Source organism: Dipteris shenzhenensis, chromosome 22 (assembly GCF_047967505.1).
Source record: "Dipteris shenzhenensis isolate YYH24624 ecotype China chromosome 22, Dip_SZ_1.0, whole genome shotgun sequence".
Taxonomy (NCBI): domain Eukaryota; kingdom Viridiplantae; phylum Streptophyta; class Polypodiopsida; order Gleicheniales; family Dipteridaceae; genus Dipteris; species Dipteris shenzhenensis.
In genome coordinates this window covers 7,879,950-7,952,038 of record NC_141617.1, presented here as the reverse complement: position 1 = coordinate 7,952,038, position 72,089 = coordinate 7,879,950, and the positions used below count along the sequence as shown (strand labels likewise).

The window sequence follows — 72,089 nt, the reverse complement described above, 5'->3', positions numbered from 1 at the left end:
TAAAAGAGGCAAATGGGGAATCAAAGAATACATACAAAGCGTAGAAAAGATTTCTCTTTTAAATTAGATACTAATTCAAATTCTAAATAAAATTAAACATTAACTAGAAAATTAATTGCTAAGGTAGTGTATGAAGCAACCTATGAAACATAGATCTTTTGTGCATATGAAAGAGAAAAAAGGGGGGAAGTCACAAAAGAGACCAAACAAAAGAAATGGTTAAAGTCCTGAAAATAATAGTAATAGGTAGTATATAAATTATATACGTTTTAAGAAATTAGATAAAGGTTTAGAAAAGAAGGGAAAAAAGGGGGGCGAGGGGTGCGTGTGTGGGAAGCGTAACAAAAGATTTAATAAATGAACTATAAAGGAGTTATATAAAGGGGGGGAGACTTCGGAGGGGAAAATATAAAGGGACTATATATACTAGAGAGAGAGGGAGAGGGGGTTTGAATCTAATGAAAAGAGTAGTTTAATGAATGAAATAGAGAGGGGAGATGGTTAAGCATAGTTTTAATAGTAGTGGTTTAACGAGTAAATCACATTCCACAAATTAGGGATAAAGAAATACTTTAGAAGGTAGTGCTAAGGAAATAACGCCCCACATGCAAAAAAACATAATGAAAACCGAAGGGACCTATGAGTCATGCTTGTGTGAGAGGCGACACACGGTTCAATGCTCAGAGTTGTGCGTGGAAGTACATGAGGGCCTGGTTCTTATGGTGACTTTGGCACAAAGTGGCTGCAATCAGTGCAATGCCACAGTAATGTGCAAGGGCTAGTCAGTGGTCACCAGCATTTGGAGTAGCATGAAGAGAAAGGAGGCATATGCTCTACGAAGACCATAGGAGCTGCATTGTAGTGCAGCCACCGAGTCTTCTTAAATAGGCTCGCCAAGTAAACAGTTGAGGAGTACGAAGGCTCGGGAAGAGGGTAAGTTAAATATGCATGTTAGTGCAACAACCTATGATGGGTATAGAATAATGGTAGTCGAGTAGAAAGTGCGGGGAGGGTCAATAGTAAAGGTAGATTTTATCACTATAATAGGCTTTAGATTTACCCATTCTAATAGGATTTAGTTCTAACTAATCTAATAGTTCTTAGATTTAACCAATGTAGGTAGAATTAACCAATTTAATGTAGGAGAAATTGATAATTTATTAGAAAGGTGTAAATAGTTTAGGGGAAAAAAAGGGGGGAATAATAAAAGATAAAGGAAAATTTTATCATAAAATCAAGGATTTTAAGAGAAGAGTGTCATGAAAGGATCTCTATTAGTTAAGTAAATAAAAAATAAAAATAAGGAAGGAATAAGAAAAATAAGGAAAAATAAGAGACAATTAAGGAAAACAAGAAATAATTAGGGAAATTAAGGAAAAATAAAGGGGGATTAAGGAAAAAAGGTAATAGGAGAAATGATTAAAATTAAAAAAGGAAAATTTATTTAAAAGGGAGGGGGATTAGGGAGAAATTAAGGGGAGAATAAGGGAGTTTGAGGAAAAAGAAATTAGGGAAATTGAGGGGGGTTGTCGAGGGGACCTCTCATGAGCAAGTGGCAAAACCAATGGAGGAAGGGATAGCAAGTGTGTGTGTGTGTGTGTGTGTGTGTGTGTGTGTGTGTGTTTTGACATTCAAAGATGGACACACTTGCATTCACTTCTTCAAACAAAGACATTACTCAAAAGTATTTTACAAAATAAGCATGACTCAACATCAAGGTCTAGATTATATACACATAAAAGCAAGGATAACTCAATTTCATAAGTTTGTAACACGTTGCAAACGAAATTAAAGGAGCTCCACTCACTTGCATCCATCCACAAAAAACATATGTTAGAACAAGAACCTTTTATTGTGGGACTACATGCCTCAATGCAGATCTCCACTTGTTATCAATGTCACAATATCAAATGTAATTACAAATTAAGTCAAATCAATATATCCATAGCAAGAGGTACAATATGGCAAAACTCAATGCTTGAGACATCATCTTCTAGATGTTTCAAAAGAAATCAACACACCATGAAGTCATCCATGTATTTGGAGATACATCATTCCTATGTGATTAGGGAGATACATCGTTCCCAATTGTCATCAATGTTCCATTATCATAAGATATGAAAGATAGTAAATCCCAACAACCTGGCAGTGCCTTGTGTGGCACTTTGCATTAGATTCATAGGCCTTTAGACACTTCATAAATATGGGGTACGCTTTGTGTACCCTCCTTGAAAAGTGTTTTGTATCATAAGCCATGTGGCAGGGAATATGTGGAACCAAGTCATATGTGGTAGAAAATGATCATACCTGAAATACCAAAGGTGCAAGGGTAAGCTTCTTAGGCTTGGTGCATGACTTATACCTTGGGGGGCCATGTCCTAACCTACCTATTCTTACTAGGACTTGTACATGGTACATGTGTTAAAAATTACCATGTGAAGGGCACTATGTCATCCACTAAATGTACACACTTAAAAGGTTATCCCCATTTGGAGAATTATTCATCAAGCTTTCATTAAACTCATGTAGTTAGTTTTACATGTCCATGTCACATAAAGGTTCAAGACTCATGCCTAAGGAATATAGCTCAAGCACGTCACATAGTAACCAAAACCATAGTCTAGAAATTCTAACATACTTCCCTTTTGTTCTCAAAAGTATTTTACAAAATAAACATGACTTGGCATGCGAGGTCTACATTATATACACACAAAAGAAAGGATAACTCAAATGGATAAGCTTGTAACACGTTGCAAATGAAATTGAAGGAGCTCCACTCACCTGCATTTATCCACAAAAGACATATGTTAGAACAAGAACCTTTTATTGTGGGACTACAGGCCTCAATGCAGAGCTCCACTTGTTATCGACGTCACAATATCAAATGCAATTACAAATAAAATCAAATCGATATATCCTTAACAAGAGGTAAACTATGGCAAAACTCAATGTTTGAGTCATCATCTTCCAGATGTTCCAAAAGAAGTCAGCACACCATGAAGTCATCCATATATTTGGAGATACATCATTCCCATGTGATTAGGGAGATACATCATTCCCACTTGTTATCGATGTTGCAATATCATATGCTATGAAAACTAGTAAATCCCAACAACCTTGGTGGGTGGTGCCTTGTGTGGCACTCCTGCATTAGATTCATAGGCCTTCAGATGCTTCATAAATATGGGGTATGCTTTGTGTACCCTCCCTAAAAAGTATTTTATATCATAACCCATGTAGCAGGGAATATGTCGAACCAAGTCATATTCATGTTTCTCTCCAACAATTATCAACTTTTATACTCAAGATCCAAGATATATGTCCATGTGAATCTCTAACCTTTGGTTTTTCTTTCATGATGGATGTTGTCACATGCTTACTACCACGTTCATGCAAACTATCAATCCATGCATTAGAAAAGAGTCAATATCAATGTACTAATACTCCACACAACTGTGTTTTTAGCCCACATTTACCCTCCAATGGAGGTGGGGTGTGTCTATACCCTGACAAACTTGTGTTCGGATCCATGCCATCAATGGTGATATAAATGGGCTTATTGATATTTGAAATAGGTTCCTCCTACCAATAAGCATGCAATATTCTAGTATCTTCCACATGATGTAAATGGATTGTCTGCAATTTTGCATATTGTCCTCAAAGTTGCTCACATTTACTATGTTCAATGGCATTTTTCAATTTATCACATGTCTTACATTTCGACATCCTCTTCTTTGATGGTGTCTTGACATGGCAAAATTATCTACACCAAATTTTCTATAAGGTTGACCTTGAAAATTCTTTCTTCTATGTCTTGTAAAGGTTTATTGACAATTTCTAGCACAATTTCTTTGTCATTTCCAAAGGAAGATGATGTTGGCATTCTACACTTTCATCTGGGAATTCTTCTTCAAGATGAGATTATGGCGATCCATGGTTTATAAGGATTAGGTTTAATGCTTAGGGTGTTTAAGCATGTAGGAATCTCCATGAACTGTATGAATCACTTTGTCTTTAACCTCTACTCAAATGCTCCAGTATGGACCATGTGATAGTCCAATTAACCATTGATATCCTCAATTGAAAATGGCTATCCCATTAACCATGGGTTTCAATCTAGGTTTACAGTGTCATGCCTTCAGGTCTTGATGACCTTGTTGAGAGAAGAAATAAAACTCTTGAATAAGATGGTTATGTCAATTAGGCCCTATCTTACTCAAAATACCCAAGCGTCCAATGTAACTTTTCTAATGCAAAGTTTCTTACAAAGTAGTCGCATAAGACTCCTTTCCATATTCTCCTTGGATAATATTACACGTCTCTTGATTTTGGAATTGGTGCCATGAATCGTCACCTCTTGACAGTCACATACTTCATTTTTTAGAATAGTATCTTGTGTTTCATAGTTGTGAGACCTTCACCCATTGAACCCACTCTTGAATCTTCATTGCTAAAGTCAAAGGCTGAGTGGTCTTGAGGATTATTCGATGCTTATAATATCTTACAAATGGCAATACTATTGACGATTTCATTGAATTCAATCTATTACCAATTCCTATTGGCTGTGCGGCTGAACTATCTCTCTTTCACAGTTACACGTTCTAGCATCTATATGCTCCACATCAGTAAAACAACATAGGACTAGCGTTACACTTGGATGTTATGCCACAATTGCCTCTCCAATTTTTACGTCTTCCACTATATTCAAGTTGCCTATCTTAGGCACATTTGATTTCAAGAAAGCTAACCCCCATTTGATAGTTTTATAGACGTATAGATGTGATGTACTATCCGTTGCATTTTGAAAAATGCATGCACATGGCATCTTAACTACCTCGACCATACCAAGAAGATTTTGAGCATAGCCCTTGAATCTACCAACTACTCATACTTCTCTAAAGCAAGACAACATCTCAACCTTTCCTCCTCAAAATAAATTTTCTTGATATCTTGAAAGTATATCTTTGGAATTATTTCATTTTGATCCCAAAGGTCTCTATGTTCTTGCATATCAAAGATGTTGCAATGTAAGATATCACCCAATGTTTCAAAGTCTCCATATGGATATTTGAACTGTAAGTCTAGAGTGATCACGGTGGTGATTATCCCTACGCATCTTCTCTCACCACAACCTCGAAAATAACACATGTTCATAGGGTCAAGAGTATTTATTCAAAGGATATTACTTCATTGTTTCCCATTTAAACCGTTTGTTGTTAAGACAACCTGTTTTAGGAAAAATAGATTAGCAACTGTAAAGACAAACCCAACAAATATCTAACTTGTAAACTTCAACCTAGAAATCCTCAATATAAAAAAACTTTTTGTATCCTAAATCCTAAATTCTAGACCCTAACCCCTAGATCCTAGACCCTAAATCCTAAACCCGAGATCTTAAACCCTAAACCTTAACGCCTAACTAAATCCTAGAGCTTAGATTCTAGCCCCCAAGCCCTAGATCCTAGACCTCCCTAAACCCTAGACCTTAAATCCCTAAACCCTAAATCTTAAACCTTAAACCTTAGCTAAAACCTAGATCCTAAACCCTAAAGCCTAGAATTTGAACCATAACCCTAGACCTCATCTAAAACTTAGACTGTAACCCAAATCAAGTAAATATGATAATTTGAAAAAAAATTATGATTTGACCAACAAGTTGTGAGCACCTCTCATGCAATAGGTTAGGGATTGTCCCAACCTATTTTGTGTGAAATAGGTTAAGAGGCACACAAATCTGTTCCTCAAATCAATATATTTTCTTGATTTGAGCAATAGGTTGTGTGCACCCCGAACATATTGCTCAAGCAACAAGTTGGGATTTTCCCCAACCTATTGTTAGAAATGACCCAATAGAGGGTGCGCGCAGTGGAAGATTGATAGTATTGCCCAAGAGCTCACACAGTGTGCATGTGGGGTGTGGAATCATAGACTTCATACCTTAATGTGCAAAGATGTGCAAGCCACTAAATAGACAATGCTCAGAAACAAATATAGAAGCAACTCTTTATATTTCCGTCCGTCCACAAAGTAGGATAGGATACAATACCACAAGCCTGACACTTCTAGATCTCTGAGCCTGCGTGCTCCACCTCGAGCATATGTAGACTCTCTGTCTAGATCCCTTCCACCTTGCTGTCTGGAAGCCAGCCTAGGTGGGCTGCCACTCTAGCTCAGTCTGCAGCTTCTCCTAGGTCACCTTGTCCTCCTGAATGTAGGCCTAAGGCTCCCCCTTTGCTGCTCCTGTCTACTGTCCTGAGGGCTGCTCCAAGTGATGTATTATGAGGCCAAATGCCTCTCCTTTTATAGGCCGCAAGGGGGCTGGCAAAAACTGACCTGGTGGGGGAATATGGGCCGACCAAACTGCCCCTCCCTACCCGACTTTGTAGTCTGTAAACCGACCTCCAGGCAGCCCTTGATTGAACGACCTGGGGCGGCTCTCTTGGGCTGCTGCTAGACCCTAAGGGCAGCCCATATAGGGCCCTACCCTTGGGTCCTTCTAGGGCTGGATGGCTGCAACTGTTCTGCCATCAACAGGCCCTTCTTGCAGGCACCCTTGCCCTACCATGCTGCGCCATGTGCTCCTGCCCTCTGCCAGGCTCTCTCCAGCCATGTGTGCGGTGCTGTACAGGTCCGTACATCAGCTGACATCAGCGTGCCCTTCACAGGGCCCTGTTGCAAGCTGTACGCCTGTCTTTTGCTTTGATAGCTGCCCACATGGCAGCTCATGTGCTGCCCGTGTGACAGCCCCAATATCTCCAAGTCTACCTCCCCCATGCTCTCCTCATATGGGGGCTTACAGATGGGGAGGTGACAATTCCAACACCCCCTCTCACCGACACATCCAGGCCCAATGCCATCACGTCGATGACGATGCTCCAATAACTCACTAGTCCTAGTCCTCTAGAACTTTTCAATGTCGAAACCTTTTCCTGGCTTTTCATCCTGTGGCTCCTCCTCCACCAGGTTTGGTTCTGCTTCCGCACACCATCTTGGTACACAGGTCCATATTTGGTAGCACCTCCTGGCACCACCTCCTTCAGTCACGTTCCCGCCTTCGAACTCGAGCAATCCAGCCGTCACGATCTTCTAGTTGTCCCCCTCATAATGAGTGAACAACCTGGAGCCTTCCAAGCACCATGCTCTGAGGGTTTGTTTCAACCCGTCCTTCCTTTGGCAAAACCTGCAACCAATGAATATTTCCAGATAACCTAGACCATGAACTCTCGCTGAGTTCTCAAGCAGGTACTCTTTTGGCTTCGGTAATCTTTGTCCATCACCTTCTAGCAATCTGCGTCCGAGATTTGAAGAAGCACCAATACTTCCCCTTCTGTCTTCGAAGAAGGCCAATTCCTTCCAATCTTGTATCACCTGAGACAAATGAAGAGCAGAGTCTCTCCACAGCATGCTATAAAGGCTCAAATGCAAAATATCAAGTACATACCAGACTGTTGTACTGCCTGTGTGTTTGCTCTGAAGGTAAACCCTATACCTCATTGAGGCACCCACCAAGAGCCTGTGTAATCCTGTATTGTCCCCTTCTGAAGTACAGCATCCATCTGACCATGAGACCCCAGGGCCCTCCATGGAATCCACCCTCGTGTTAGTGTCAACAGCCATGCACCTGGAAGGTACCAAGCGCTCCATGCTGTCCTTCACCTTCACAAAGGCATCTGACTCCTCGTCGGCCCACATCTCTATGTCAGAAATCCTCACGGTGATCTCTTGGTCAACATATCTAACCTCGGTAACACTCTGTGATGTCACTAGGAACAACTCTTTGATTACCACATTTTCTTTGGCCTGTCCCTCTAAATCTGAGTCAGCGGACTCCTTTTTGTTTTTCCGATCCGCCTTTTTCTTTCTGCAGTCCTTTGCAAAATGTCCTGGCGTATCACAGGCATTTCTTCTTCTGCTTCGTCTTCGAAGTCTCCTCGTCGTCAGAGTCGTCTTTCTTGGACTTGCCACCGTTAGGCTTGCCCTTTCCTTTGCCAGCGTAATCCTTCGCTAGCATCGCCTTGTCGTCTTTGTCGTCGTTGTAGAGCTTCTCCTGAGCTTCCTCCTGTAGCAGTAATGGACACCCAACTCCTCAAACGTCAGAGGTTTGGTCCTCTGTCCTGTTGTTACAATCGTAACAAAGCTCTTGAAACTCCAAGGTAGTCTCCTCAGTACCATCAAGGCCAAATGGCATGAGTCTGTCTTCTGACCAACTACTGCCAGCTGATCCCTCACTACCTTGACCTTCATCAAGTGGCTATTTACCGTATCTCCTTCTTCCATATCAAGATTGTAAAGTTGATGATGAAGAAGCAGGAGGTGTTATCTGTCTCATATAGATCCTTCAAAGTGACTCATGTCTCTACTGACGTCTCGGCCATCTGGATATGTGGAAGAATAGAGTCCGCCATAGTCCCTATGATTAATGCCAGGGCATGGGCATCTCTGTCTTCCCAAGCTTCGAGCTCCTCCCTGTCTACTGCCATGACTATCTTCCCTTGCCTGTCCACCATGTCCTCCGGCTTTGCCTCCACTCCCGTTGTCAGCTTCCACAACTTTCGAGCCACTAAATGGCTCCGGATTTTCACCTTCCAGATTGGGTAGTTGGTCCCATCTAGTTTCCTAGACTCTCCGAAGTTAGGGATAGTGAATGAGAGAAAACTGGGGGAGGAGGAAGAGAGAGCAAGGGCTGAAGAGGCTGTAGAGATTGACATCTCTGCTGTTATATCACACAACAAAGTACATCTCTGCTGTTATATCACACAGCAAAGTCAACCAAACTCAATTTTTAGTAGACCAAAACTCTGAACGCACCTGACTGAACCTGAGTCACCCTCCTTCTGGCAAGGGCACAATCCTCCGGTCGTGGAAGTCGATTCCCAAGAGCGTCTGAATCAAGGTCGTCCTTCAGCAAGGTCCCTGCCTTCAAGCTCCCACACCTGTGAGCCTCCTACTTGGGCTCTGATACCATGTTAGAAATGACCCAACAGAGGGTATGCACAGCGGAAGACTGATAGTATTGCCCAGGAGCTCACACAGTGTGCGTGTGGGGTGTGGAATCACAAACTTCTTAACTTAATGTGCAAAGATGTGCAAGCCAGTAAATAGACAATGCTCAGAAACAAATATAGAAGCAACTCTTTATATTTCCGTCCGTCGACAAAGTAGGACAGGATACAATACCAAAAGGTCCTTCTACTACAAACCTAACACTTCTAGATCTCTGAGCCCGCGTGCTCCACCTCGAGCATATGTGGACTCTCTGTCTAGATCCCTTCCACCTTGCTGTCTTGAAGCCAGCCTAGGTGGGCTGCCACTCTAGCTCAGTCTGCAGCTTCTCCTAGGTCACCTTGTCCTCCTGAATGTAGGCCTAAGGCTCCCCCTTTGCTGCTCCTGTCAGCTGTCCTAAGGGCTGCTCCAAGTGATCTATTATGAGGCCAAATGCCTCTCCTTTTATAGGCCCCAAGGGAGCTGGCAAAAACCGACCTGGTAGGGGAATATGGGCCGACCAAACCCCTCCCTACCCAACTTTGTAGTCTGTAAACCGACCTCCAGGCAGCCCTTGATTGGATGACCTGGGGCGGCTCTCTTGGGTTGCTGCCAGACCCTAAGGGCAGCCCATATAGGGCCCTACCCTTGGGTCCTTCTAGGGCTGGATGGCTGCAACTGTTCCGCCATCAACAGGCCCTTCTTGCAGGCGCCCTTGCCCTGCCATGCTGCGCCATGTGCTCCTGCCCTCTGCCAGGCTCTCTCCAGCCACGTGTGCAGCACCATACAGGTCCATACATCAGTTGACATCAGTGCACCCTTCACAGGGGTGCTGTTGTAGGCCGTACGCCTGTCTTTTGCTTTGACAGCTGCCCACATGGCAGCTCATGTGCTGCCCATGTGACAGCCCCAATATCTCCAGGTCTACCTCCCCCATGCTCTCCTCATATGGGGGTTTACAGATGGGGAGGTGACCATTCCAACACCTATTTCCCAAGGGACATATCAATTGTCTCCCCAACCTATTTCCCAAGGGACATATCAGTTGTCTCCCCAACCTATTGAGCAATAGGTTGGAAGTGCACATAATATGTTACTTATAATCAAAATATTTCCTTGATTTGAGTAATAGGTTGTGAAAACCCCCAAGTTGTTCATCATGCAATAGGTTAGGAGTATGTCCAACATGTTGCTCGCGCATTAGGTTGGGGGTGCACATAACCTATTGCTCAAAATATCCATATTTCTTAATTTGAGCAACTAGTTGTGTGCTCTTCCAACTTAAGCAATAGGTTGGCACTTTTCTCAACCTGTTGTTTAGGCAATAGGTTGGGGTGCAACACAACCTATTGCTCAAATCAAGATATTATTGCTTGTGATTTACGTTTTTGCAAAGGTTTAGATAGGTTGGGAGTATGTCCAGCATGTTGCTCACGGAGGATTACTTGAATTCGAGCAGCTGCGTTCGAGCGAGGTGACAGTTCAGGTGAGGACTTTCATAAAATTGACATTCTAGTGTGATGATTTATGTTCAAAAAGTAGCATGCATTGCTTACTTTTACAGTTGTTGTACTACCCATGATATTATGAGGAATCAATTGCCTTACATACAAACAACAATTTTTGAAAAATGTTTTGCAATGTTTTTGCAAGGGTCAAGGAAGAAGGAGGGGTCGAAGAAAGGGGTTAGAGTATGTGTTTTTCTTGTGAAATTTCCATTTTCAAGGCAAAAGATAATGGGAGGAGGAGCCTCCCAAGAGGCCGCGATATCGCAACGTCTTGGGAGGCTCCTTCTACTAATTTTATTTGGGCCATAACTTGGTCAATCAAACTCCAAATATGGTCATGTTTATAGTCAAAACGATCAAAATGATATGAATGAATCCATTTATCATGTTAAAATGTCTAAATTCTACAACTTTAAAAAGTTTGTACTTATCTTTGTTTCATCAGAGCTAAACCTTATCAAACTCTTATATTTTTTTAAATTTTTCTCATATAGAGTTCGGGTCCTTGGTTCTCTCCCTCCCTCCCACAGGTATATACATGGTCATGGACATATGAAGGTGATCCATACTTTGTTAGCATCATGGTCATAAGGTGATCAATAATTTATTAGCTCCATAGTTTAAACATTTTATTCATGTTATCATTTTGTGTACAAAATGGATCATATCATATGGGTAGCATAAAAATCGATGAGCCACATAGTACAAATAGTTTTTTGTGAAGGATTTTTATAGGAGGAGCTTCTATATCATGGATGGGACTATTTTTGTTTGTATGTAAGTCCACAAAATAAAGAAACCCGTTCAACTCACGTGCTACCTTACATAATTTTGAGTGACTACCTCGAGGTGTAAACATTGCAACATTTCCCCTTTTGTATCTATTGAATGATTTCTAGGATTTATTATTTGTCAAATAATAGGTTTTCTCTTTGTATGTTGCCAATAAGTTTTCATTTGGTATTCATTGAATCATTGCTGGCTTATATGGACTTACCAGTTATCCCCAATAGTAGATTTTATCTTTGTATGTTGCCAAGAATCATACGAAAAATAAGTAAGAACAATCTCTAATATGGTAATGTAGATTCAACCATTTCTAGTAAAAAACTATTGCTACTACAGGTTCAGAAAAAGTTCATCACAAGCATCGCTCGAACTCTGGGCTCGCTCGATGTTTTAACTTACTCTTGCTCGCGCATTAGGTTGGGGGTGCACATAACCTATTGCTCAAAATATCCATATTTCTTAATTTGAGTAACTAGTATGCACTTCCAACTTAAGCAATAGGTTGGCACTTTTCTCAACCTGTTGTTTAGGCAATAGGTTGGAGTGCAATACAACCTATTGCTCAAATCAAGATATTATTGCTTGTGATTTATGTTTTAGCAAGGGTTTAGGATCTAAGGTCTAGGGTTTAAGGTTTAGGGTCTAGCTTCTAGGATCTAGGATCTAGGTTTAGCATCTCAAGTACAAGGTTTAGGGTTTAGGGTTTAGGGACTAAAGTTTAATGTCTAGGATCAAGGATTTAGGATCTAGAATCTAAGGTCTAGGGTCCAGGTTTAGCGTTTAGGGTCTACGGTCTACGGTTTAGGGTTTGAAGTGTAGGGTTTGTGAGTACTAAGGAAGAGAGAGCAGAGTGTATGAGCAAGAGAGCAAGAGAGTAGGAGAGTGAGAGCTGAAAGCAATAGTTGCAATAGAAGAGTGTGTTACAACTGAAGAGTGGGATAGGTTTTGTCTAAGTGACAAAACCTTATCCTTCACTAACCGTAGTTAGTGAACTAACTGTGGTTAGGAAAAAAAATCTCTAAAATGAGGAAAGTGTCCCTAACCTACTTATTACATTACATTGGTCACTACTAAATTATAACAATAATTCTAACACCCCCCTGCAGTGCCAATGTCATGTACAAGAAAATGACCAATCACCAAAAGGAGATAAGTTCAAGGCACTGCGAAATGCCTCAAACTTTTCACGTGGAAGTGCTTTGGTCAAAATGTCTGTAACATTATGATGTGTTGACACATAGATCATACTGATCTCTCCTGCATGCAACTTCTCTCTGACGTAGTGATAGTGAACCTCAATGTGCTTCGTGCGAGCATGAAACACACGATTCTTTGCCACTGCAATAGCACTCTGACTATCAGTGAGAATTGGAGAAGGACCCTCCAATGAAAGATGAAGATCAGCAAATAAACGACGCAGCCAAACACATTCAACTGTCGCTGTGAAAGCTGCCCTGTACTCAGCTTCACATGAGGAGGTAGCCACTGTAGACTGTTTCTTGCCCAACCAAGAAATACAAGCTTTGCCCAAAAAGAAACAATTGCCACTTGTGGACTGCCTAGTGTCATAGTCTCCAGCCCAATCTGAGTCATTGTAGGCATGCATCTGCAAGTCACCCCCCCTGGGAAACATCAAGCCAAAAGACTTTGTACCTTGCAAGTAACGGAAGATGCGTTTTACAACCTGCCAATGCATAGTCTTTGGGCTGTGCATATACCTGCTCACTTAAGAAACTGCAAACTGAATATCAGGTCGTGTATTGCAGAGATAAATGAGGCATCCAACAGCCTGACTATAGAGTGTGACATCAATTGATTCACCTACATCATGCATTGTAAGCTTCAGCTTTGGCTCCATGGGAGTAGCTATGGGCTTACAATCCTGCATGTAGAATCTATCCAAGAGTTTCTGCACATACTTGGATTGAGACATAACGATGCCACTTTTCTCTTGAGTGAACTAGATCCCCAAATAAAAGTGTAGCAGCCCCAAATCTGGCATGTCAAAAGTGGTCTGCAATTCAGCTTTAAAATCTGTAATATTATCCTCATTTGACCCTGTGAGCAGTAAGTCATCTACATAAAGAATGATGACTAAAATATCCCCCCCATCCTTCTTGATGTAGAGGGTGCTCTCAGTTGGACTATTGTGCAGCCCCTTGCTGGTCAAAATGGTACGGATAGCATGTGTATGACGGAACTGTACGATAGTACAGCGACGGGTTGGCGCAGATGTACGAACAGCGAGAGCTCCGTGAGCTTGTACGGCCCGACGGCCTTGTAGGGCACCTCGAAAGCTGAAGCAAATGTACGGAGAACAGGAGCTGTACGGGAATGTACCGAATCAGTCCGTACAGATTGTACGGACGGACTGTACGGACGACGAGCAGGGAGCAAGGGAGCTGGGCAGTAAGCTTGCGGGCAAGAAAAGTAAGAGCAAGATCTTGCTGCTCTGATACCAAATGTGAGTACTAAGGGAGAGAGAGCAGAGTGTGTGAGCAAGAGAGCAAGAGAGTAGGAGAGTGAGAGCTGAAAGCAATAGTTGCAATAGAAGAGTGTGTTACAACTAAAGAGTGGGATAGGTTTTGTCTAAGTGACAAAACCTTATCCTTCACTAACCGTAGTTAGTGAACTAACTGTGGTTAGAAAAAAAAACCTCTAAAATGAGGGAAAAGTGCCCCTAACCTACTTATTACATTACATTGGTCACTGCTAAATTATAACAATAATTCTAACAGGGTTCAAGGTCTAGGTTTCATGGTCTAGGATCTAGGATTTAGGGTCTAAGGCTAGGGTCTAGGGCCTAGGATTTAGAGTTTAGGGTCTACGTTTTAGTGTCTAGAGCTTAGGGTTTAGAGTTTAGGGCTTAGGATAATTTCGAATGAGCAAAAATCTTAACGCTTCTGAAATATATATAATTTTTCCATACCCATAGCTATTACATCACTGAGAATAGAAATGATTAGTATCATTTTGAAATTCAATATAATGTTGCTTAGGGAATGAAATTTAGTATAATGTTGCTTAGGAAATTAACAAATTCTTCAAGAGTTAGATGATGATATAGTCATGGTGCCTAGGTAATTAATTTAGGATATGATCTCCTTGAATGGAGTAAGATGAATTCATAGAGTGAATTGGCCTATGGACCATTGAAGCAAACCATGAGCATAAATATGACAAGTTATCCACAAAACAAGGCTCATTAAAGTAATATGAACATTGAGTATAAAATTATTGAAGATCATAAACACAAAACCTTATCATACTTCTTTCTCCTAGGATCATGGTTTCGTTAAAGGAAATCATACGTCTTAGAGTACTTATTATTAGACAATATACCATGGGAGTAACTCTATTATAGTACACTATGGTCATGATGTTGTACATTAGAATGTCATATTTAAGAAATAACCATTTGTGAGTTGAAGTTCTTATTCTATCTATAGAGACATCATAGACCTACTTGATACTCAATATGAAACTCACTTTTCCATTAAACGTTAAGTACTATTTTGTAATATAAATCAAATAACTAACAAAAGTGAGAGAAGTTCAGCACTATTTATTAGTTTCATCATTAATTGATTTATGCTTTTATACATACTACTTAGTTTATGATTCACTAATTATATTCTTGAATTATTTTATGATTTTCATATTGTTGAATTCTTGATTTATTTCTCAAAATTTTTGCTTAAAAATATTTTTTTATAATAAAAGTAAAGAGAAGTTCAACAATATTTATTAGTTACATCATTCACTAATTCTTGAATTAGTCTATGATTTTGTACATACTCCTTAGTTTATGATTCACTAATATGCTTCGATTAGTTTATGATTAGCATATTGTTCCGAGCTCCTCCTCCGCCATACTATCATAGCCATGGCCTACTTCCAGAGGATGTCATTTTGGAGGATGACTCGTACATCCTCACACTCGAAACTCACCCACTTATTTAGAATTTTATGGCTTGGTGTTGGATCCTCTGGGATTCCTCTCTTTTACCACTTGATCGGCCTATCTTAGAAATCTTGGAGCCCGGCGACTTGCAAGACATACCCTGCAATTCACATTCCTTGATCGAATATGTATCTAGATCCCTTGCTCCATACAATGGTTCACAATATCAGCCTATTGGCATCATAGTGCTTTTTAATAGGGTTGTGGAAGCCATACAAAACATGCTCCAAACTGGCTTTAACCAGTTTGATGATTTGCATGTGGCTTACCCACCCAATCTCCAAGAAATAGACGCTGACACAACTGGGCAATTTTTGAATCTACACGACCTACCCCCAACACTACTATCCAAGGCCCCACACCAACTGCCAGTACCAACTCCTACTACTATTGCCACCTCTGGACCCAATTCACAAGCATCCACTTTACAGCACATCACCACAACAGACTCACAAGGAACGACACTGCAAGAGTCTACTAGCCTGGACGGTCCAGAAGACCTAGGCACACCACAAGATCTTAAATCCCATGCTCTTTGTGGACGTCAAGGGTCCGAATGACGAGATACCGAAGAGGTGAACGAGACTCCGATAGAAGAGGACACCTTACTGCTACAAAAATCTGCACCCAACCACAACCCTTGGTACCAAGAGATCACCTCTTCAAGGTGCTCGAACACATCTCCAACTTCAACAAGTGGCAAGGGAAGCTACAAAGTTTCCAGCTCAAGAGTGCACTCCTACAAAAAATCTTCCGTAAATGGCATGGGACCAACCCTTGGGAGACACACAATGGCTACATCCTCTTGGATATTGGCAAGGTGCCAATAACCAACAGCGAAGCAGGGCTCCAACCTAAATAGAGGCTTCCATTTCTGAATAGTGGCTACATCCTCTTGGATATTGGCAAGGTGCCAACTACCAATAGAGAAGCGGGACTCAAACCTAAATAGAGGCTCCCATTTCTCAAGCATGAGGTGTTTTGGCAAACAACTGTTTGGCAGGGCGCGACAAGCGTGTCAACCCCACTTACATGCCTCTTCGAAGACATTAGACATGGAAGGAATTTAATGTCCTAAATTGTCACGATCTGTGACGTATTCCTTTCTCTATATCTAGACTTATGGATGGTTTGATGAATGGACACTTGTGGAAGGGTATGCCCTTTCAACGGGACACTTCCTATGAGGCACAACCCTTCACAAGAGACATTCTATCGAAGAGACACTTCTATTGTAATGTACCCTCTCATCAAGGGTCACACCCTTCACAAGGGGTACACACCTCTTCATGCACATACACTTTGGAGTACACACCTTTTCATGTGTGACTCTTCACTCTATATATAAGAGAGGCCCAATTGTACACTATAGACACCCAAGCAATACAATTATTACTTGTTCTCTGATATTTCAGTCTCCTTTCTGTTCCTTAGTACATTTCTAAATATAGTAAATCTAGGATTTCTTATAGTCGTATCAGAGCAAATTTTGCTCTTGCCTGTAGGAAATGCCCCCCACCTTCTAGCGCCTATCTGATACATCTTTTTCCACTAGAAGGATATCCGTGCACATTGTGCATGGAAGAGATGGAGAGAATGAGCGTAAAAATTTTTAGCGCCAACCCTGCCTAAAGTCATCAATGGCCTCTCCATCTCCCACACATCACGAGTTGATGTGAATGGACACGACAAAAATCGTGTCTTTTCATGTGCTTGGGCTGTCCCAAAACCAAGGGACGCACCTTTTCCACCATCGGACACACCTTTTGATGAAGAGTTTTGACTCCTCACCCAAGGGACACACCCCATCGTGGAAAAAAGGACACACCTCTTCATGTGGGGACACCCCTTTTAAAAACAGGGTCACACCCCTTCATGAGAAGGTGCACCTATTCCAAGGGTCACACCCCTTAGAATAGGCACACCTTTTGGCACCAAGCACATTATAAAAAGGGTACCTAGAGGGGCTAAAAAGGAAAACCCAGCCCCATACCTTAGATCTTACCCTAGACTACCCACGGGTTAATTGAACCCACACTTTAATTTTTGGCAACCACCCAACCTAGGCAGCCACAAACGAAAAAGGACGATCCATTTGACGCCCGTACGGATTGCTGTCGCGCAGGCTCACCTCCCTTGACCGTACGGATTTTGGTCACGCAGGATCCGCCATGTCTCCACGCCATATGCAGCCCCCCCCCCCAGCGGGTTCGCTGCCCTGGTTTCCTGCCAGCCCTGCAGCGCTAGATCAGCGCCAGATTCCCTGCCCAGGCTGCCGCGAATCAGCCCTTGGTAGCCAGCAGCCTGTTTCGCCATACGCAGCCTGCCCCCCCTTTTTCGCCACCTTACCTGCCTTTGACCAGCAGCGGTTCAGCCCCTCTATCGCGATGCAGACAGCCTGTGAAAAGCGCTGAGTTGCTGCCTTCCAATCCTGTCCAGCCAGGCCGAGCTCTGCTCCTCGCACCCCACAGGCACTGTTTCTCTGAAATCAACGCAGGAAATCTGCCTTTTCTGCACCCAGCCTCTGCCAACGCCCCTGTCTATTTCGAAAGTCTACCCGGCACCTATTTCTGGTTCACACATCCACGTGGATTTGCAAGGACAGCAGTATGAAACTCCGGACAGCGATCTGCAGGCCTTTTCTACGCAACAACTTGGCTGATTAAATCAATGCCAGGTGGACACTTTCCATTCTACTTCTAAGGATTCTCTTTCATATTGTCATTTGACGCTTATTATCAAATTACAGCAAATGAAAGACACTTCCTTAAAGCATGGAAACCCCTGGTAATTCACCCGTCCCTTCAAGGACACCTCAGGCATCATCTACCACAACCAGCCCATTTCGGAGCTTTGGCATCGTGGGTCTTCTGTGTCATGTGCCCTCCTAGTGATTTGGACCACATCCTATACCTTCTGCGTGAGGCACCTCAGTTACATTACTTCCTCAACTCAGTCCAGGTTGTGTTTCACGAGACACGTAGATACCCAAAACCCGATATTCCTCACGAGTTTGCTGTCCATCTTTGGAGAGACTTTTACCCCTCAGCTTCAGCATCTCCTGGGTACTCTCCACCTCCTTCAGCTCCCAGATATCCTCCTATACATGTTGTACCTTCCCCAAGACAGTACTTACACTCTGAAGGCACTCCTTCTCCTAGATATCATCCACTTCCGACAACAGCTCCTTATCCCTTCTCAGATCCGTGGACTCTGCAACCTACTCCTGTACTCTCACGAGCGGTAACACCCATTTCGGCATCACCAATGTTACCTCAAACAAGACCTCCTTTACCAGATTTCCACGGGCGGTTCCATCCTGCTTCTCCTGCCCCCTCCAACATGAGCGACCTCAGGGAGCAGCCCGAATCTTCTTCCAGGAATGGTACAAACTAGAGCGCAGGTTCGTGCTTTTCTCATAGGGACCTCAAATATGTCGCAACGCTCGCGTGCAGCCTCTCCGGAGATAAGCGACTCAAGTCCAAAAAAGACCCCTAAAGTCAACTTACAAGGCGAAGCACTACTTCAACTTCAAATTTCCCAGCTTCAGGACAGCATCTCCGACTTGGTCTAGAACGTCTAACAACTCCAAGATTCTCACAGTACCACACATACAGAGGATGACGTGACGCAACCAGACGACTATGCGGATTCATTCTCACCAGAGGTAGAAAACACTGAACTCCGTGCCCTCTACCGTTTACTCCAAGCTTCCAAAACTAAAAGACTTGACTTGGTGCTGGAGATTGATGGTTTAACTGAGGATGATCGCCTTCATGCTTTCATCTCAGGCCTAAATCCCTCGTTACGCATTGATGTCCTCAAAGCAAACATCACCACCACAGCTGGCACTATTACTTACGTAGAGCGCATTACTGATTTCCAAAACACAAGGAAGCAGAAAGATCCCCACAAGTCTCAGAAATCATATGCTGGATTCCAACAGAAGCACCCCTCCAAGGATCGCGCCTCTTCTTCTTCACAAAGTCATTACCGTCATCCCCAACATAAAGGTGCGGCCACTGACAAGAAGAACAACTCCAACACAAAAGGACTTTGTACCATCTGTACAAGCGACCATAGATGGTTTGATTGTCCCAAGCGACCAAAGCAAAATTCCAATATGGAACCTAGCACTTCCCAAACAGAAGATGCTACCCCAGCACAAGACAAGAAAGGCAAAGCTATTCGAATGGCAAATACCATCCATATGAGCCTTGCCAACAACCCCGAACCTTCCCTGGCCACTCAAGTACTTTGTGCTCAAGGATCAATTCGTGGAACAACTATCCTCATTGACAGTGGCTGCTCTCATAACTTCCTAGCTAGTTCTATGGTCGACAAACTTCGGTTGACTACCAGTCCTAGTCTCATGGACTACCAGATTGAACTCGCAAATGGAACTACCTTCTTGTGCAACACTAGGATCAAAAACTTGTCTTTTCGCATCCAACATTATACGGACAAGTTGAATTTCGACATCATGCCTCTTTCTCGGTACGATGTCATACTTGGACAACAGTGGCTCTACGACTATGATCCATCAATCAGTTTTCGCAGCCATACTATCCAGGTTGTCCACCAGGGAAAACTTATTGAGCTAACTGGTTTTAGGGACTCTCCTTCAACCCCAGCTCCCTCTGCCCTACAAGTAAAGAAGTGGGTTCGTAAACGTGAAGTAAAGACTTCACATCTGTTGATTATGGCAGTAGAGGAGACACCAACAAAGGATCCTCCTGAATACCTCAACCAACCTTTTTTCCAGCCCTACCTGGATATTTTTCCACAGGAATTGCCAAAGCAGTTACCACCTCGACAACCAGTGGATCACCCAATCGAACTTATTCCCGGCAGTAATCCACCGTCGAAACCTCCTTATCGGGTTTCTTACACTCCAAATGAAGAAATCCAAAGACAAGTGACCGAACTACTCGACAAAGGTCACATTCGGCCCAATCGCAGCCCTTTCGCATCTCCTGTACTACTTGTGGAAAAAAAGAATAAGTCAATGCGCCTCTCCATCGATTACCGAGCCCTTAACAAGCTCACTATCAAAAACAAGTATCCATTGCCTCGCATCGATGACCTCTTCGATCAACTTCTACACGCAACACAATTCTCAAAGATTGATCTTCGTTCAGGTTATCATCAAATTCGCATACGAGAAGGCGATGAGTACAAGACAGCTTTTCGAACAAAGTATGGACACTATGAATGTTTGGTCATGCCTTTTGGGTTAAACAATGCCCCGGCCACATTCATGACACTAATGAACGACATCTTCAGGCCTTTCCTCGATAAGTTCGTCATCGTTTACCTCGATGACATCCTCGTTTTCAGCAGATCCCTACATGAGCACAAACAACATCTTCACCAAGTTTTTGAAGTTCTCCGCGCAAATTCTCTCTACATCAACATTGAGAAGAGTGAGTTCTTCAAGACCCAACTCGAATATTTGGGACATGTTATTTCAGCTCAAGGCATCTCTGTGGATCCCAAGAAGGTCGAGGTAATCCGAAACTGGCCTACTCCTAAGAATGTTCATGATGTCCGCTCTTTTCTCGGATTGGCAAACTTCTACCATACAAAGGTTTATCAGTTTTCCGAAATCGCAGCTCCTATGTCCGAATTATTGAAAAGCACAGCAGTTTTTCAATGGCTTTCCAAAACAGAGTATAGTTTCCAACAACTCAAGCAAGCACTCACTACCACACCAGTTATGGCTATTGCTGACCCAAACCTTCCATTTGAGGTCATCACCGACGCTTCCAACATTGCTACAAGAGCAGTCTTGATGCAAGAAGGCAGAGTTATTGCTTTTGACAGCCATAAACATTCTAATATCCAAACCCGATACCCGGTTTATGATAAGGAGTTTCTTGCCGTTGTACATGCTTATCGCTCTTGGAAACATTATCTCATGGGAGCTGACTTGGTGGTCAAGACAGACCATCACTCTCTAAAGTATATCTTTACTCAGCCAGTCATGAACGCTCGACAAGCACACTGGGTTGAGTTTCTGGCCAACTTTCACATGACCATTGAGTACATTCTAGGACTACGCAATGAAGTTGCAGATGCTCTGAGCAGGTCAACTCTAGCATCAGCTATGGTAATCTCTACATTATCTGTGGATGTTCCGAATTCATTCAAAGGGAAGTATTTCAATGATAAAGACTTCGGCACAGCAGTACAAGTTCTTTCAAAAGATCAACCTTCGACTTCCGAACATAAGATTTTCTCATCCTATTCTTATACGGACGACCTTCTGTATTATCAAGATCACGTCTGTGTACCACATGACAAGGATGTTCGACGTCTTTTGATAAAAGAGCATCATGTAGTTCCTTATGCTGCCCATCCAGGCATCAACAAGACTTATAGGTTACTCAGTGCAACATACTGCTGGCCTCAGATGAAAAGCGACGTCACCAAAATGGTTACATCTTGCTTATCTTGTCAACAAATGAAAGCAAGCCGATGACTTCCAACAGGACTTCTTCAGCCTCTTCCAGTTCCAACTGAAAGGTGGGAAAGTATTTCCATGGATTTCATTACAACACTACCACGATCCTCCAAAGGTAACACTCAGATTATGGTAATTGTTGATCGATTGTCCAAAATGGCACACTTTGTTGCTTGCAAAAGCAGTGCACAGGCTCCGGACATCGCCAAACTCTTCATACAACACATCTTCCGACACCATGGATTGCCCAAGAATATCATATCCGACAGAGATCCTAAGTTTACCAGTCACTTTTGGATTTCACTGTTCGAATCTTTGGGTACAACTCTACTGTTCAGTTCAGCCTATCACCCAGAATCAGATGGCCAGACTGAAAGAGTCAACCAAGTTCTGGAAGAAATGCTTCGACATTATATTCAGTCACGCCTAGTAGCTTGGGAAGAGTATCTACCACTCCTTGAGTTTGCTTATAATAACTCTTTCCATAGTGCCATCAGCATGACTCCATTTCAAGCAGCTTATGGACACACTTCGATTATACCAACGAATTTTGTACTTCAACATCGAGTGGCCCTAGCTGATCAACTGGTTCAAGAAATGCAAGACATTCTACTCCAAGTCAGGGATCATATGCGAAAAGCGCAAGAGCGGTATCAACGGTCTGTCAACAAACATAGACGTCGCCTGAAATTTGACACTGGTGACATGGTGCTATTATTTGTAGCCCCACATCGCTATAAGACGGTTAAGTCTGTGTTTCCTAAGTTGCGACCACGATACTATGGACCTTTCCGGATCGTCAACAAAAATTCACCTTTTAGTTACAAATTGGAATTACCATCATCATGGGGTAAAATCCATCCGACATTTCATATTTCTTGGCTAAAGACGTACATTCCATGCAATGAAGCAGTTCCTCCTGCAAGTGATTATGTCCCAAAAATCGAAGACGATTATGTTCTCCTTATTCTAGAGCGTATTTTGGACCATCGACAGCGAGAGACTCGACATCGACTTATCACAGAATTCCTTGTTCGTTGGCGAGATCTGGACGACTCCGACGCTACTTGGCAATCTGATGAATCCTTACAACAGTACCCTCACATTTTACAGCAGTATTTTCAGAATTTACCGTGATATTTTCTACATCAGTTCATTATCTCCACCAGGGTCTTATTTTGAGTGGGAGGGGATGTCACGATCTGTGACGTATTCCTTTCTCTATATCTAGACTTATGGATGGTTTGATGAATGGACACTTGTGGAAGGGTATGCCCTTTCGACGGGACACTTCCTATAAGGCACAACCCTTCACAAGAGACATTCTATGGAAGAGACACTTCTATTGTAATGTACCCTTTCATCAAGGGTCACACCCTTCACAAGGGGTACACACCTCTTCATGCACATACACTTTGGAGTACACACCTTTTCATATGTGACTCTTCACTCTCTATATAAGAGAGCCCAATTGTATGGATGACACACGACAGCTACACTACAGACACCCAAGCAATACAATTATTCCTTGTTCTCTGCTATTTCAGTCTCCTTTCTATTCCTTAGCACATTTCTAAATATAGTAAATCTAGGATTTCTTACATAAATGCCTTGAATCCCAACATCGTCTACAAGTACCCCCAGCTCCATTTTCCAAAGGTGGTTACCTCCTACGCTCTCGCCACACAAATGCACTTTTTCTCCATTTCGCGGAAACCATGCATTTTTTTTTACAGCTCAGCATTTTGCTACGGGACATCTCTACAACCAAGCCTAGAACGGAGAACTTCAATGGCCCCATTCGGAAATAGTCTTCAATCTCAACACTGGCCAAGGCCCCAATTCCCCAAACTTACGTGGCTGTCCTTACGTATTAGAAATCTTCATGGTCACTATATCCGGACCTTCGAAGACATGTATGACACAAAATCTTGACTGCCTCTTCATTCGTTTTGTCGCATCGCCCAAAGACTCTTTGATCTCGCCACAGGATATTGAACAACGCCCTCAAGTCCTGACATTATGCACGGCGTCTGATCCACAGATAGATCGTGAACAAGAAGGGGGGCCTTGTTAACCCCGCCACGGTTAACATTGATTTGTTTTGCAAGATAGCACGGAGAATAAGTAGAGGATCAAAGGAAGATAAGAGAAATCCGCCTTGGAGCCGTATGGGCCCAAGTGCCTTGTTAAAGAGAGAGAGAGAGAGAGAGAGAGAGAGAGAGAGAGGTAAGAAAGAATAGGGTTAGCCCTCCTTCAAAAGATGGAATGTATAAAAGGACAAAGATTTGACTTTGGCCTTCATTTTTGTATGCACACATTTGGAAATACAAGCTCTCTTTCTCTTTCATGACTTGTCATGAGTGTTCTCTTGTTTCCTAGCATAGCGCCTTTGTGATTGCCACTCTCCCTCTTGTTCATTCCCCTCTTCCCTTTCGCTTCCCCTTCTCTTCTCTCTTCTCCCCTCCCCTCTTTCTCCCATGGAGTCACACGGCAACAATCTAGAAGCTACTTGCGTGATACAAGTGGACGATGAGCCTTTGCATTGCTCCTTATTATGGGAGTCCAGGAGGGAGTGCCCTCGACATATTGGTGAAGTCACTATCGAGACTACACAAATAGGGAGGGAGTTTTTTGAGATGAGGCATAAGCTTATACATTAGGCGTGGTGGGATGTTTTACTTTTTCCCAACCTTAAATTTAAGTTAGGGGTGCCATGCCATCTTGGGGGTGGGGCACGCATTGGGTTCGGAGGGGGGGGTAGGACACTAGTAATTTTTACCCTAACCGTAATAAAAACACACACACACATTTAAATAGTTACAATAGGTCATGTAGCAAGTGCATGCATGAACTAAGCCTAAACTATGGCTAGTTCTAGGCCATGATAGGAGAATTAAGGAAAATATTAGCCATTGAAATATTTAAAGGTGGTATAATCTAATATCAAGAGGATGTTATCTAAATTTGCTTATGGTCTAATCTAAATGGTTCATAACAAACATAAATTTAGAGAAGAGGGGGACATAGTAGACTTTTGGTGGTATCCTTATAAGCTTAAATAGGGATGCTTTATCATCCTACTTGTATTGTATATCGGGGGTTTTCTTGAAGTTCATGCATGCAGGTGATGTCCCCCTTTTATTAAGAGTGAATTCCCTCGAAAGAGGAGCAATCCAAGTGGTACCGGCTAGTGTACTATGCAAGTCAGCGATTGTCAAAGGATGAAAGGAACTACAACACGACTGAAAGAGAGGCATTAAATGATATAATCCGCGAAAAAATTCTTAACATTCTCTCTTGATCATCAAGTTCACCTTCCATGTGGACCATTCTGTGCTACCATACCTCATCAACAAACCACACCTCGTAGATAAGCTAGCTCATTGGATGTGTCTCTTACAAGCATTTGATTTTTTTTTTTGCAACTCAAACTTGTACCCATGAAATTGCCGACTATTTGTCCCGCTTGGAGAGTGGCAAGAGACTGGACATGTTCTTTGATGATTTTCTAGGTCCACACCTATTCGAAGTCGAAGTCGAAGTCGACATTCCAGTGGTTGTGTATGATAAAGTGTTCCAGTTCATAGAGATCAGCATCCTTGGCAAAGACTTGTCTAGAGATCGATGCAAATGGCTCACCCTCTAGAGTTAGAAATTCGAATCATTACAAGGTAGCTCTACTACTCAGATGCAATGCTTCACTGCCACATGCCCGTTCACAAGAAGAAAGCCATCTTCAAAGAGGTTCATCAAAGAATTTTTTCATCAAAGATATAACTGTTAAAAGGAATTATAAGTAGGTCTTTGGTGGGCAACTATGGTCTAAGATGCCAACAAACATGCCAAGTAGTGTGACACATGTCAGCAATTGAGTGATCAATGATCCAACATTGAATTCCACAGAATCCCATCGTTCCCCTTGAAACATTCTAGAAATGGGGGTTGAAGTTTCTGAGACCGTTCAAACACTTGCTACTCGGCATACCGAAACCCAATACGTATTCATGGTGACGGATTACTACACCAAATGAGTTTAAGTGTGAAGCGGGGCTCCAACCTAAATGGAGGCTCTCATTTTTGAAGCACGAGGCATTTTGACGAACGTACTGCTTGGCCGAGCGTGCCTTCTGCGTCAACCTTGATGACATGCTTCTCCAACGACATTGGACATAGAAGAAATTTAATGCCCTAAAGGCCTCAGATCCCAACATCGTCTACAACTTTCCCCTGCTCCATTTTCCAAAGGTGGCTACCTCCTACGCTCCTGCCGCATAGATGGAGGAGTTCAACACTACTTTTACTCTATAGTCCTCGATCCAGCCATCGCTCATGGCGGCAACAATGTGCTTTTTTCGACTGTGCTGTTATTTTTGTTATGGGACATCCCTGCAACCGAGTCCACAATGAAAGAGAAACTTCAACGGCTCCATTCAGAAATAGTCTTTGACCTCAACGTCGGCCCTCAATGCGGCCAAATTATGTGATTGTACTTATGTCCCATGGGGGGGGGGGGGACGCGGGGTCACTATGTAAAAACTCCTTATAGCACGTGCAATCAAGGGGTATTATAAAAAAACCCTACCTACATATTTGTATAACCTATATACACCCCTTCTGTAAGTTTTAAGTATCCCCTATGTATTTTCACTTTTTGAAGTTAAAAAACCCTTGTGTATGTATAATTTCTGTAACTTCATAAACATATAAAACCCCTTCTGTTGATTGCACGTGCTATCTTACATATTTCTTAGTGACCCCACCCCTGACACTTACGTGTCAAAAATCTTCATGTTTTCTTGGCATGGGCTGTCGCGTTGCATGTTGACAACATTACTCATTCTCATAATGACGACACCATTGCATTGCATAGATTTACACATCATGCACACTAACACTTAACACTTTTTACTCATTCTCATAATGACGACACCATTGCATTGCATAGATTTACGCATCATGCACACTAACACTTAACACTTTTTTCTTTTTTTTAAGAGAGAAACATGCCGATTTGACTAAAGGGACAATCAACCCTACAAAAAAAGACCATATTTATAAAACTTGGTCGATTTCCGGGCTATCTGTCCCCAATCCACGCTGCATGCAGCTAAAGATCAATAAAAGGGCCCCTATCCCAGGGCGAACCAAAATCAGATATCAAGAAGAGTACGACTCATACTTTCTCCCAATCTTAAATTTAAATTAGGGGGGTCATGCCATCTTGGGGGTGGGGCACACGTTGGGTTTTGAGGGGGATAGGGCACTACTAGTTTTTACCTTGAACATAAAAAGAACACACACATACGCATTTGACTAGTTACAATGGGGGTCTTGTACCAATGGCTAGTTTTAGGCCATGGTAGGAGAGAAAATAAGGAGAATACTAGTCCATTGAAATATTTGAAGTTGGGCTAATCTATATCGAGAGGATGTTATCTAATTATGCTTATGGTCTAATCTAAATGGTTCAGAACGAACATAAATTTAAAGAAGAGGGGGACATAGTAGACTTTTGGTGGTATCCTTATAAGCTTAAATAGGGGTGTTTTATCATCCTACTTGTATCGTATATCGAGGGTTTCCTTCAATTTCATGCATGCAAATGATATCATCCTTTTATTACGAGTGAACCCCCCTAGAAGAGGAGCAACCCAAGTGGAACTGTATGCAAGTCAGTGATTGTCAAAGGATGAAAGGAACTATAACACGACTAAAAGAGATGCATTAAATGGATATAATTCGTGAAAAAAAATTGACATTATTTCTTGAGCAGTAAGGTCACCTTCTATTCAAAGGACAGAAAAAATATAAGCTCTCCTTTACATGGGTGATCATATTCCAACTTGCTTACAGCCTTACGCTCACCTCCCACAGAAAGTTGAAGCATGGTTTCTTGGTAACTCCTTTATTAATGATAGTGGAAGCAGAAATCATTATATTATGAAACATCTGAATCTATTATATGCAATGTTTTTGAAAAGAGGAGTGAATCTCTCTCTCTCTCTCTCTCTCTCTCTCTCTCTCTCTCTACATATATATATATATATATATATATATTGATTGGTGCTTACATGATGTTCTGAACACATGCAAGCAATTAATTACTGTACTTCATTGATGAGTGTTGACAACACATACCTCTTATCAGAAACTAGTACACGGCAGACATCAACAGTATTTCGTTTGATGCATCTGCTGACTTGCATATAGCATTCTCTATCGCGTTCCAGTGTGTTATACAAGGCTTGCATAGCACCCTGGTTTAAACTCCATGCAACTGTGCTGCCTGGATTTGTCTCTATACAGGTAGATAGACCTGCAGAGAATGCACATCAGCCCAAGAACACATTTTTCTACTCTATCCAAGCCGCTAGCAAAGCTGCAAAACATCAACAGCACTCAAGCGACACATACTCACAGACTATTACTAAAGAACGTGCACCTACATATCAACCAACAAATCCAGAGCAATGTGGTTTCAAAGCCACTTGGCAGTACATAACAGTAATAGTATGCACATTAGCAAATAGCGGCATCATGATCAAGTTCTTGCTGTGGCTACATCAGGAAGGTTAAAAGGCTTCCAAAACTCAATCATGAAATCTGGTTTCCTTTTTGGCATTCAAATCAAGGATAAGATCTGTACTGGAATATAAAAATATTCAGCAAGGAACAACTAAAAACAATAATAAATATTTGAATCAGTTTATTACAAACATAGCGTCTTCCTTGCACGATAGCTCTACCCAGTCCAACTCTTTAAACAAATTCTAATTTGCTGTTATGCTCTAGCCGAGATAGCATGACCTCGGAATGATCGGTGGGCATTTTCCCTTAGATGACCGACTTCTGTAATATTTTATGTGCGTAAATAAAATGGTCAAGGGAAGTAACTGCCAAGGTCCTAGGTGAGGGTGTATTGGCATCGAGTAGGTGGTTCTGAGTGCTCAGGCCTAGGTGCACCTAAATGTGCAAGAATGCCAAGGGGCTAATGTTTTAATTGTGCCCAAGAGAGGGGTAAATGGTGTACCAAGCTAAAGGTCTAAAATGATGACATGTGGCAGGAGGGAACCATCTAGGTGTGGGTTTGTAGATAGGCATGAAAAAAATGAATTACGTATCTTGTGTGCATGCAATCCATGAGATAGGTTGGGAGGATAATCTGGATGCCATCGCCTATGATTGTGCCCGTGATTCGAAGGAAAGAAGGCAGAGATTAGTATTTGAATGTATCATTTGGTATCAGAGCGCAGAATGTTTGGGATGTGTGACGACGGACAGTACGGAGGTGATGGCGCAACTTGATAGTCACGGACGTCATCGCAGGCGTGGGATTTCCTGGCGGAAGGACCTGGCTTCTCGGTAGAATCCATATACTGTTTGTGGGCTCAACGAAGTTGGTCGGAACTGTGCTACCATCCCTGGCTTAATTCGCAGAATCAAGGGAGCTTTTTACAAGGCTGTAATCGGGAGGCACACGACGGGAAGTCCGACCGATAAGCGGACGTCGTTACAGTTGTACCACGTGGTGTTTTCAAAACTCCTTGGCGTCGCGGGTGTGCAAGTTGTGTAATAGTTGGGTAGATTGATGAGCAGCGCCGAAGATGCGTGGAAGAGTTGCGCATCTGGGATGCGGTCACGCAAATAGCCCGTGAGCAAGGTGATCGTCTGAGCGTGGGTACGGTTACGTGCGCAGTGCCTTGGTTGGTGGCGGCGAATCATGAAGCTACTGTATGGTCACGGGACTTGCTTCGTGATATTCTGTCAACTACATGGGAATGGGTTCAAATAACATCTACTAAGTTTGAGAGACGGAGGAGTGGCGCAGATTTTTGAGGCTTGCAAAGGCCTTGGCAAAAGAAATAAGTTCGGGACATCTGCGTTACGTGGAGCTTCCAGAGAGCATCTTTTTTTTCCCTTATATACAAATTTTCAGTTTGTAGTCTATTATTCCTGTACAGCAAAGGGGAATTTGAAGTGGAAATGAAAAGGGCAAAGCTCCAGCAGAGCCAGAGCCCAGTATACACTCGTCAGAACGTGCGAAGGTCAAGGTACCTAATATTGCCAACTATAGACCGAAAAAGTACGCTGGTCGGATGACCGAGCGCAGTTCTAATGTGATTGAGGTTTGGTTATACAAGTGGGAAGAAGCCTTCACCATTTGTGAAATCAGATCTGATCTAAAGAAAATCCGCGAGACCACTCACCTATTTATTGAGGTAGCGGATAGGTGGTGGATAAAGCAACAGAAAGATCAGGTTGCCCCTACCACCTGGGAAGGGTTTAAGGCTGAATTTAAGAAACACTTTCTTCCACCTGACGAAGAGTCCCGAGCTTGGGATGCTTACAGAAACCTTCGCCAGAGGAATTTGTCGGTGGCTGAGTACACCGACAAGTTCAAAGAATGTGTTATGAAAATAACAGACCCTCTCCCTATGTCGGTTCAGTTGAAAGACTTCATCTATGGACTGAACGACAAGATTAAAATGGAAGTTCAGGCTAGATATGTGACTACATTAGATGAATCTATTGCAGTAGCCCTGAACTATGAGGATGCCAGAGGCAGACCTAGTGGGTTTGTGCAGGCAGGGACTCAGCATGAGTACCCGAGAAAAGGAGGATTTCAGAGGAAATGGACTTCAAAGGCAAGTGTCTCGCAGCCAAGTGGCCAAACCAAGCAGGTGAAGCCGGTTGAGGGACAAGCAAAGACAAGTACCACCATTGGGGTGAAAAGAAAAGTAACTCCAATGGCAGCCCATTGACCCCTAAGCAAAAAGAAAAAGCTAGAAAAGAAGGATTGTGCTTCGGCAGCCTTCAGCAACATCAGTGGAAAGATTGTCCACTAAACAAAGACCGTCGCACGGCCAATATGATAATATCTGAATGCGACGCGGAAATGCAGGAGAGTCCCAATGCGGAACATATGCAGATGCAATTGGCGGGACCTTCTCAGAGGTTAGTACCTGTGTTGTTAAGTGTGTCTGTTACTAAGTTAGTAAGCGGTGCACCCGATAACATCCTTTCAAAGCCCGCAGCAATGGGGTATATGGTTTTCGATGAGCCCGAGTTGATTAAAATGAAAGGACAAGTAGCCAATCATGATGTGATTGTATTGTTTGACTCAGCGTCAACACACAATGTAATTAACTCGAAGCTTATTAAGAGGCTCAAGTTGAAAACTAGTCCATCTGACTATGCTTATACGGTCAGGATGGCGGACGGAAGTTCAACTGAAGTATGGGACTAGAGGGTTACCTAGTTGGAACTTCGAATACACGACTATGTTGAGAAGCTGGACTTTGAGGTGACCAGGCTTGCTCACGCAAATATAGCCCTAGGCATGGCTTGGCATTTTTGGAAAAATCCAGCCATTGATTGGAAAAAGCATATTTACCAGTTCAAGATGAACGGGATAGAATATGTTTTGCGAGGTGAAAAGGATTTACCTCGAGGACCATTGATTTCAGCCATGGAAATTCGGAAGACTCCGAAAGAGTTTCTGTGTCTGTGTATAGCATCGGTAGAGTCAATTGATGATGCATCAACTAGCACTGAGGCTACCCAAGATGGGAAAATAGCCGAGTTGGCTAAAGAGATATCGGAGAAGTTCTCTGATTGTTTTAGGGATGAGTTACCTTATGGGTTACCTCCAGAGCGGAATGTTCAACATAAAATTGAGCTTATCCCGGGGGCAGAACCTGTAAATAGACCTCCCTATAGATTAAGCTTTACAAAAGAAGCTGAGGTGCGAAGACAACTGGAAGAATACCTCAAGCTGGGACAGATTCAACCCAGTTTTTCACCTTTTGCTTCGCCAGTGATATTAAAGAAGAAGAAAGATGATACTTTTCGTCTCTGTATAGATTACAGAGCATTGAATAATATCACTATTAAGCACAGGTATCCGATGGCTCGGATCGATGATTTGCTAGATGCATTACATAGGGCCGTAATTTTCAGTAAGATAGATCTTAAGTGTGGCTACCATCAGATCCGTATTAGAGCCGAGGATGTGCATAAAACCGCTTTTAGAAGCAGGTTTGGACATTATGAGTTTTTGGTAATGCCCTTTGGACTTACCAATGCTCCAGCTACATTCGTCATGCTTATGAACGATTTACTACGTCCGTATATCGAAAAGTTTGTAGTACATTTTATTGACGATATTCTGATATTCAGTAATACTGAGCATCACGGACACTTAAGAATAGTGTTCACTACTTTGAGGAAAGCCAGTCTTTATGTAAATAAAAAGAAAACTATACTGTGTATGGTAAGACTTGAATATTTAGGATTCATAATTACTCCTGAGGGGGTAGAAATGGATCCAAAGAAAGTGGCTGCGATACTGACTTGGCCAATCCCTTAGAGTTTGACCGCTTTGCGATCATTCTTGGGATTTGTCCAATTCTATCGAAGGCATATCAAAGGATATTCCGAAATAGTATCGCCATTGACTGATCTGACCTCAGATAAAGTATCTTTTATATGGGGACAAAATCAACAGGAAAGTTTTAACACCATTAAACAAGCTGTGGTCTCAGGACCAGTGTTAAAAATAGTTGATCCCCAGAAACCGTTGTTCCTTGAAACCGATGCAAGTGGCATTGCGATAGGAGCAGTTCTCCTCCAAGAGGGAAGGCCAGTAGCCTTTGAAAGCAAGAAGCTTTCTCCCTCTCAACGAAATTGGCCAACTCATGAATTAGAGTTGTATGCTGTTGTCCATGCTTTGAAAACATGGAGACATTATTTGTATGGATCAGAGTTTTATGTGCATGTTGATCATGATACTCTGAAACATTTTTGTAAACAACCTGACTCGAGAGGCCGCCAAGCTAGGTGGGCAGAACTCATGCAGGAGTTTAATTTGACGATCCAGTACCGAAGAGGGAAGGATAATAAAGTTGTTGATGCGTTGTCACGCATTATGCATAATATGAGTTTCATGGTATTAGAGAGTGCTCTAATGACCGAGATTAGAGAAACTCAAAAGGTGGACGAGTTCGTCCAGAGCCTTTGGCCTAAGGCTCATATGTTAAAGCCCGAGGAAAAGGATGACCTGGCATCCAGAAAAGGCCAAACTTATGCAAGATACGCCATAAGGGATGGTATGCTGAAAAGAAATGGCAAGGTAGTAGTACCTAATCAGAATGATCTCAGGCAGAGAGTCATTCGACAATGCCATGATAGCCCATGTGCGGGACATCCAGGAGTCGAGAAGACATATGATCTCGTGAGACGAGATTTCTTTTCGCCAAAGATGAAAAAGCATATTCATGAATATGTGACACATTGTTTTTCGTGTCAGGTAAGTAACGCAGAGCGGGTGAAGCCACCCGAACTTTTACAGCCCCTGGAGATACCACTAAGTGGGAGAGCATTTCCATGGACTTTATTGTAGGACTGCCTACGACACAAGGTGGGTATGATTCTATCCTTGTGGTGGTTGATCGTCTTACCAAGATGGCTCACTTCATTCCAACTAGAGAGTCTGTTAGTGCTCCGCAAGTAGCGGATTTGCTTATTAGACATATATTTCGTCTGCATGGATTACCCAAATCCATAGTGTCAGACAGAGATGCCAAATTTACCAATCATTTTGGACTGCGGTATTTGAGACACTAAGGACTGAGTTGGGAATGAGGAGTGGGGATCATCCAGAAGCGGATGGTCGGATGGAAAGAATCAACCAAATTTTAGAAGATATGCTTAGAGCATACGTGTCATTGAGGCAACATACATGGAACAAGTGGTTGCCATTGTTAGAGTTTGCCTACAATGATAGAAAACATTCCTCTACAGGGTTCAGTCTGTTTGAACTCAACTATGGTTATAGGCCAGTGAATCCAACTATAGTTGGAATACCTCAGAAAGTGCCTAGTACCGCGAACTTTGTGGTTCAGATGCAGGAGATGCTAGCACTTGCGAGAGCTAACATCCGCCAAGCTATGGATAGAGCTAAGGCGTATGCGGATGAAAACCGATCCGCTAGAGAATTTAAGGAAGGAGAAAAAGTTTTTCTCAGAGTTCCTTCGCACTCTAAGTCTTTGACTGCAGGAGAGTGTGCTAAGTTATCACCTCGATATTGTGGGCCATGGTTAATTCTAAAAAGAATAGGCAAGGTAGCCTATAAATTAGAATTACCACAGGTATGTAAGGTGCACCCAGTGTTTCATGTTTCTCGTTTAAAGAAATTTTTGCATACAGGTGACTCACTAATCGAAGGTGTTGTTTTGTTTCAGGAGATAGAGGATAATGCAAGACGCAAACCAACAAGAATCCTGGACCGAGGAACAATGCAAGTGCGCAATCGGAAGATACCCACGGTGTTGGTTGCATGGCATGGTCTACCTCTATCAGAAGCTACCTGGTATTCCCAGATTTCATCATCGAGGACGCTGATGCTTGAAGAGGGAAGGAATGTTATGCTCTAGCCAAGATAGCATGACCTCGGAAAGATTGGTGGGCATTTTCCCTTAGATGACCGACTTCTATAATATTTTATGTGCGTAAATAAAATGGTTGAGGGAAGTAACTGCCAAGGTCCTAGGTGAGGGTGTATTGGCATCGACTAGGTGGTTCTAAGTGCTCAGGCCTAGGTGCACCTACATGTGTAAGAATGCCAAGGGGCAAATGTTTTAATTGTGCCCCAAGAGAGGGATAAATGGTGTACCAAGCTAAAGGTCTAAAATGATGACATGTGGCAGGAGGGAGCCATCTAGGGAGTTGTGGGCTTGTGGGTAGGCATGAAAAAAATGAATTACGTATCTTGTGTGCATGCAATCCACAAGATAGGCTGGGAGGATAATCTGGATGCCATCGCCTGTGATTGTGCCCGTGATTCGAAGGAAAGAAGGCAGAGATTAGTATTTGAATGTATCATTTGCCTTCATCATCACCACGCTTACAATAAATATGTATACCTAGATGAATCCACGAACATGCTCATCCTCTAAAGGCAGAACAAATATCGCAGTTTTTACCTCATGGGAGTCACCCAGAAGGTGAGAACCATAAACTTGATCATGCATAACAGGGCCTAGCTACTAGGACATCCCCACTGACATCATCAGCACCCAACGGTGGGTGTAGAACATAATCTCACAACACACACAGGTAAGGTACCAAAAGATGGCTCTATTTGCAGCACCCTCTGACGTAAATTCTTCCTCGCTTCCGTGTAGGCTTCAGTAGCTGTTCAATGTAGAGCACTCCTGCAAAAATTATGCTCTGATGTTCACTGGACACAAAGCTCCCTTTCACGCACTCCTTGTGCTCTCCTATAGGTATAGGTATGCACCTAGGTCTGCTCTAGATGTCAGGGACTTATGCTCCTGCAAGAACTCGTCAATGTTGTGACTCCCACTGTTCTTCACTCATAAGAGGTGACCTCCACGCTGAGCACCGATGATGCTCACTTCTTGGGCCTCGTCTACTGCTCTGGACACAGCCGTTCCAAGGGTATCTAAAGCATTGAGACTCCCCATGCTGGGGACCTTATATAGGGGCTGGACACCCTCTAAAACTGGCAGAGCTGCTAGGATTAGTCCAACTGGACAGTCAGCCAACCAATCAGCCCACAGATTGGGCCGACCAAGTCCGTCTACTGCCTGCTCAGCCAACCTGCCTACCAGCCTATGCCCTGTCATAGGAACCTGTCCTTTGGTTCCTCCTCCAGCCCTGCTTCAGTCTCCAAGCCCTCTGTACCTGCTGCTGTACCCAACCAGTCCAGCAGTCCTGTTGACCAGTATCTGCTGCTGTGCTTCCATACTGCATCTGCTGCTGCTGCTCCTCCTGGTCTGTTGCACCTACTGTACACTACTACTGTGCTGTACAGTCCTTTTCCTGACCCCATTTAGCTGCTCCTTGCTAAAGCTCATGTGCCCTAACCGAGGGTCTACTGCCAGCCTTTGATGCTGGCCAGGATGGCCCTTGAGGCTGTCCTAAATGCAATTCAATAAGGAAGCCTGTATGCTGCCAATGTGGCAACCAATCTGCCTCTCTCTCTCTCTCTCTCTCTCTCTCTCTCTCTCTCTCTCTCTCTCTCTCTCTCTCTCCAGCCCCTCGCCCTCAGCCTGCCATCACCTCCAGTCCCTTGCCCTTAGCCCATGACCTCAGCCTGCCATCGTGACCTGCAGGTCAGCTGCCATTGCGACCCGCTACAAGGCCCACCCCCTCCTGGGCCTACTTCGTCCACCAGCATCCCTCACAGCCTGCTCTGACTGCAACCAGCCCCAACGGGCTGCTCTGATGGTGTCCAGCCCCTCAAGGGCCTGTCCGACTACGGCCAGCCCCTCTGGAGCCTGTTAGCCCCCACGGGCCTCCACCTGCAGCGACTGCACCTAGCCCCCATGAGCTGTCCTCCACCGTCTCGACCTGCAAACAAGCAGCCCGCACGGGCCTATCTGCCCTCAACAGTCCCACCGGGGCCCCATTACCCTTGAATCTGCAACAGCCCCCCTCTGAGGATCCTCCAGCCTTCAGCCCCGCCCATTGGTGCCAAGAAACCTCAATGGTACCAAGAAGCTGCCAAGAAACAACCAAGGAGCTACCCTAGGGTGTCACGGCCACTATTAGGGCTGCCCAAACCAGGGTGGCCTGCACATACCTGCAAAAAATCACCACCAAAGAAGTCCTCTTCAGTCCACAGACAATGGAAGGTATGGAGGGCTACACACCCTCTCCCCCTCCATGAATTTCAGCAATAATCTCAACAATTCTTTCAACATCGTGGAAAAACAGAGAATAGAAAGAAAACAATGGCCAAAGGGGATAAACGCAATACAAACAAAGGGATACCCAAGAGAGAAGAGAAACCACAGAAGTAGCTTACTATAGTATGTCATGAACAAGCGGAGCAATCGAAGCGGCCTACAGTGGACAGCACTACCACCCAAAAGGCAGCCAACAAAACCCCTTCCCAAGCAGCTTCCAACTCCACTTCAGCCTCTACATCAGCCTCCAGATCATCCCCATCATCTCCAAGATCGCCTTCATCATCCTCTGCACTATCTCTGATGGTGACTGCGCAGATATCGACAGTATCTGAGATAGCGCTAGAGTTTAGAGGGTCTTCGTCATCATCAGTGTTTGGATTAGGAGGAGCCCCTCTCAGTCCGACCCATTATCTTACCACTACACACACACAATTTGCCTCATTCCTATCCCCCCTACCCCTCACTCAATCAGCTTTCCCCTTCTCAGTAGGCCCCACCCCACCCACACTCCAGGTGCCCCCCCATGATGCCTCACTTCCGCCCCCCATTATCCAAGCCCCCTTCACACCAAATTCATACACACTTCACGGCCACACAATCCCCTCACATTCCTAGGACCATGCTCTCCTACAGATTCACTACCTCCACGCACGAGAGGCAGAGCAAGACTGTCTCATTCACAACCTAAGCCTGGAGACATCACAGCTCCGGAAGGAGATGGCAGCTATGATAAAGTGGGGAGTGAGAGAGAGAGAGACAAAGGAAAGAAAGAAAGATGTATTAACGTCCTCGGAAGGCCTCGCGGGTCTATGGGACAAGGTACAAAGTACACCAAAAAGGAGAATCTCTACGAGCTGCGCAGGGCTTTTTGTTGGAATGGTCACCTCCCCATCTGTAAGCCCCCATATGAGGAGAGTATGGGGGAGGGAGACCTAGGGCAAGAGTTGCCACATGGGCATCTGTTTGGATGCCATGTGGGCAGCATGCCTAGAGGAAATAAAATGGAGAGGGGGCTGCCACATGGGCAGTACCTCACAAGAAAAGAGAGAAAGGGGCTGCCACATGGACAGCATCATGGATGTCATGTGGGCATCACATCTAGAGAAGTACCTGGAGCCATCTGGGAGTATGGATCAGCGCCATGGATAAGGCGACTGGCAGAAGCAGGTCTAGGAGCAGATCAGTGGCGATTGGCTCCAGACAGAGGCAAGGAGTGGCCGTATGAAGGCGGCACAGGGCCGGGTACTTCACCATCAAAGGCGCACACGTGCGGGGCAGGTTTGGGGCCTGCACAAGGGCCTGTTGATGGCAGGACAGCAGCAGCAAAGGGGAGCCTAGCAGCAGCCCAAAAGGGCCTAGCTAGGGCCCTTATATAGGGCTGGTTGGACCAGCCAACCAGGTCGGCCAGCAAGCAGACTGGTCGGCCAGGATGAGGCTGGCTGGTCGGTTTTATGACAGCCCCTTGGGGGCCTATAAAAGGAGAGGCCTCAGGCCTCATTTCATATCCAGTAGCGCAGCTTTGGGAGGAGCAGAAAGGAGCAGCACATCCACCATCCTTGAGCCTCTACACAGGAAGTGAAGGAGAGAGGTGTTGCTGCAGACTTAGCTCCAGGAAGAGGCTGAACCTAGACTGTCTTCTAGGGCAGAAGGTTGCTGAGATCATCATTCTCTGGAGCAGCCAACCACCAGCAGATTGAAGCAGCAGGAGGACCTTCCTTGGGCCTACATCCAGGAGGTGAAGGAGGCACATAGAAGCTGCAGACAAAGCTGAGAAAGGGCTGCCTACCTAGGCTGATCTATAGGCAGTAAGGGAGAACCATTCTGGATGGAAAGTCTACAGATGCTCGAGGTGGAGCACGCGGGCTTGAGTCTAGAGATAGCCAACACATAGGAGAAGTACCTTGTGGTAAGATTAGAGGACCACACCATTGGTGGGACTCTAGATCTATCTCTTTTGTATTGTGTCCATAGTTTTGCACGGAAATATATTATTTTGGTGGTTTCTCTATCTGGCTGGTTCATTGTCTATTGATGAGTCTGCAACTATTTTATGCACGTAAGTTAAGAAGTTTGTGATTCCACATCCCACACCACACTGTATGAGCTCCTGGGCATTACTATCAGTCTTCCGCTGTGCGTACCCTCTATTGGGTAATTTCTAACCCTTTTGGCACGGGAGCGGTGTATGGAAGCCGAGCAGAGGATCAAACTGGTTTCGTAGTGATGGTTGGTTTGCCATACAAGCGACGACGAGTGCAACCCTGGTTCGTTTGATTGCATACGAGCAATTGGCGCGGATTTGTGCGTGTCTTTTGTGAAGCCATCGAGTGTTTACGTTCCACGCTTTCCACTTCGTTGTCTACACTCGTATAGACAAAGGTAGGTCTTCAAGGCTTGGCACTGTTGCGTTGCAACCAATCCTCATGGGATTTTCAGTTGATTTTGAAGCCGGTCATCGACACTGTATTGCTCTATCCTTGCTTGACGCTAAACTGCTTCTACTTGCATGAAGTCCAGTAGGGAAAGAAAGCACAGGGCCCTAGGAAGGAGCTCTGATACCAATGTAATGAAGGGGGCAGGGATAGAATTGGTGAAAGGCCAAAGATGGCAGAAAAGGGGAAGAGGATAGGGGAGAGAAAGGAGGAGAGAGAGAGAGAGAGAGAGAGAGAGAGGAGGGAAAGGGGGAGAGGGAGAGTAAGAGAGAGAAAAGGGGTGGAAATTGAAGGTACGAGTCGAAAGAGAAGTCACGTCAAACTTAGATGATGTTGAAAAACACAAGTACAAAGTACTTGTACCTAGGCCTAGGACTAAGTGTCCTATGTGGCATAGAAGGCACTAACACTATATGTAGTGAAGGTGAATGGGAAAGTGAGAGAAAGCCACGGAAGGCAGGGGGAGATAGAGAAGGAATAGGGGAGGGAAGTAGAGAGAACAAGACTGGAAGTACACAAGTGATGAAGGAAGCAAGGAGAAGTGGATTAGACGTCAAATCAATAGCCCCTTACAATCCTTTTGGGTTGACTTATATAGTCCCCCACAGTTCCCACATTTCCCCTCCCATCTATTTCCCCCTTAAAATCCATCTTTTTCCCACCTTCATTACAGCCATCCCTTCCCAAAGAATTTTGCCCTCAAAATTTCCAAGAGGCTGCCCTGGATGAGAAGGATACAACAGAAACTGATCAGCTCTGCACGAGATAGGGGTAGTCCTGCACAATGCTCTCAGGTTGCCAAGAATTCTCATCTTCTGTTAAACCTTTCCATTTGATGAGGTATTCTGTGTAGGCTTTGTTCCTGAGTACATGATCTCTGAAGCCCTTGATTTGCTCCGGCACATAGATTATGTGGCCCTCTTCATCCATAGGAGGCAACTCAGGAAGAACCTGGACATGCTGTCCGACATGTGGTTTCAGCAAGGATACATGGAAAACATTATGGATCTTGGAGGTACTGGGTAGTTCCAACTGATATGCTACCTGCCCAACTTTGCGGATGATTTTGTAGGGGCCATAATACCTGTGGGCAAGCTTTGTGTTGGTATTACCTTTCAGCGAGGAATATCGATTCTTATGGAGACGTAAATGCACATAATCCCCTTCTTCAAAAGATAAGTACCTCCTTTGTTCATCCGCATACTTCTTCTGCTTGGCTTGGGCATCCTGCATATTCCTCTTAGCCAACTGCAGAAGGGCATCCATACTCTCCAAATCATTCCTTGCTTGCTGATTTTTCACAGCAAAGTCTGCAACACTGGAAGGCATTCCCACTTTGCATCCATACATAGCCTCGAATGGACTCATGCCAATAGAGAGGTGTTTGGTGCTGTTGTAGCAAAATTCAGCCAATGGTAACCATTTGTCCCAAGACTTCTGCGTGTCATGACAGTAATGCCTTAGATACTCCTCCAACCACTTGTTCACCCTCTCTGATTGTCCATCCGTCTGTGGATGATAAGCACTACTAGGCGCAAGAAAGGTACCAACTGCAGTGAATAACTCCTGCCAAAAGTGACCCATAAATTTAGCATCCCTGTCACTGACAATCTCCTGAGGAAAACCATGGTGCTTGAACACATACTCAATGAATTGCCAGGCAACCTGTGAAGCGGAGTACCGAGTCCTAGTCGGTATGAAATGGGCCTGCTTAGTCATCCTGTCAACCACCACAAATATGCTATCCCAACCCTTATCTGTAGAAGGCAAGCTTGTAATGAAGTCCATGGCAATGTGAGTCCATTTGCCTTCACGAATGGGTAGCGGTTGCAGAAGGCCTGCGGGTAACCGGCTGTCCACTTTATTTTGTTGGCAGGGCAAACATTCACTGACAAACTTAACCACATCTCGCCACAAACCATCCCAAATAAAGCTCTCCTTGACTTTTTCATATGTTTTTGTGATACCCGTATGCCCTGACATAGGGGATGATTGCATTTCCTGTAATACCATCAACCTGTACTTGGAGTCTGGCACAAGATAAATTCTGTCCCTGCACCATAACAGTCCGTTGCGGAGCTGAAATCGAACATGTCCTTGGCTGGACGGACTCTGTAACTCCACAAAAATAGGGGCTGCATCAGAATTTTGCATGTATTCCTCCTGAATCCCAAGTATCCACTCCTGATGAAGCGTGGAAATGGCAAACAGTTTGCATGATCACATCCTGGACAAGGCATCAGCAGCCACATTCTCTTTCCCCTTTCTATATTCAATGTCAAAATCATAGGACTGAACTGCAGCCAGCCATCTCTTCTGCTTCATGGATAAATTAGGCTGCGTTAAGAAGTACTTGAGTGTCCTGTGATCCGTTTTGACCTTAATCTTGCTACCGTACAGGTAGTGGTGCCATTTTGCAAAAGCATGCAAGATTGCCAGCATCTCTTGATCATAAACATGATAATTCATTTCCCTGGCATTAAACTTCCTGCTCTCAAAAGCAATCACACCATGCTCTTGTTTTAGGACAGCCCCTAAACCTTTGCCACCGACATCTGTCTCAATAATGAAAGACCGTGAGAAATCAGGGCACACCAATACAGGTGCATTGCTAAGGGCATCCTTGAGGTTATCAAAGCTGAGTTGTGCTGCTTCTGACCATTGGAAGGCATCCTTTTTCAGCAAATCAGTGAGAGGGGCAGCCCTTTTGGCGAAGTGCCTAATGAATCTCCTGTACAAAGAAGCAAGACCCAAGAAACCTCTGAGCTGCGTGGTATTTTGTGGCTGCGGCCACTCCTTAATACATTTCACCTTAGCTGGGTCTAGCCTGATTCCGTGCCTGCTTACAACATGACCAAGATATTCAACCTCCTCTGCCATAAATGTGCACTTGCTGGCCTTGGCATAAAGCTGATGCATCCTCAAGATTTCTAGCACTTGTCGGACGTGGTCAATATGTTCCTGTGCATCCTTACTATAAATGAGAATGTCATCGAAAAATACCAGCACACATTTGAAAAGAAGGTGGTGTAAGATCTTGTTCATGAGTGCCTGGAAGGTGGCTGGTGCATTAGTCAAACCAAAAGGCATCACCTTGAACTCATATAATCCTCTTTCTGTACGAAAGGCAGTCTTATGCTCATCACCCTCTTTCATCCTGATCTGATGGTAACCTGACCTCAAATCAATCTTCGTGAAATACTGAGCACCCTTGAGTTCATCCAGCAGGTCATCAATCCTGGGAATAGGAAACCTGTTCTTAACGGTGGTCTTATTCAATTCTTTGTAATCAATGCACATACGAAAAGAGCCATCCTTCTTCTTCACCAGGAGTACTGGAGATGCAAAAGGCGAGGTGCTATGATCAATGAAGTTCTTCTCAAGTAAATCCTGCACCTGTGTTGCCACTTCTTCCCGTTCAACCTTAAAAAGTCGATACGGGGCCTTGTTTATTGGTTTACTGCCATGTTCCAGAACTATGGCATGATCAACATCTCTTTTTGGGGGCAACTGAGATGGCATATCAGCAAACACATCCCCAAATTCTAAGAGCAATTTCTGCATTTCACAATTATCCACATGGGGAATACCACCCTCCTGAGGTACAGAGACATTCAATGCATAAATGGCACTTTCGTTCTTGAGCTCCCTAGCTAGCTGCCTTGCTGAAATGACCTGTAATTTCTGATTCACAATGCCCTGCAATGTAACAGTTCTACCCTTGAGGCAAAACTCAAGAGATAAAGCATTCAAATCTATACTAATTTTCCCCAAGGATTTCAGCCAATCACAACCCATGACAGCATCTATGGGTCCCATATCCAATGCCAAAAGATCACCTGCAAACTCATAATGATCAGAAAACTTGATCCTGGCATCCTGGCAACAATGTCTGCTGATCATGTGCTGTCCATTCGCGATCTCCACTTTCAGACCATGGTCTATCTCTGTAGCAACTAATCCCAATCTTTGCAATGTTCTACAATTAATGAAACTGTGAGTGCTACCACTGTCTACCAATACATGGACAGATCTGCCATTAATCATTCCCTTCAACCTGATTGTGTCAGCACTTCTGGCACCCATCAAGGCATGTAGTGAGATGGTATACAGTGTAGACTGGGCATCCCAATAAATCTGTTCATCATCCACAGGAACATTACCATTAGCATCACCTCTGACATGAAAAGGCATTGTAGGTTGATGCTCCAACACAGAGAGTGTTGGCTTACGGCCTTTCCTGCTACATGTAGGCTGAATATCAATCTCATGCATCACATGAGAGGTTTGATCAATAGCCCCACCCGGATCAAAAGGAAAAACAGTCCCCTTTGTGGCATCTGTGTCAGGAGACTCATCTGCATCATGAGCTCCTATCAATTCCTCATGAGAGACATCATGGGGGTCTGCTACATCAGCCACTTCATCATCATCAGATAATTCAATTATCATGCTGAGTTTGGCTGAGCTGACATTCTTCATTTTGCACACATCCCGGTGCTCAGGTGTCCATTTCTCTCCACACCTAAAGCATAAATTTGCCTTCTTCCTACTGTCCATTATGGCTCTGGAATGTTGTTTAACTTCTGATTTGCCAAAACCAGCACTGGTTTTGACACCTGTCTTTGCATCCATGGGCCTGTATGGCTTTGCATATGGCATCTTACTTCCAGAAACCGTTGGATATCGTGGGAGGAAGCAGCTGCTGGTTTCTTATCAATCCAATCAGCAGAATTTGGCTTCTTGTCAGCATCATAAGCAGTACCATAGAAGCTATGTGACACATGCTTGTACTTGCCAGCATATTTTGGCTCAAACACCTCAGCAAGCTGGGCTGCTCGCTCAATGGTTAGAGGATTGTGAGCTCTCACATCAGCAGCTAGAGAGGGATCGAAGCCTTGTATAAAACGCAGCAACTTCCCTTTCTCAGAAATATCCTGTACAAATAAAGAAAGTCTCCAAAAACGCTGCAAGTACTCCTGGACCGTACCTGTCTGTGACAGTGCATAGAATTCAGCAAGGTACTGTTCAAGGATCAGGGCCGAGACGAAGGTCGTGACCATAAGCTCCTTGAATTGTTTCCAGGTGGTAGGCTTCTGAGGTGACTCTCGCATGTAACGCCACCATGTATGTGCATAATCCTGTAAATGCATGCCAGCAAAAATGATCCTCTCCTCATTATTCTTAGGGTAGAAGCGGAAATAATCTTCAAGCTTCGTGAGCCACTCCTCCAACTCATTGGGAGTGCGAGTGTCACCCTTAAACTTATGCACAGAGATTTTATCTTTCACATCTTTGGCTGGGTTATTCCTATAGTGACTACCAGCATACTCACGCTTGAAGCTCACATACTGTGAAAAGGGCATCTCATTACGAACATCCTCAGGCAAAGCCCTATATGAACGTAAGGCATCTGAAAGCATATCATCCATGTTTGCATGCTGCCCACTTCCAGCATCATGCTGGTGAGGAGAACCACTCCCCTGATGCATAAAGTGCATCTGACTGAAAGCATTACCTCCCTGATACGCAGGCTGAGTCTGACTGAATGTATTAACAGGAGGTGTCATCGAAGCATGCAATCCCTGCTGAGTCTGCCTGCCATAAACATCTCGGTGGGTGGGTGGCATAGAAAAGGGTTGAGAAGAGGACTGGCCCCTCTCCCAACTGCCCTAAAACCCAACACCCAATCCAGGCATGCTCGCCGTTGGCAAAAATGTGCCAATGGGCCGGCCCATAATGGACGGCTCAGCCAATGAAATATGCGAGCCAAATGGAGGCCTGGAATCAATAAGAGAAGTGCTCGGTGGCACGGGCAAGGCATCACTAGAATCAACATAATCCCCATGCTAGGGTGCATGCATAGAACCAACATCATAAGTGCGACGGCCATCAGCCATAAATCCCCTATGTGGGTCAGGAAAATCACCCTGGCTATCCGACTGATCCCCGTGCTGGGGTGCGGGCTGCTTACCCTTATCGTGCATACTGATGGCGGTAGTGATCTGTTGCCCAATGTTCTTACCCATCTAGGTGATAGCCGTATCGTGCATAGCCATAGCAGTGGTGAGCTACTGCCCCAACTGCTGACCCATCTACTGAAAAGCCCCCTGAAGCATCGAGGCCAATGCATCTAGAAACTGTGTGTCGGTAGGCATAGCAGAAACTGGCTGTGAAGGAGATGCACCCTCTGTGACCGGCATCTGCTCCTGCTGAGCAACATCGTCATCGTGCTGAGATGACTCATCCGACCGGGGTGCACGCCTGGGTGCCATGAGTGACACGAGGAAAATGTGCCAAGTGTCGAAGGCTCGATGTAGAGGCTGGAGAGGTGTCAGTAGCAGTCGTTGAAGAGGTTCGAAGAAAGCTCGGTGAAGAGGCTGGAAACGGGGCTCAAAATGAGCCACGAAGGTGGCTAAGAAAGGCCCAGAATAGGGCTGTAGGAGTACCCTAAAAGAGGTTTTCTTTTTCTTTTTTTTTTTTTGGAAGCTTAGGACAACTAAGACACCTAGGGTAGTTAGTACAGTTCTAGCCTAGACCTTTAGGACTGTTAGGACACTGTCTTAGACCAACCTAAGCCAACCTTTAACCTTAGTTAGTACTAAGTCAAACTAACTAAACCTAACCTTACCCAATCACTAACCTAACTAAACCTAGCCAAAGTAACCCAATCCACTAACTAGCGAGACCTAACCAGACCTAAACTAACCTAACCAACCAACCAATCCCAACCTTAGAGGCTAAGGTTTGCAGGTGGGCGTGGATGGCAACGCACAGGCGCAGACTGGCACGGAACGGGCGGCGAGACGAGTAGACGGGTGGCGCATGGGAGCGGACGGGCAGATAGAATGGGAGGGAGACATGCGGACGGCAGTTGGGGAAATGTGTTGGATGGGATGCTCACGGAAAGTGCTGGACGGACGGAATGCAGGTCGGGATGTAGACGCACAGAACAAGGCTAGGCATGACGAAACGGGCTGGACGGGACAAAGGGAAAACTTCCTGTAGATATGCAAATAGATGGAACGGCCTTTCCGGAACAAGGCATGAACGGAACGGAGAGGCTGACGGTGCTAACGGGCGGACGTGTGCCCGCTATGCAGCCTAGCTGACGGCTGAGGGGTTGATGGGGTTGAGCAACTAATTCAGGGCGTGAGTGGAGCGATCGAGCTCCTCCTGAAAGCTGGTTTTCAACGAACGAGTCTTTGCTTGCTAGTAATAGACGCCAAGGCGCAGCTGCTGGAAACAAAGGTGCCAGAGTCGGGGCTCTGATACCAATGTAGTGAAGGTGAATGGGGAAGTGAGAGAAAGCCACGGAAGGCAGGGGGAGATAGAGAAGGAATAGGGGAGGGAAGTAGAGAGAACAAGACTGGAAGTACACAAGTGATGAAGGAAGCAAGGAGAAGTGGATTAGACGTCAAATCAATAGCCCCTTACAATCCTTTTGGGTTGACTTATATAGTCCCCCACAGTTCCCACATTTCCCCTACTATTCTCCCATCTATTTCCCCCTTAAAATCCATCTTTTTCCCACCTTCATTACACTATAAGTGCCTACACTTATGCCTACAAGGCACATACCATGGCCTATAGGGCATCACTAGAACCACCAAAAGATGGCCTACAAAAACCCCTCCATGGGATGGGCTGAAGTACTCTGGAAACGTCTCAGAATACCTGGTAGTTTCTGGTCATGGTGGCACATGTTCATCCAAAAGGATATAGCCACCTATGAATGTACAAGGAATGTCAGATCATGTAACAAAGGGAACCAAGTGTAAAGCCTGTCGGAAGACTTCAAACTTGGGACGAGGAAGTGCCTTTGTAAACATATCTGCGATGTTGTCCTCTGTGGGAAGATAGGACAACTCTATGTCTCCTGCTGACAACCGCTCCCGAACATAATGATAGCGAACTTCGATATGCTTGGTACGCGCATGAAACATTGGGTTACGCGCAATGGCCAAAGCACTCTGGCTGTCAGTGTAGACAATAGTGGAGGATGTCTGGCAAATACCAAGATCTGTAAATAATTGTCGAAGCCAAACACACTCTATTGTAGCGGTGAAGGCTGCCCTGTACTCAGCCTCACATCTAGACGTGGCAACTGTCGGTTGCTTCTTGCTGAGCCAAGAAATACATGAATTGCCAAGCAAAAAACAATTGCCAGTATGTGACACTCTGGTGTCGGAACATCCTGCCCAATCACTATCCGTGTAAGCATGCATGGTAAGTGAACCCTGATCACCATAGAAGAGGGCTAAATCCTGAGTGCCTCTGAGATATCTGAAGACTCTCTTCACTGCCTGCCAATGCTGTGAACTGGGCATGTGCATGAATCTGCTGAGCTGAGATACTGCATACTACTGCAAGTCAGGTCTGGTGTGACATAAATAAATAAGGCATCCAACAGCCTGCTGATAAAGAGTGATATCACATGGTGGGCTCCCATCATGAGCTGAGAATTTGAAGCCAGGGTCCACTGGAGTAGAGATTGGCTTGCAATCCTCAAACTGAAAACGATCAAGGAGCTGTCCAATATACTTGGACTGAGACATCATGATACCCCCCTCAACATGAGCAAACTGAATGCCCAAATAATAATGGAACTGTCCCATGTCTGACATGTCAAAAATCTGCTGCAAATCAGCCTTGAAAGCTGCAATTTGCTGAGTATCTGGGCCCGTGATAAGCATATCATCCACATATAAAATCAGCACTAAAAAATCAGATCCACTCCCATGGAAATAAAGAGTGGGTTCTGTGGGACTATTCTGAAAACCAAGGGATAGTAAGTGTGCATGAATTTTGGCATACCATGCCCTGGGTGCCTGCTTCAAACCATAAAGGGCTTTTCTAAGCGGGCATACCTTATTTTCAGAATTAACAACCTCAAAGCCAGGAGGTTGTGTGACATAGACTTCTTCCTGCAGATCCCCATGAAGAAAGGCAGTCTTGATGTCAAGTTGGTGCACTTGCCAATGATGATGGGCTGCAATGGCAATGACACATCGAATGGTAGTAATCCTGGATGTGGGAGCAAATGTTTCCTCAAAGTCAATGCCTTGTTGTTGGGCATACCCTTTTGCAACAAGATGGGCTTTGTATCGATCTATGCTGTCATCAGATTTCCTTTTTAATTTGTAGACCCACCGCGTTCCAATGGCATGCTTGCCAGGTGGGAGATCTACTAATTCCCAAGTGTCATTTTTGGCAATAGATTGTAACTCAGCTTTCATTGCATCCATCCACTCTTTGCTGTCAAAAGCATCTTTATGGCACAAAAGCTCTTCATTGCAAGCTGTAGCAAGGAGTGCAAACTCAAGAAAGTGACCATGCTGTCTATTCCCTGATCTTGTCCGGGCAGCAAAAGGCTGATCTTGTTTGCTGTCCCTCAATGTGTCAAGAAGCCATCTGGGAACTTGCCTTTGTGTCTATTGACAGCTCTTTCTTCAATGACTGCATCATGAGTAGTGGGATCATTTTGTGCCGGAAGAGAAACCTGCAAATCAGCATGAGGTGGTGGCTGATTATTGCTTAGTGGAGGGCCTGCAGGAGGCTCAAGTTGCTGCTCAAAATCCTCTTCTGATGATGGTAGAGGTAACCAAGATTCAAAGGCATCAAACATGTCAATATCTCGCTTTGCTTTGCAGTCCACAAGAGGAGAAGCTGAATGTTCAGCAAAGATCACATCTCTACTGACAATAATCTTCCCAGTATTTGGTTGATATAACCGATACCCTCTGCTCTCTTGGCTGTAACCAATGAATATGCATTTGATTGCCTTGTCATCAAGCTTATGTCTTAGCTGAGATGGTACATGAACATATGCAAGAGACCCAAAAACTTTCATGTGTGAAAGTGAAGGCTTCCTGCCTTTCCATGCTTCATAAGGTGTAATAGTCTTTAATGCCCATGTAGGTGATCTATTCAGCACATAGTTGGCACACATTAGTGCATCAAGCCAAAATTTATTGGGCAAAGACTTGGCCTTAAGCATGCATCTGGCCATCTCCACTGTGGACCTGTTTTTCCTTTCAGAAACAAGATTTTGCTGAGGAGTGTAAGGAGTAGTGCATGAGTGAATAATGCCCCGTGAGGATAAAAATGCATCAAACTCCTTTGACATATACTCACCCCCCCTATCTGTGTTGAGGGTGACAAGCTTGCATCCTGATTCATTCTCAACCATATTCAACCATCTCTGAAAGCATAAGAAAACTTCAGATTTGGCCTTTAAAGGATATACCCAGCAATACCTTGTGAAATCATCAATGAGAGTCATGAAATACTTGTATCCTCCAATGGCATTTGTCCTCATTGGGCCACAGACATCATTGTGTACTAGCTACAATTTCCTTTGTGAGAGTTTTGCACAATTCTTTTGAAAAGGAAATCGATGCATCTTACCCAAAAGACAACCCTCACACACATGTTTAGAAACTGTGTGTGAGTCTGAGGTACATCATTTGCCATCTGCTGTGAATGTAGCTTTGCAAGAGCTCTATAATTGAGATGGCCCATTCTCTCATGCATGGCCCATTCTCTCATGCCAAAGATGAGTTTCAGCAAGCTGTGAATCTGAAATAGCCAATGCTTCAGTAGAAAGTGCAGCTGAATGATGATCAAGGTGATAAAGCCCTTTTTGCAAAGTGCCAGTGAGAACTATGGCATTGTCATCACGAAGATCATATACTAGGCATCTGTAGCCATCAAAAATTACTCTGAAACCTGAAGTAGCAATTGCTGAAATTGAAATCAAGTTGACTTCAATGCCAGGCACAAAAAGAACATTTGTCACAGTGACAAGATGACTGGAAATGGATGTGAGCTGCACATCTTACAGCATATGAAGCATTATTGGCACATGTAACAGTCCCCCCTTGAGGTGCATCAGCTAGAGAATGAAACAACTGTCTGCAAGATGTGACATGCTTGGAAGCACCACTATCAAAGTACCAGGACTGAGCATCATTAGCAATAAAAAGTGCATCAGCTTTGGAGGGATCGAATGAGCAATGGACAGCCCATGCCCAATCATCCTGAAGAGCATGTGCATGTGAAGCATCTGCTGGCTCATGGGATTCAATGGCATGTGAGGCATTAACTGTCAATCATGCTTTCTTTTTCTCCGAAGCAATGCGCTTCCTGCATTCTGAAATGTCATGTCCAGGCTTGCGACAATAGTTGCATCTTTTCTTCTTTCCCTTATCTACTGTATTTTTAGATGCATGGGAGGAATTGCAGCTGCTATGCGTAGAGGAATTGCAGCTGCTGTGTGCAGATTTTGGCTTGCCCATAGGCTTGGAAGCCTTGCCTCTTCCTGTCTGCTATGAAGCAAATGCGTGATCATGAATAATAGCTTGTCTGTTAGCTCTACTTTGCTCTTCCTGCAAAAGCAAAGTAACTAGCTGATCAAAAGAATAGTGGTCGGGATTACCCATGGCCACTAATCGAAGGGTTGTAGCAAACCCTTGATATGTATCTGGTAGTCCATTCAATGTAGTACTGACAAGCTGTGAATTTGGCACCACCTCATCAATGTTGGCAAGCTGTTCCATGAGGTCCTTCACCTTTGTCAAATGTGCATCCATTGACTCACCTTCATTCATATTCACTTCCTGTAATTGCCTTCTCAAATATGCAACACGAGCTTCATTGCGAATCTGATATAGAGAAGCCAATTTATCCCAAGCATCCTTTGCTGTCTTGCAAGACCGGCTGTGTGGAATAATGATTCTCTTGCATGATAAAGCAATGCATGAATGTGCATTTGCATCTCTTGCATCCCATCTTGACTGTTCTTGAGTTGGAAGAGCAGCAGCAGGAGTGCTAGAGGAAGAGGCATCAGAAGGAGTACCACCTGCAGAAGGTGCAGCAGTAGAACCAACCACTGTAGCATTGGCTGGCCTCAGATCAAGCCCCAGAAACAATATTCCACAAATGCTTTGCAACAAGAATATGTTTCATGAGATAAGACCACATCGGATAGTTGGTGCCATCCAACTTATCATCTTCACGAAGAACTCCAAATAAATCTTGATTGTTCCCAGCCATAGCAACTGTGATAACCTGTAAAAGACCTGCAAACCCAAAAGCCTCAAGGCTATCACTGCAAAAAGCTGGCTGTCCCAAAAATGACAGCAAATATCTGCAAATTTCTGACCCAAATCAAAGGGCAAATGCAGATCTGACCCAAATGTGACTGTGACAGGCAATGTTCACTGCAAAAACAGCAAATTTGGCAAAAGCCCAAATTTATTGAGGGCAAATAGGCCAAAAAGAGGGCAAATTCAGAAAAGCCCCAAATTTTGCTGAAATTTTGCAAGTGTGACCCAATGTGTGCAAATCTGACTCAATGTCCTGCAAATGTAACTGAATGTCCTGCAATCTGACCCAATGTACTGCAATCTAAACAAGAAATTGCAGAACAAATCCCAAAACTCCAATTTCTTGCAAGAAATTGCAATTAAAGGAGGTGAAAGGAAATGAAAACCCCAAATTTTCCAATGTCCTGCAAAAGCCCCAAATCTGCAAATGTCTGTAGATGACTGCAGTGAGACCAAGGACCTGATTCCAGCCAATGCTAAAACAGGTACGGAACCTGTGGTGAAGGTACATATGTACGGGAAGCTGGTACGGCTGATCTGTACGTATGTACTCACTAAAGGTACGTATGTACGAGAAGCTGGTACGGCTGATCTGTAGGTTGGTACCACTGTAGGTACGACCGTACGGAAGAGTGCAGAGTACGAGTACGGCGTACGGTGATTTCAGTACGGCGACCCACTGAAGGTACAGCGAAGTGTACTACGATGCACGACTTCAGTACAGCATACGGCGATTTTAGTACGGCGACCCTCGATGCGCAGGTACGAACTGAATGTACGTACGACTGAAGGTATGTACGATTGAGGGTACGTACGACACGGAAGGTACGACAGAGCAGATAGCGCTGAAGGGCCTCGAACCAGATCTGGGAATGTGTCGACCAGCAGGGCAGAAAACTCTCCAATGAGCAATGGAGGACTCGGGGCTGAGGAGAGCTGAAAAGCTAGAGCAATACCCGCTCTGATACCACTGAAGGTACGAGTCAAAGAGAGAGAGAGAGTGCAAGTACAAGACGAGTCGAAAGAGAAGTCACGTCAAACTTAGATGATGTTGAAAAACAATCGTCTTATAGCGATGTGGGGCTACAAATAATAGCACCATGTCACCAGTGTCATATTCCAAGTGACGTCTATGTTTGTTGGCAGACCGTTGATACCGCTCTTGCACTTTTCGCATATGATCCCTGACTTGGAGTAGAATGTCTTGCATTTCTTGAACCAGTTGACCAGCTAGGGCCACTCGATGTTGAAGTACAAAATTCGTTGGTACAATCGGAGTGTGTCCATAAGCTGCTTGGAATGGAGTCATGCTGATGGCACTATGGAAAGAGTTATTATAAGCAAACTCGAGGAGTGGTAGATACTTCCCAAGCTGCTAGGCGTGACTGAATATAATGTCGAAGCATTTCTTCTAGAACTTGGTTGACTCTTTCAGTCTGGCCATCTGATTCTTTGTGGTAGGCTGAACTGAACAATAGAGTTGTACCCAAAGATTCGAACAATGAAATCCAAAAGTGACTGGCAAACTTAGGATCTCTGTCGGATACGATATTCTTGGGAAATCCATGGTGTCGGAAGATGTGTCGTATGAAGAGTTTGGCGATGTCCGGAGCCTGTGCTCTTCTTTTGCAAGTAACAAAGTGTGCCATTTTGGACAATCAATCAGCAATTACCATAATCTAAGTGTTACCTCTGGAGGATCGTGGTAGTGTTGTAATGAAATCCATGGAAATACTTTCCCACCTTTCAGTTGGAACTGGAAGAGGCTGACGAAGTCCTACTAGAAGTCGTCGGCTTGCTTTCATTTGTTGACAAAATAAGCAAGATGTAACCATTTTGATGACGTCGCTTTTCATCTGAGGCCAGTAGTATGTTGCACTGAGTAACCTATAAGTCTTGTTGATGCCTAGATGGGCAGCATAAGGAACTACATAATGCTCTTTTAACAAAAGACGTCGAACATCCTTATCATGTGGTACACAGACGCGATCTTGATAATACAGAAGGTCGTCCATATAAGAATAGGATGAGAAAATCTTATGTTCGGAAGTCGAAGGTTGATCTTTTGAAAGAACTTGTACTACTGTGCCGAAGTCTTTATCATTGAAATACTTCCCTTTGAATGAATTCGGAACATCCACAGATAATGTAGAGATTACCATAGCTGATGCTAGAGTTGACCTGCTCAGAGCATCTGCAACTTCATTGCGTAGTCCTAGAATGTACTCAATGGTCATGTGAAAGTTGGCCAGAAACTCAACCCAGTGTGCTTGTCGAGCGTTCATGACTGGCTGAGTAAAGATATACTTTAGAGAGTGATGGTCTGTCTTGACCACCAAGTCAGCTCCCATGAGATAATGTTTCCAAGAGCGATAAGCATGTACAATTGCAAGAAACTCCTTATCATAAACCGGGTATCAGGTTTGGATATTGCAATAATTATGGCTGTCAAAAGCGATAACTCTGCCTTCTTGCATCAAGATTGCTCCTCTAGCGATGTCGGAAGCATCAGTGATGACCTCAAATGGAAGGTTTGGGTCAGCAATAGCCATAACTGGTGTGGTAGTGAGTTCTTGCTTGAGTTGTTGGAAACTATACTCTATTTCGAGAAGCCACTGAAAAACTGCTGTGCTTTTCAATAATTCGGACATAGGAGCTGTGATTTCGGAAAACTGATAGACCTTTGTATGATAGAAGTTTGCCAATCCGAGAAAAGAGCGGACATCATGAACATTCTTAGGAGTAGGCCAGTTTCGGATTACCTCAACCTTCTTGGGATCCACAGAGATGCCTTGAGCTGAAATAACATGTCCCAAATATTCGAGTTGGGTCTTGAAGAACTCACTCTTCTCAACGTTAATGTAGAGAGAATTTGCGCGGAGAACTTCAAAAACTTGGTGAAGACGTTGTTTGTGCTCATGTAGGGATCTGCTGAAAACGAGGATGTCATCGAGGTAAATGATGACGAACTTATCGAGGAAAGGCCTAAAGATGTTGTTCATTAATGTCATGAATGTGGCCGGGGCATTGTTTAACCCAAAAAGCATGACCAAACATTCATAGTGTCCATACTTTGTTCGAAAAGCTGTCTTGTACTCATCGCCTTCTCGTATGCGAATTTGATGATAACCTGAACGAAGATCAATCTTTGAGAATTGTGTTGCGTGTAGAAGTTGATCGAACAGGTCATTAATGCGAGGAAATGGATACTTGTTTTTTATAGTGAGCTTGTTGAGGGCTCAGTAGTCGATGCAAAGGCGCATTGACTTATTCTTTTTCTCCACAGGTAGTACAGGAGATTTGAAAGGGCTGTGATTGGGCCGATTGTGACCTTTGTCGAGTAGTTCGGTCACCTGTCTTCTTCATTTTAAGTGTAAGAAACCCGATAAGGAGGTTTCGACGATGGATTACTGCCGGGAATAAGTTCGATTGGGTGATCCACTGGTCGTCGAGATGGTAACTACTTTGGCAATTCCTGTGGAAAAATATCCAGGTAGGGCTGGAAAAAAGGTTGGTTGAGGTATTCAGGAGGATCCTTTGTTGGTGTCTCCTCTACTGCCGTAACCAACAGAAGTGAAGTCTTTACTTGACGTTTACGAACCCACTTCTTTACTTGTAGGACAGAGGCAACTAGGGTTGAAGGAGAGTCCCTAGAACCAGCTAGCTCAATAAGTTTTCCCTGGTGGATAAACTGGATAGTATGGCTGTGAAAACTGATTGATGGATCATAGTCGTAGAGCCACTGTTGTCCAAGTATGACATCGTACCGAGAAAGAGGCATGATGTCGAAGTTCAACTTGTCCGTATAATGTTGGATGTGAAAAGACAAGTTTTTGATCCCGGTGTTGCACAAGAAGGTAGTTCCATTTGCAAGTTCAATCTGATAGTCCATCAGACTAGGACTGGTGGTCAACCGAAGTTTGTCGACCATAGAACTAGCTAGGAAGTTATGAGAGCAACCACTGTCGATGAGGATAGTGACCGTTGTTCCACGATTCGATCCTTGGACACAAAGTACTTGAGTGGCCAAGGAAGGTTTGGGGTTGCTGGCAAGGCTCATGTGGATGGTATTGCCATTCGAACAGCTTTGCCTATCTTGTCTTGTGATGGGGTAGCATCTTCTGTTTGGGAAGTGCTAGGTTCCATATTGGAATTTTGCTTTGGTCGCTTGGGACAATCGAACCATCTATGGTCGCCTGTACAGATGGTACAAAGTCCTTTTGTGCTGGAGTTGTTCTTCTTATCAGTGGCCGCACCTTTATGTTGGGGATGACGGTGATGACTTTGTGAAGAAGAAGAGGCGCGATCCTTGGAGGAGTGCTTCTGTTGGAATCCAACATACGATTTCTAACACTTGTGGGGATCTTGAGACTGTCACTGACCTTAATTACCCAAGTTTTTTCTAAACTTGGGGTTATCTTGAGGGCGAGCACCTTTGGCCATAGTAGAGTTCTGTGTTCTATTAGCACTCTGCTTCCCTGTGTTTTGGAATCTGTAATGCACTCTGCATAAGCAATAGCGCCAGCTGTGGTGGTGATGTTTGCTTTGAGGACATCAATGCGTAACGAGGGGTTTAGGCCTGAGATGAAAGCATGAAGGCAATCATCATCAGTTAAACCATCAATCTCTAACACCAATGTGGTAAACTGAGAGATGTAGGAAGATAGGGAGCATGTTTTCTCTAACTGTCTGAGTTTTGAACGTGCTTGGAAGTCCGCATTGGCAGGTATGAACTGCTTACGGAGCACGTGTTCAAAACGTTCCCAAGTTAACACACTTTTGCCGTCCTTTAAGCGTCGTTGCCACCATAGGAAAGCTGTATCCTTGAGGAGGGAGGCTGCCAAGGCAATCTTTTTGCCTTCAGTGAGGTCAATAGTATCAAAGTACATGCGCAGTTTTGCGAGCCATTGGTCAACTGTTCGGCGATTTCGTTGACCAGTGTAGGCTTCCGGAAGTTTAATGTCAAGTCTTTTAGTTTTGGAAGCTTGGAGTTAATGGTAGAGGGCACGGAGTTCAGTGTTTTCTACCTCAGGTGGGAATGAGTACACACAGTCATCCGGTGGCATCACGTCATCCTCTGTATGTGTGGTACTGTGAGAATCTTGGAGTTGTTGGACTTTCTAGACCAAGTCAGAGATGTTGTCCTGAAGCTGGGAAATTTGAAGTTGAAGTAGTGCTTCGCCTTGTAAGTTGACTTCACGGGTCTTTTTTGGACTTGAGACGCTGATCTCCAGAGAGGTTGCATGCGAGCGTTGCGACATATCTGAGGTCCCTGTGGGAAGAGCACGAACCTGCGCTCTAGTTTGTACCATTCCTGGAAGAAGATCCGGGCTGCTCCCTAAGGTTGCTCATGTTGGAGGGGGCAGGCGAGGCAAGATGGAACCACCCGTGGAAATCTGGTAAAGGAGGACCTGTCTGAGGTAACACTGGTGATGCCGAAGTGGGTGTTACTGCTCATGAGAGTACATGGGTAGGTTGCAGAGTCCACGGATCTGAGAAGGGATAAGGAGCTGCTGTCGGGAGTGGAGGACATCCATGAGAAGGAGTGCCTTCAGAGTGTAAATACTGTCTTGGGGAAGGTAAAACCTATGCAGGAGGATATTTGGGAGCCGAAAGAGGTGGTGGAGAGTACCCTGGAGATGCTGAAGCTGAGGGGTAAAAGTCTCTCCAAAGATGGACAGCAAACTCGTGAGGAATATCGAGTTCTGGGTATCTACGTGTCTCATGGAACACAACCTGGACTATGCTGAGGAAGTAATGTAATTGAGGTGCCTCATGCAGAAGGTATAGGATGTGGTCCAAGTCACTGGAAGGGCACGTGACACAGAAGACCCACAATGCAAAAGCTCCGAAATGGGCTGGTTGTGCAATCTGAACACGATATTGTGTGGTAGATGATGCTTGAGGTGTCCTTGAAGGGACTGGGGGATTACCACGGGTTTCCATGCTTTAAGGAGGAGGCTTTCATTTGCTGTAATTTGATAATGAGCATCAAATAACAATATGAAAGAGAATCCTTAGAAATAGAATGGAAAGAATCCACCTGGCATAGATTAGATCTGCCAATTAGTTGCGTAGAAAAGGCCTGCAGATCACTGTCCGGAGGTCCATGTTGCTGTCCTTGCAAGTCCACGTGGATGTGTGAACAAGAAACAAGTGCCTAGCGAGACTTTCGAGCCAGATGGACGTTGGCAGAGACGTTTTTCAGATTGCGTGAGATCTGGCGCACTTCTCCTGCGTTGAAATCCATGGCCTGATTAAGGTGGCCTGCGTTGAAACCTGTGAGGTACTAGAAGCAGGACCAGGCCTGGCTAGACGGAAATAGAGGGCAGCAAAGAGCCGCTGTTCACAGGCTAAAAGTGGTGTGATGAGCAGCAGGGGCCAGGCTAGTTTGATTCGACATCAAAAGGGCAGCAAGGGCTGCTGGTCACAGATAATCATGGCGATGAACCAACAAGAACTGGCTGCTGCAAAATGATCTAGCGTATGCCAGATGGAAGCCTGAACGAAAGTGCAGCCTGCTTGAAAAGGAAAAGGCAGAAATCATGTACGGCTGTTTTGGAGCGGCATAGGCAGACGTGAAATCGTGATTGAATTTCGCCCTTTTTCCTTGCTGATTGGTAGTTGCCAAAAAATTAAAACGTGGGTTTAATGAACCCTTGGGTAGTCTAGGGTTAGGCCTTGGGTGTAGGGCTGGTTGCCCTTTTTAGGCCCTCTAGGTACCCTTTTGTAAGTTGGTGCTTGGTGCCAAAGGGTGTGCCTATTCTAAGGGGTGTGACCCTTGGAATAGGTGTACCTTTTTATGAAGGGGTGTGACCCTATTTTAAAAAGGGGTGTCCCCACACGAAAAGGTGTGTCCTTTTTTCCATGATGGGGTGTGTCCCTTGGGTGAGGAGTCAAAACTCCTCATCAAAAGGTACGTCTGATGGTGGAAAAGGTGCGTCCCTTGGTTTTGGGACAGCCCAAGCACATCAAAAGACACGACTTTTGTCGTGTCCGTTCACATCAACTCGTGATGTGAGGGAGACGGAGAGGCCACTGACGACTTTACGTGGGGTTGGCGCTAAAAAATTTTACGCTCATTCTCTCCATCTCTTCCATGCACAACGTGCGTGGATATCCTTCTAGTGGAAAAAGATGTATCAAATAGGCGCTAGAAGGTGGGGGGCATTTCCTACAGGCAGAAGCGAAATTTGCTCTAATACCACTGTAAGAAATCCTAGATTTACTTTATTTAGAAATGTGCTAAGGAACAGAAAGGAGACTGAAATAGCAGAGAACAAGGAATATTTGTATTGCTTGAGTGTCTATAGTGTGTCATCCATATAGTTGGGCCTCTCTTATATAGAGAGTGAAGAGTCACACATGAAAAGGTGTGTACTCCAAAGTCTATGTGCATGAAGAGGTGTGTACCCCTTGTGAAGGGTGTGACCCTTGATGAGAGGGTACATTACAATGGAAGTGTCTCTTCAATAGAATGTCTCTTGTGAAGGGTTGTGCCTCATAGGAAGTGTCCCGTCGAAAGGGCATACCCTTCCACAAGTGTCCATTCATCAAACCATCCATAAGTCTAAGATATATAGAAACGAATACGTCACAGATCGTGACACTACCCCCATTCCAATATAGTGTTGAGGCCCCTTCTATCCCTCTCACATATCACGAGGTAAACCATGTCATCCGAGACGAGATCTCCTACAGTTACACACTTTCAGGACTTGGTTGGTACCCCGTGAGCTCCCTGTGAAGCTCAGCTTTTACAGAGACCATTGCCTATGGATCTCAGAGGGGGGCTTCATCGACCCACCAAGGTACACACGAATCCTCCATGAAGATCTCGATCGGGCAGTTTCGTCTCACCACACCGCCTCCATATAGAGAGTGGCCGAGCAGAGGGCATACGCAGAGAGGGCCGCATTTGCACCTTGTGTAACTGCCGAGAGATCGAGTTGCATGAGCATTTTGCTTTCACGTGCCTAGTGTACTACAAGATCAGAGGTCGATACCACTGTCTTTTCAAAGATGGCTTCGGCTCCCTATCCAGTTTCCTATCTTACCCAGACCAGAGATGTTTGGCAGCATTCATCCATGAGGCCATACCACACAGGGAGCATTTGCTCACAGCACATAGGGGAGCTCATGACACACATCCAGACTCCACCCAGAGCATGATCACCCAGCTTTCCAGCAAGACAGTACTGTCTAGTAGGACTCGCGGATACTGTGGTCACAGGGACCCAAGCAAGAGACAGAGACGTCATATCCGTCAACGCATCAAGGCATAGATCACGCTAGGGGACCTTACTTCCATGCTTACTAGACCTGACGTACGGCCCTACAGCCAGGAGACTTCAGCGAGCTGTACACACCGACAGATACCAACATCCTATCACAGGGTTTTTGCAGCCTCACACCGGCGTCCCCCTCCTAGGGCCAACACTCTCACTGGCTTCCAGTCATAGAGTTTTTCCCTTCTATGTACCAATGTATGCATAGCTAAGGAACTCACACGAGCTCAATTGAAAAACAAGGCAACAGAGTAGCCAAGGTCAAGGCTGCTAGTAGAAAGGATGGAAAATGGACAGTATACTGTGAGGGTGTAGCACTCATCAAGCAGTTTAAATCCAAATCAAAAGACTCTCCGTCTTAAATTGAAGTATGGCTGATTAAGTTTTTGATTTTCAGACTACAATGTATGTATATATCTAGATGAATCCAGGAACATTCCCAAACTCATCCTCTAAAAACACAACATAGTGCAGTTTCAATCTCACGATAGTTACTCATAAGATTGAATACCATAAACTCCATCACGCATAGCAGGGACTAGCTACTATGACATCCCCACTGACGGCATCAGTGCCCAACGGTGGGGGTAGACCATAGTATAAAAGTATGCTTTCACACATACAAATCCACACACCCACACATACTTGAGCATCCATTTATACAAAGTCTTCGTACTGAGTTTCTGTCAGCACTCCGGAGGTGAAGGGCAAACTCAGCCATGACGAAGGCTAGCACTAAAGGAGAAGGCTAATCAAAAAGTAGTCCAAATCTCTTCATTCAAGCTACAACTGCTTGTGAAGTCTAAACGATTTCATTTTAGTCTCTCCCAAACAAGCATCTAAATCTAAATCTAGCTGATAGGGTAACGCACCATTTAAGATAGAAAGAATTAGCACAATACCAACAAGCCGCAACTTGGACGAAAACTTCACAAGGTGAAATTTGCATGTCTGCTAATACAGCAGAAGCATATACCTAGATGAATCCAGGAACATTCCCAAACTTATCCTCTAAAAACACAACATAGTGCGGTTTCAATCTCACGATAGTCACTCATAAGATTGAAAACCATAAACTCCATCACGCATAGCAGGGACTAGCTACTATGACATCCCCACTGACGTCATCAGCGCCCAACAATGGGGGTAGACCATAGTATAAAAGTATGCTCTCACGCATACAAATCCACACATCCACACATACTTGAGCATCCATTTATACAAAGTCTTCGTACTGAGTTTCTATCAACACTCCGGAGGCGAAGGGCAAACTCAGCCATGACGAAGGCTAGCACTAAAGGAGAAGGCTAATCAAAAAGTAGTCCAAATCTCTTCATTCAAGCTACAATTGCTTGTGAAGTCTAAACGATTTCATTTTAGTATAAAAGTATGTACTCTAAATAACTTAGAGCTCCTTTTTGCACTCCTTGGGAGCCGCCATGTGTGCCCTCCCTAAGCAGATGTACTAGCTGGTTTTTTTGCTGTCACTTAGACCCGTTGGTCTCCTGTGGATATTAATAGACTCTCTCTCTCTCTCTCTCTCCCTCTCTCTCTCTCTCTCTCTCTCTCTCTCAGTGGCCGACAGCACTCTATTGCCGACTTCATGCCTCCACTGCTTCATCCATCCTGATATCTTCTTGTTGCTGGGGATGATGATGATATTGATGATGATGCTAAGATTGATATATAGTCGACCATCGACATGACTATGTTGTACTTAGGACTTAGTACTGCCATTCTGCATTTTTGCATTTTTTGCATTTTGCATTTTGCATTGGTATGGACGCTCATTTAGTAGCTCCACTACCACATCTCGTTGTATCAGGATTTTCACGGTCTCATAGACCCATCGGTCTTCCGAAGACTTTAATAAACTTTCTTTCTTTCTTTCTTTCTCTCTCTCTCTCTCTGCCTGCAAAGGTCAGGCCTTTAAGTCATTTTATATCCTGGCAGTTCAATGCTTACTCCTGGCACTTTCACTTGTGTGTTTGGATGGCAACATGCAGTCCTGTCTTCTTGTTAGAGAATTGATATGTTTCAATGGTTAAGAACAATACCTCTTAAGAAAATGGTTGGCAATTCAACCCCCATCTCATGCTCTTCAAAGGCACTGGCTTTTTGTTGTGAAGCTGAAAGTCTCTTTCTCGCTCCCCAAAGGCACTCAACTTGGGAATGCACAAGTTTATTCCAAGAGTGGGAACACACACGATCATGAAAACATCGGAAGGTATTCATTGCCATTGCCGATGATGCATTCTTTGCATACCTGAGATGATGTGAATTAAAAAACATAATATAAAAGTTGACGGTAAATTGAGAAACATTGGCGAAATGATCAAGTTGTAGAAGTGAAAGTTTGATTAATAAAGCCACTTAAGGATCCTATGAGGAAAATTTTGAGTTGCTTTCCACCTGAGCTAGAAGCGGAGGACAATGCAGAAAACTACTCACCATTCTACTTGAGATGACAGTCATTTCGACCCGAGACTTTGACCTGAAATTCCAACACAAGTCATGCAACCACTTCTCAACAACAACATTACAAGCTAACTGATGACTGAAGAAAGTGCTTACAGATGTAAACTTGAGAGAAAAGGAAAACCCAAGGACTTCATGTGGTCAACCTGCTTTGTTATAAACCACATTGACAAGACATTTAAAAATGCAATATTATAAGCTCCTGTCCCTGCACAAATCAAGGAGAAACTGAGCATATCACAATTTCGAATTAAGGGATGGATCTTTGTAAGAAGAGAGGGGGCATACCATTTAGCCTGCAAGTAAAAATCCTGGTAATCTCGACTCCAGGATACACAGGAGTCTCTGTTTGTCACACTTTAGCAGCCTTTCTTCACCCACATTTCCTTGAACCTGTAAAGCAGCTTCTACAAGTTCTCCCCTCATTCTCTGAGAGAGTAGTATCCCACTGGATGAAACACATTCCTTGTAAAGGGGAAGGTAGGCTATTGTCAATTGCAGGAGTGAAGGCAAATCTTGTAAGTGAAGGGGAGAGGATCCCCTTTTGATTACTCTCATGACATTCACATGATGATTACGGCCACATGCCCTGCCTTGGTTGAAAGCTTCCACCGACCACTGTTCTTGCAAGAACGACCTCAACTCAGGAGAAAAGCCTTCAACTTTGCACCTTGCAACACTATCAGCAATCTGATAGGTTTCCTCAGCATTGTCAAGAAAGTCTGACTGGAGAAGGAAAGCTATTCCAACCAATGATCCCCCACTCCTCTCTCCTGCAGCCTTGAGAATCTCCCCACTTAAAGCATTGAGGATATGCCGAGGCACATGTCCCAGCAGGTAGGAAGATGCCTCTACTTTGCTGCTAGACGTAGCTGCAGTGAGGGCAAGACAGAGTTCCATATCCTTGCAACCATGTGCAACAAACCAGTGCACCACCTGCATGCAGCCCCTTTCAGCTGCTCGCATGAGAGGCCCAAGGAAAGAGTCCGCATTGCCATCCACCACAAGGCATTCCATAGTATTTATCTTACAATAATAGGATGCAAAACCCAAGGCTAGATCCATGTCCAATTCTATACCACTCTGACGTGCGATCTGTAAAAGAGTGCACATAGTCATCCAAAATCATTGAAGCTGCTGGACTCTACAAGGCAATTTTTTATTTTGTCTAAGAGGACGTCCCCATGCAACAAAAAATGTGAATTCCATTTTGCATTAGCTGAGGGATAGAAGAGAAGGGTAAAAGGGAAGAGGTTTAGTGGATGATTAAAATAAGGGGAGAGGAGTTTGGGAGATTTATGGGAGGGGACAAGGGATAGATTCAGCATTTCTAGACTTCTACTAAGGGACTTCAAACCTGCATTATCTAAATTTTATTGCAACACCCAAACTATCTGGTAGAGAGTTGAGAGGCTGCGGAGGATGCTAATTACAGTGACAAAAAACCCAATTACTAAAACAAAATGAAGAAGTGTATGCTTATATACCTGCATGAGGATCCGCACTAGCTCAGTGCTCCCAAATCGAGCAGCTTCTAGAAAACACTGATTTAAATTATCAGCCCCGCCTTCCACCAGCATACTCAGCAACCCTTGCATAGCACTTGCAGCAATTCCCATAGCCCACCCAGGATCAATAGCACCAGAGAAAAGGGTTAGTGGAAAGCAAGCTGCGTCGAAAGCCTCTGCATAATCCTTTGTAGCAAGCCGATTTCCAGCAAGATCCAAGAACCTCTTAAAAGCCTTCAACTGCAACTGAGATTCAACTGCTGAACTCTTGAAAATCTGTCCTGCATGTTCATCCCTACTTCGCCTACGAGAGTGAGACCCAATACATTTCAGTGCCCATTCTGTAAATCTCTGCACCTTTGCAGCAGCCTCAGCTTTCATGAGTTCATCCCCATTGCATTCTTGAAGCCTATCCCTTAGCCTGCAAGGGTAAGCGCCAAGTGAAGGATGAAAATTTCCCAACTACCAGTCTATTGCCCTGCTTTTACCTTCTCCCATGCAATCTGAGAGTCTCAGCCTTAGTATTGGAGGCTAGATGGAGAAATTAACTCCGATAAAATTGGAAGGACCATGGACATGCAGATTTAGGATGACCCAAGTCAGGCCCCTAGCATACCTAATTCTCATATGAATACACAGTCTGATGAAAACTCCCTACGTAACCAATGACTGCTGGATTATTAAGCTAAATTACCTCTGTGCCATTACAGTCACAGTGTCAGCCAAGCTCACTGCGCGACTCCTACAAGCTGACACACACGATGCAAGGAAAGATGTCCGAAGCACAGCTCTAGAGAAGTCATTGGCTCCAAACTCGACAAGTCTTTCAATCAGTATGGTTGCAGAGGAAAGGTCGTGCTGTGAACTCAGAAACCATAAGGAGTCAAGGGCAACACACAACCCATCATTAAGCCTCTGAAAATCAGATAGGGGAATCAAGCTCTCGGCAAGAGACCAATCATGAGCACCAACAGCAAGCTGAAATGCACGTCCAAACTCAGCTCTCTCTTGTCTTGAAGATCTCTGAATCCTCTTATTTGGCATGCATGACAACCCTTTAGCACAACCCTCTTCGGAGAAGCCCTCCCAAATTTCATCACCTTGAGCTCTTGCTTCTGAAATCCTACTAACAGTAGGCTCGTTCTTCGCCACAACTCGCTCAGGGATTTCCTCAGTAGGCACCCGCTTCAGCATTCCAAAAGGGTTTAGCTTGCTTTCAAAATGATGATGTCTGCGCAAAATCTCAATCAGAGCCAACTCCTTCAGCCATTTCCCTCTGTACTTTTTCCGCAGCAACCCACCATCCCTCAAACAGACAAAATCCCCAAATAGCGTCTTTTTATCAACGTCAACATACTCAGCTGTCATGCATTTGGGAGCTCTTAGTGGAATTAATCCGAGTTTCCCTTTCGGCTCTCATCAGTGGCTTTGACTTTCAGGAGTCGTGTCTGTTAGCAACACGGTGAAGTCTTCATTATATACGCTGTGAGTGGTTGTCATTGCCAAGAATGCACAAGCTAGCAGAGTGATTTTTCTAAAAATATCCACAATCAATTTGAGCGAATGCAAATACGCCACATGTGGAGTGAGATGCTTTAGACTCAACGCACGTCGCTCGTCGATAGAAACTAGCGAGTACAACGAAAAAAGGCCGCTTAGAATAATTGTTTTAATGTTTTAATGAATGGTAGCCATCGAGACAACGAGTCGTCAATATCGTTAGTCCGAACTTGCTCTTTTGGTAAAAGGAAAGGGAGCGTACATTGCTGAACAATGAGGTACACGTGATCTTCGAGGCTGTGCAAATGACCCAAATCTTCGATTGTATAAAGGAGCGATGCGATTGACGATGACGAAGCAAATCGATGAAGTTACGGAGGGGAGACGCCGCCACGCACGTGTTCTCAAAGTGTGCGAAAAGGCTTTGGGGACGTGGCTTTGAACCCTTTCGCCTCAAAGGGCACTTCCCCTCCTCCGTTTTTTTCGTGCCCAAAGGGGGTCCTCTTTCCCCCAGGGAGGGTGCGGGGCACGGGCACAATTGCGCACTTGGAGCGAGAGCAGCCATCGGGATTCGGGTCACCTGTGGTTCATACTGCCTAGAGACTTTAATACGATTGAGACCCGTCGATGATGGAGGGTGCAGCAAATCGGTTGGGCACAACCCAGGGTGGCCAAACGAGTCAAATCGGAATTGTTGGACTCGTTTGAGCACCCAGCTGCTCTGAGCGCCGCCGCCTCCAAAAAAGTATTGAAATCTGCACCCGATTGTGCGAAGAGGGCTTCCCCACACTCTTCGAAACCCTCTGCCCAGCCAGCCTTTGGAAAAATACAGCCCCATGAAGGTTTGACTCTTTCCAACATCTCATTTAATGAGGCTCAACATACTTTTTGCAAGCTGTCACACCCAATCCCAGGGCGGTTAGATTGTTTGGGCCAATTAGCACGTTTGGGCATTGCAATATCCTGAGATTTCAGGATGCTAGGCTGGAGCTACAATGCTAGCCTAGCATGCATGGCGCTGTAAAACTTACATGCAATTGGGACTGGGATCGCCCCACTAGCATGTGCGGGGAAGCTCTCTATAAGGTTGGATTCACAAATGGGCGCGGACAACGTGCTAAAACAACCACAAGTTGCTTGAGCGTTCACAACCGTCCACGGCACCAAAATGCATTGCTCAATTGCATTGGACGAAATGGGCTGCTCATCAAATTATGTACTAGTCAAAGAAAAGTTTTTTTGCTTGGCCACGCCATGTGGAAGTATGCCCCTGTTCCTTGTCCATGGGCACCGTTTGTGAATCCAGCCTAGGAGTACTCAAAAAGGGAAAATTATTGTATTTGGTATTTTGGGAAGTCATGAAATTTTATTGGATAAAGAAGTCGGCACCATTTCATATTTAGTGGTCACATGTTCTTTTTTTGTCTTCGCATTGCATGCACATTGGGTGGCATTTCTTCTCTGCATGCAATCTTCATGCTTCTCCATTGGTATCACAATCTTTGCCATGCAATCTTCATGCTTCTCCGTTGGCAGACATCGGTGGTGTTCATTACAAACTCTATTAATGGCATCGATTCTCGTAATGATTACACTGTCACGATCACATGGCCTAATCAATGGTTTGTTTGATAAAGAATTAGTTCATTGTTCTTCAACAGGGCTCGAATTTGCATAAAAGGAGGGCATTGTTTTCTATATAAGTGATGTTTGTTCCATTGTTGGGCATGGCTTACAAGTCGCACAAACAATAATGACAGAGAACTTTTCATTGATATTGGAGCGTGAGAAAAATGAATTGACAGACACGGATAGTGGCAATTTTGCAAAGGGTTTTGGTTTCCAATGCTCCTCAGTTTTGATTTCTCTATTTTCAACTTCAACTTCCTCTACTTATTTTCGTACTAGTTAACTTATGTTTACATGTAAGGTTTGTGCGAGTTGTTGTTAACTTGATTCATACTTTATTTTCTTTCGTGTAGAGCTTGCAAAGACCTGTCAAAACAATGGTAGTGATGAAGTGACGTCTTCGATACGTGGTATTCGTTGTTTGTTTTACATGTTCGTTTTCCCTCAAACCTCCCATCTTTGAAGCTCAACATGCAGAAACTCTTGTCTTTCAAGCTTTTCTTTACGCAATCACATTAGAGTAGGCACCCGAATTTTGTGCGTGGGATGTTTCATCTACATATGATGTTTCTAGTGTGGCTGCATGGGATTCCAATGCTTTGATGAAGTGCCCGATTGCAGTTCCATGCACACATAGACGAGCAATCTGAGTATTCAGTGGATGTAGGTATTTTTTATTTCTCCATATGGTTGTGCTAACAACCCAAGTGTTGTTGATGCCTCCCTCGCAACTTTCATTTCTCTTTTTGTCGATGTCTCTGTGTCTCCTTCACAATTAATCTCTTTTGCTCTTGTGCAAGTCTTTGGTAGCCGATCTTCCCTCCTCCTCCTTTTGCTTTCCGTTCTCACATTTGGATCTTCCTTTCACACAAATGAGTCACTCCTCATATAGCTAAACTTCTGTGTTCTTAAGCATCTATCCTGTGATTGACCCAGTAAATGTGCATAGGTGTATTGTTTTGGTGTTCGGTGCAATCGTTTCTTATAGGAATATGCCCTTATCTTTCATCAAGGTCACAAGTCTCTAGCAAAAGATTGCTTCCTTTAGGTTTCTTGCAAATGATCACTTTCTTGGTGATTGTCAGAATAGTAGACGAATTAGTTATTGCGTACATATTAATTTGTATGAATTTGTAGGGATTGTGGCCGCTTTAACAATGTCCTTTGTGAAGAGGAGCCCAAGCCCACTTGCAACATCAATAACTCTTTTGATTATGATCGATGAAGGATGGAGATTTGTTGATAAATTCCCCTATTAATTAACCTCCTTAAAAATCACTTAGGAAGGTTCAAGTGACCCACAGTTCAAGTGACCTCATAGGAGTGTTCTTCATTTTCCATGAGTCATTAGATTTAACTCACTACAACGTGTCACAAATCACTAATTTTGCTTTGTGGCAAATTTTTTGCATTGACATTGTAGGCAGTTTGACATGTGTCTTTGTTCATTTACATTTACAATTTGTGTTGTCATGGGAAAACCATGCGCAATACACTTGAAGAAATTTCTTTTGAGCTGCAACACATTCAAGGCATTCGCCTCAAATTTCATTCACTTGTGGAAAAAGTTAAAAAATGTTGCTTGTGTACGGGTGGGATTGGTTACTTGCATTGCAATTAAATTAAAGTTACTACACACATGCATTACAATTGCCCCACATTACCTTATTGCATTGCCAATGTAATATTTTAGTGAGCACAAAAGTAGCAAGCAAGAAGAAGTTGAATGAACAAAGCAACTCACTAGCGCCATACACGAAAAAAAGTGCAAGGAAGATTCTTCATAGAATGTCATTTGCAACTTAAAAGTTTTGGTCCTAGGAAATTATAGAATTGTTAATTCAAATTCACTTCCCTGTGAGTCTATCCATTACCATTTCACCCTCAAAGGTAAGCTACTAGCCAAGTATAAAACCTTCAAGGCATGGGATCTGTCACACCCTACATATATGCTAGTCAAACCAATTGACAACGAATGTTGTGATACAATTACGTTGGTGATTCCACATGCATATGTCCCCCAAATCAAGGACATTTTGCAATGGATGCTTTTTATAGGGTAGTAGATGCTTTCTATAGGGTGGAAGGCACCAAAGTTAGGGAAAAAAATACCCAAGGGCAGGGTGGGACATCCTTAGTGTTATAGCACTTGGATGCAATGACAAGAATCATCAAGGCAAAGCCCTTTGATGGCATGATTTTCTTTCACCATAAAAAAACCTTAAGTGCTTATGTGTTATGGGCTCCTTCGCAATCAAATCTAGAAAATGTGCCATCACCTCAATGGAAACAACTGCCGCTTGTGATCATAAAGTTGATGTGAATGGATCATCATCAGACCAGATTATGATCACCGATGGACCAAACAATGAGGATCGTGCTACGATGAGCTTGTCCAACTATAAACTCGATATGAGTGGTTTAGTGCATCCTACATTGATAATATGGCACTGCATGAAGTACTCGATAGTTTGCTTTATAAGGAAAACAAAGTGGAGCTAAGTCCATTTTGGATGAATCATATTTCTAGCTTGCAATTATTAGAACAAGAGCAGCAAATGCACACTACAATTGAGTCCACATGCTCATCACAAAAAGATTTGCAAATAGACACATTATTGCATGGAATATATACTAGTCAACAAGTTGTAGACTTCAAGGAAAAGACCATAGTTTTTATTTTAAGAAAAAAAGGTTTTTATATTATTTCTCAAAAGATAATCACATGAAGTTCCAATTACAACTGGCTCCGCTAGTACATATGAGAAACCAAAAGAGAAAGCAAATGAAGATCATACATCATTTATAGATTGAGGGTTTGTTGATTTTTCTGTGAAGTCCTTGATCAATGCCTCGCCATCTCAGTAGACAACCCATTTTCCTTCCGTTCTAACTGCCATTACCTTTGCAAGGTCTGAGGCTTTTCTCTTTAGCAGAGTTTTTGTCCGTTCCTATGCAATACACAAGTCCTTTCAACTTGTTAGGCTGTCTACGAATCCATGTTCTTTCCTCTCTTGTTCTCAAAGTGAGAATTCCATGAGCTCCTTCTTGTCCAATGGCAAAATTTTCATCTCCCCATTCAATTCTTGGTAGAGCTTTGCTAATTTTTTTGAAGGTCTCTTTCCCACTATCTTTTGCTACATTCTAGTTGTCTAATAGTCCTCCAATCCTTATTTTCTTTGAGTTGAGCTGCTTTTCAACTTGCTCCTTTACTTCCTTCTGAACCTATATGCCTAAAGAGCTCTTTTTTTCTCCCTTAATATTGACTTGAATCTCTCCCTTAATCTTCTTGTATAACTCTTCCACTTGAGTAGAGACTAACTACTCATCTAAAACTAGATTGGGATTTTGATTGTTGAGTTTGAGCTCAACAGTTTTCACTCTCTCTTCTAGCTTTAGAAACATGTCATTCAGCTCACTATTATCCTTTTGGATCTCACCTGCTGTTGAAGAAGAAGGATGAATTCATTTTTCCTATTATTAGGCAGAGATGATGCTATTGTTGTAGCATACAAAGACCTCTTTTTTTATTTTCAACCACTCATTGAAAAAATTGTAGTCTATTAGGACCTCCTATACTTGCGGCGTTGATATCACATGAACGAAATAGAGTTTGACTTTGACTCAGAAGAGAAAAATGTAGCTTATCTTCTAAGGAATGAAATTTCTTTTTATTTGGAAGTGATCTAAGAAAACCTCAAAAGGTTAAGCTTATTTCTTTGACTCTGAGAAAGCCAATCTGGAGTAGTAGCCTAGGAGAACTTCGTCTGAAGGAGAGCGATGGCTAGAGAGGAGATCCTAAAATTCTTCCTAAATAGGATCTCCTTGATGGCAATTCTAGCCTAGAATCTAGCCCTCTAGCCTAAGCCATGGAGTTCAGCCTAGCTAGGAGTGAGAGCATTGGAAAGAGAAAAGGAGGAGAAGGAGGAGGAGGAGGAGGAGGAAGAGGACTAGAGAGATATTTAGACTCAATCAGTTGTTACTTGATTTGGAAAAAACACATAAGTTTTTCTCCTTTAGAAGGGTTCTCCGCATTGAGCATATCCAAAGACAAATTTTATGAAGAATTGGCATTTCCCATGCTATTCTTTAGCCAACCATACAATTACAACAGACCTAAATGAATGTCCTACCAAGACATAACAACATGGGAGCTCACACATAGAGATAGACTATTTGCTATGTGTGTAGATAATCTTTTCTTTAAGATATTGAAAATCTTGGTTTGCCAAGTCCTGCATCCATGTGGATGCATATGCACACATGCCAAACAAGAGGGAGGGTGCTTCAAGTGAAACGTACATTACTTGAGACAAAAATTGAGAAACTTCTCCAATCCAAAATTGGTTACTATGACCTTACCCACCTTTGGATATCTGAAGATTACAAGAAAACATTGAAGAAAATCCTATTTGCCATGGTAACATAGATGAGTACCCATTGTTTCTTTGCCATTTTTCTAGATTGCCTACATAGCTTGCAAATAACTTCACCCTTTGATGAGTCTGCCACTCGTTATTTTACATCTAAAACTTGATTGGCTTGGACCCAATTACCACAGCACAATAATACGTTCACAACTTCAAGATCTCAAGAAGTTTCTCAAGAGGGACACTTTTATTCTTGGGTGCATTGTTGACTTCTTCTTTGTCATTGAGTTCTAAACTAGAGGAAGCTAGCATGACCATGGTTTGTTTTGGGTCAAAGATGCTCCGTTCTGTGGGCTATCTTTAGAGGAGGAGACATAGAGGAATTTATTGATCAATACATCACAATGGACATATCACAACTAGGACTTGCACATAAAGACATGCAAACCCACTAACACTTCCTACATTACAAAGATTGACAAAGATAGTAACATAACAACAAAGATAGAAATGAGTGAAATCTTGTGCATGAATGCCCATGCAATGAGTCCAGTGACTAGGTTATCAATGCAATATTGAACACACAACACATTAGTACTTGTCTTTGTCATTGCCCCTCATAAGCACCATAAGTGACCTTGTATACATCAAATCAAACCCGCCTAATGGACACACTTTGTTTGCTGAAATGTTGATCACAGCTACAAAGATGGACCCATCAAGCACATAAAATATTCTTTGATGACATTTTTAGTAGATACCTCCGATGTGAACCCACTTTGAAAAACAAATTCCTAGCCTCCTTCGCTAGTGCATACACAATTATCAGCACCAAACGATTAAAAGTAAGTGTGCCAAGATTATACAATTCAGCAAATATAATAAATCTAAGACCCCAAAAACCATTACAAAGAGTTTTTTTTGCTTTATTTTCCAACCACTACCTCAAGCACAAAAATGAGCACTGATGCATCAAACCTCAGATGGTAAATGGACTTGCAAACAAAAGTAAATTAATTCCATCAACCTCAATAGGTTACATACAAGTTCATTCCAAACACAAAATACCATGGCTTGCTACAAATACTAAACTTAGGGTAACGTATTATCCTGGAGTTCCTAATGCTTAAAAACACATGCAAAAATTTCATCTTACTACTTCTAGGCAAAGCACTTCTATGGCATTACTCACACAAACTAACTTCAAATGTAGACTTTCCCAAAGTACTCCGACTAGCATACACTAGGGAAAGCATGACATCTAATAACACAAGCCTCTTAGCAAAAAAACTTCAAACCCTGTCTACACTATACAAGCACTTGGATCTAGTGGTTTTTGGCAAGG

General features: G+C 43.8%; 2 protein-coding genes across 2 annotated transcripts; both read right to left on the bottom strand.

Annotated features, from left to right (window-relative positions):
• Window positions 1–27,950: 27,950 nt before the first annotated feature.
• LOC147887684 (ankyrin repeat protein SKIP35-like) lies at window positions 27,951–65,225 on the bottom strand. Its single transcript, XM_087393395.1, has 7 exons — window positions 65,008–65,225; window positions 63,940–64,693; window positions 63,225–63,666; window positions 62,026–62,832; window positions 61,711–61,753; window positions 61,317–61,525; window positions 27,951–28,028 (listed from the first exon to the last, which is right to left on the bottom strand). The coding sequence occupies exons 2-4, from the start codon at window positions 64,611–64,613 to the stop codon at window positions 62,029–62,031; spliced, it is 1,920 nt and encodes a 639-aa protein (XP_087249521.1). The 5' UTR covers window positions 64,614–64,693; window positions 65,008–65,225; the 3' UTR covers window positions 27,951–28,028; window positions 61,317–61,525; window positions 61,711–61,753; window positions 62,026–62,028.
• On the bottom strand, window positions 36,555–43,343 carry LOC147887685 (uncharacterized). The gene is made up of 2 exons (XM_087393086.1): window positions 42,173–43,343; window positions 36,555–36,736 (listed from the first exon to the last, which is right to left on the bottom strand). The coding sequence occupies exons 1-2, from the start codon at window positions 43,341–43,343 to the stop codon at window positions 36,555–36,557; spliced, it is 1,353 nt and encodes a 450-aa protein (XP_087249212.1).
• Window positions 65,226–72,089: the final 6,864 nt, after the last annotated feature.

What these genes read in the sequence shown, in the direction of transcription:
- LOC147887685 (XM_087393086.1), bottom strand. Translation starts at nt 43,343, where the DNA reads ATGAAGAATGTCAGCTCAGCCAAACTCAGCATGATAATTGAATTATCT. An exon ending in CCTGGTGAAGAAGAAGGATG is followed by an intron (nt 36,737 to 42,172) that starts GCTCTTTTCGTA and finishes ATATCTGCGCAG; the next exon opens with TCACCATCAGAGATAGTGCA.
- LOC147887684 (XM_087393395.1), bottom strand. Translation starts at nt 64,613, where the DNA reads ATGACAGCTGAGTATGTTGACGTTGATAAAAAGACGCTATTTGGGGAT. An exon ending in GTGACTGTAATGGCACAGAG is followed by an intron (nt 63,667 to 63,939) that starts GTAATTTAGCTT and finishes TTACCCTTGCAG; the next exon opens with GCTAAGGGATAGGCTTCAAG. An exon ending in TAGTGCGGATCCTCATGCAG is followed by an intron (nt 62,833 to 63,224) that starts GTATATAAGCAT and finishes ACTCTTTTACAG; the next exon opens with ATCGCACGTCAGAGTGGTAT.